The 70,491-nt window shown below is 50.0% G+C and overlaps 2 protein-coding genes across 2 annotated transcripts in view; one reads left to right on the top strand and one right to left on the bottom strand.

Annotated features, from left to right (window-relative positions):
• The window catches only part of IGFBP2 (insulin like growth factor binding protein 2), a 25,474-nt gene extending 12,799 nt beyond the window's left edge, over positions 1-12,675 (top strand). The window contains exons 2-4 of the mRNA XM_087424847.1: positions 9,298-9,533; positions 10,257-10,397; positions 12,173-12,675. Of these exons, the coding sequence (XP_087280973.1) occupies positions 9,298-9,533; positions 10,257-10,397; positions 12,173-12,337 (542 nt within the window). The 3' untranslated portion in view covers positions 12,338-12,675. The remainder of the gene's footprint in view (positions 1-9,297; positions 9,534-10,256; positions 10,398-12,172) is intronic.
• Positions 12,676-23,315: 10,640 nt separating this feature from the next.
• Positions 23,316-40,072, bottom strand: IGFBP5 (insulin like growth factor binding protein 5). Its single transcript, XM_004427537.3, has 4 exons — positions 38,961-40,072; positions 25,539-25,768; positions 24,769-24,888; positions 23,316-23,589 (listed from the first exon to the last, which is right to left on the bottom strand). Exons 1-4 carry the CDS (start codon positions 39,292-39,294, stop codon positions 23,458-23,460), a joined length of 816 nt encoding a protein of 271 aa, XP_004427594.1. The 5' UTR covers positions 39,295-40,072; the 3' UTR covers positions 23,316-23,457.
• Positions 40,073-70,491: the final 30,419 nt, after the last annotated feature.

Here is a 70,491-nt window from a genome sequence, read left to right as displayed (position 1 = left end):
TTGAAAGTCTTTTGGATCAGGTTGCTAATTTTTTTTTGCAACTATAGTGAACATATTTGTACATGAGCCCTTGTGCACATGTCTGAGAGAAGTAGAATTGCTGGGCCAGGCATATTCTTCCTGTTCCCATGGCCCATGGTCCAAGTTTGCACCAGAGCACACTCTCTACTCACTTGAGTCTTCCGCAGGTAGGTCACCTTGCCAGGTTCTTGGGTGGCTTTTGTTGAACCACAGGAGAAATATTTGGGTCCTGTGGAAAGGAGTGAAAGTTGATAGTGCTGTTTGCCATCTTGATATCAATTTCTCTGGCTCTTCAAGGACAGCCTGGCTTGCAGAGTCCCAGAGGACCTTGGCTGAATTTGAGCGTGTTTTGTTTTCTCAAACTGTCTGTCTCAGCCCTGACCCTCCCCAGGTCTTTGCGATTTGAAGAATGACCCTAGTGTTTATAAAGCAGCCCTTTAGAGACTGCATAGGCAGGAGGCTCTGCAGAGGCTGTGCTGTTTCTGCTCACTCAGGGAGCCCGAGAGGAGACAGCGACATGAGGGCATGCTCTAGAAATCTCCATGATCCCTGGTCAAGGAGCGCCCTTCTGTGTGCATCCAAGCATACATATGTCTGTTTATGAACTCTTGAGTCAATGGATGGAAAGAGCTTAACGAGGCTGTGTCTTTGCAAAGCGTATATGTGAAGCCCTATCTCTTGAAAAGAAGGGTGATCTCTCATCACCAAGAAGTTCTTCAGGAAACCGAGGCGGGAGAGAGAGAATTACAAAGGAATGGGGCCCTGGAGATGCCAGAGCTTGAAGGGGGTTGTTAGAAATATAGACTCGTTGACCCTTGTCCAGGCTTACTATCTTTGAACCTCTGGGGCTGGAGTCCAGGTCTCTATTTTTAGTAAGCTCTTCAGATGATCGCTGATGAAGAGCCACAGTTGGGAACCGTTTGCCTAGTCTAACTGCCTGGATTTACAGATGAGCACATTGAAGCCTACACATCTTAAACATCCTGCCTGGCATCACGTAGAATCCCAGGCATGGTGGTAATGTTAGGACCAGAATCTTGGACCTCTGGCTTTTGGGCCAGCTCTTCTCTTAGCATGCTAGAACTGGTTGGCCAAGGCTTTGAACCTAAGAGCTGGTGTTCCAAAGGAAGTCCAGAAGTGGTTTAGGGGGCTTGGCAGGTAGGTGGCTCTCTGCCTTCCTTTGGAACACCATCATCTCCAGTAGCAGTTCCTTCTCTGTCTGAGGGCAGGGACAGGTGTCTACTGGCCATTCCACTCCACGGAGTTTACCGAGCTCTTGGACACTGAGCTGGATGATAGACTTGTGGTAGCTGCGGGTGCAGGGAGATGATCCCCAGATGAGAACGGCCAGTTCTGCCCTTGTGTGATAGAACCTAGATGACTTGTGGATCTAGAACGTCTGCGGAGGCTGCTTGTAACCGTTTCCTACTACAAGGGGAATTCAGAGAGGAGGAACCACCTCCTCTGGTTGAAAACCATGCTGGGGAGCTACTCATCTGTTGCCAAAGGGATTTCTCCCAGAACATCGTGGCATCTGAGAGACATCAGGTTTGCTTTAGCTCCTTTGCAAGGAGCAGGGGCTTGGAGGTGGGAAAGAATGGGGAGGGAGTCTGGAATGAAGCTGAGTGTCAGCAGGGGGTAGATGGACCAACCAGGAGGACGTCATTAACTAAGCTGGAATGTGTCCTGGGTGCCAGCCCACACCACAGCAGACATCGGTGGACGCACTATTCAGAATTCCAGCGTGAGAGGCCACTGCTGCCTGTTGCCTCTGACCTTTTGAAAAAAACGTGGAGGAAGACACATAAACAGTGTCACTCCCCAGAGAGACTAAGGACCTCTAGTTAAACATTAACTGAAAAATAGCAAATGGGTTCCGCTTTCTACCCCACCCCACTTCTAACTTCTGCCTCCCCAGCCACCTCGCAGCATGGCCTGAATGATCCACCCCAGCCTCTTGGTGGGCTGTGTTAGTAACGTGGTGGCCACATGCTAGATGGAAGTAGCAGCCTTCACTTGAGTAGAATTATTATTCCCACTTTCCAGACTTGAGAAAATAGAGCTCAGAAGGGTTAAATGATTTGGCCAAACCAATGGGTGAATCATAAGTGGCAAACCCAGGACTGGAATTTAGGGCTCTTGACTCCTGGAGTTCTTTGCTCATTCAGATTTGTTAATGAATTGTCCACGGCCATGGGTGTTAGTGGAGAAGTTGTCTAGGAGGGAGGAGGAGGAAGATGGTAGTTAGAATTTTTTTGCCCAACATATGTCAAGGTTAAGTGCATTTTGGGAGAAATCAACAAAGAAGGAGCCATGTGAGTTCTGTGCCTAGCAGGGGGAACCAGGAAAGCAGCCAGCATCCTCCTGGCGTGTTCCTTGGAATCCATTCTTGAAGGGCCTAGAATGCCGTTACCTGTTGAAGGAGGTGAATCCACTGGAGGTAATGATAGATTCGGGGTTGGATTCGTTCATCTCTCTGGTGGCCCCAGCTCTTAGATTTCCAAACAGTCATGAGATAGACTAAGGAGAAGTTTGGAAAATGGCTCGTGTTTCTTCAGAATAAAGACAAGAAGAAAGAAAGGAGACGTATTCACCTGTTATGAGGATGAGGAGACCTTTTCTCCCCAGGCCTGCATAAGGACTGATGCCTCACTCTCTAAGCAAGAAGGAATAGGGGGCGGTTTTAGATTCTTGGGGCACATTTTCCTAAGAGTGCTTTAAGGTCTCCCATAGATAGGAATCGCCAACTGTCAGATGGAGGGTTGGGGTCAGAGCATCGCACTAGGAGAAGATGAGGTTTCTTGCAGGTTAGAATCTGTCAGACATGAGGGTTTTCATTCATTGAGTAAGGGCGTCAGTGCTACGACTGAACAGATTATTTTGGGGAAGAAAGGGCTTTGCCAAAATTCAGTTTTAAGACCAGGGTATTGAGCCAGTCCTAGTGGTTAAAGTTCAGCGCTCACCGCTTTGGCAGCCTGGGTTCGTTTCCTGGTCGTGGAAGCACACCACCCATCTGTCAGTAGCCATGCTGTGGCGGTGGCTCACACAGAAGAACCAGAAGGACTTACAACTAGGGTATACAACCATGTACTGGGGCTTTGGGGAGGAAACAAAAAAAGAGGAAGATTTGCAACAGATGTTAGCTCAGCGCGAATCTTTCCCTGAAAACAAAACAAAACAAAATCAGGGTATTAATGCATAGAAGTAGACATATAAAGTTCTTTCTCCCAAAGTGTCAGTGTCCAGCTGCCCTCCTTGGCTGGATTAGTAAGGCTGGGTCCAAGGACAATGCGGGGAACCCATGCCAATTGTGAAGCACCTCCGATGATGGTAGAGAGGTGGTGTGTACTCCTATAGACCCAGATGGTGGTCCTGCTGGGCCTTGAGTTTGCTGTCTGTAAAATGGGACAACTGTCCATTTCCTATCATTCCATCAGCCTGCCTCATCTCCAGCTCTCCTCCAAGTGCATAAGGTGGAAAGGTGTGGCCGTACACCTACAGCAGGACAGGACTCTTCAAGCCCTCCACAAATGAGTCTGGGGCTGTCCTCTGTCCCTCTGTTGTCTCCTCCACTTCTCTTTGGAAAAGCGTTACCTTCTGTATATAACCGGGAAACCCTGTGTTGATCCATTTCCCGCTCATTCAAATTTGTTAATGAGTTGTCTCTGTGTAGAGGAGAGCAGCTAATGCTTACTCGTCCTCAGGGGCCTTGCGGGTCCCGATCGGTCATCGCTAAGCCACAAGCCTTTTCCAGTTACGTGATTGAGTTGCTAAGAACTGTTTCTTAGAGCGACCTTTGCACTGCAGCCCACAGAGCTGCATACATGAGCGGTTGCTTAATAAATATTATTCTGAACCGAACTCTCTTAGGCAGAAGAAAAATGCAACTTGGTATTTTTGTTCTGAGGGCAAATTCCATCTCTAGCTGGAGTTCTCCGTCTGGAATGTTTTCCTCTGGGCTGCTCCTGTCACCTGTAAGAGAAGGTATGGGAAAAACTTGGTAACGTGGGATAAGGCTCCTGTCCAACACAGTATGGGGGTGCCGTGGGGGTACTTCCCTGGAGGGTAGAAATGGAAGCAGCTAAGAGCTAGCCCCCTCTGCTCCCGCCGTGTGTCAGCACTGTCTATGCATGCGACATCTCTCAGAATCCTCTCTGCCGCCCGTTGGAGGTGGGTGCTGTTTGCATTTTATGGATGAGCAATGGAGGCACAGAGAGCTTAAGTAACTTGTCTAGGGCTGCACAGCAAAGTGGTCAAGTTGGGATTCAGTCGGGCAGTTAAACTCCGGAGGCTGAATTCTTGAGCCTCTTTGCCTGGGAACAGTAGCAGTCAAGGAATCAGCGCGTTTCCCAGCCTACAATCCTTTCTGATCTCCATGCTGTCAACTCTTTCATTTCCCTTCCCTGGGCTTCTGTTCGAGATACGGAACGCCAGCCTGTGCGGCAGCAGACCCGGCCCAGGGATTTCCTCATCTTATTGGCCTGGTCATTGGCAGTGATGAGATCAATAAAGAAAGAGGATGAAACACACCCTTGAATCCAGGTGGCCTCCGTGAGGGTGGACAAACGGACCTTCACATGGCGGGGACATCTTAGGACAGGAGCCAGCTCTATCCCCCTGGGAGAAGACTGCCTGGTTGACCCCCGTCTTCTGGGACCTGGAGCAGGGCCGCATTGTCTTTTGTGGGCTCTGGACACTTGCCTTTGGGGGCCCCTTCCTTAAAAAATATTCTAAAATCATGTTTTATAACTGCGAATATGTCAGTATTGCATGTTAAGACGTTTTCTTTGACCAAAAAGTTTATTTTTCCTTCTGATTCTAAAAGAAATGAAAACATTCTCTAGGTCCCTGGGCACCATGCCTGCTGTGCCTAATGAACAAGCCGGCCCTGCCTGGAGCCTGCAGGCTGAACGCGTATCTATCTGTGTGTATCCCTCTCTTTCGTCAGACATGTCTCCAGAGCTGGGGAGGCCCTTGTTCGGAGTTTTAAGTGTGGGCTCAGCCAAGGGATGCTGCCCGGCCCCTGTCAGTGCGGTGAGTGCCAGGAGAGCTTGGGGAAGAGGGAGAGCAGCCTGGAAGTCCTCCGGGCTGCCCAGGGAAGACCTCGATCCCCCCAAGAAGGTGGACTAGAGGGCCAGAAGTGTGCCTGTGGATGGCACGGTGATTGAGGGTCTTAGCCAAGGGAGGGGAAGATAGTAGAGCTCAGATCTTCTTTATGTGGGCCTGGGGTCTTCAGTGCTGGGCTGGGGAACTTCCTGGCCTCTAGATAAAGCCTAACTCATGAACAGTGGTTTTCAACTCGGGTGAGTTCACCTCTCAGGGGCATTTGGCAATGGACCCAGCTAGACATTTTTGCTTGTCATAACTTGAGAAGGGTGCTACTGGCATCTAGTGGGTAGAGGCCCGGGACGCTGCTCTGCATCCTGCAATGCACAGGACAGCCCCCCTCCCATTGAAGAATCACCTGGTCCCAGTGTCAGTGGTGCTGAGCTTGGGAGACCCTGGTCCAGAGGATGTTCCAGGCATTGGGTTGAGGTGAGTGGAGTCTCCCCAGAAGCTCCCGGATAGGACTAAACAGGGGCTGCTGTTCCCTTCTATAACCAGAGAATGTGTAATTACAGCCACAGTGGAGACCGCTGTCTGAACCTAAGCCTCGGGCAGGCAGTCAGGAGGCCTCCTCCCAAAAGAGAGGAGCCAGGTGAGCTCCTCAGAGTCACAGGCCTCATGATGGCAGAGCAGATGGCTCCAGGAATGGTGGCAGTGTGCTGCGCCAGCAGATTCCCAGATCCCTGGGCTTGTCTAATTACCATGTGAGTAGAACACCAGGTCTCGAGCTCTGGCAGTGGTGTGGAGGCCTCTAGAAATTCTCTCTGCCACTGGCGGCGGGAATCCAGCTGGGCAGGGTGCAGCGAGGGTGTGCAACCCGGAGGTCCCCATTTCATCTTTCTTATCTGATCCGGGTGGTGCCCAAGGCAGCGGGGGAGAAAGGACTTCCCTAGGTGCCTTACCCTCCTCCTCCTGTGTTCCCTGGGCTGGTGCCTGCAGGGATGGGGACAGAGCCTGAGATTGTCCCACCAGGTCTGGGTGCAGAGAAGCCTGTAGAGATGGAAATGGCAGGAGAACTCAGATGGAGAATGGAGTGAGTCCCTCTCTACTTGTGCCAACACCTGCCTTATGCTTCAAAGGTTAATGTTAAGGAGATGGAGGGTTATCTGAATCAGATCATCCTATATGTTTTCCAGGTTTATCTCAGACCCTCCCAAGCCTCTGTCCTCCAGCCTCCTGCCCTCCACCTCTGGGTTATGGGGAGGGAAGTGGGGATCTTCATCGTTGGCCCCAGCTGCCTGACCAGTCCCAGAGGGCAACCCTATGCAGCCCTCGTGGGACAGAGGAAATCTGTGCAGCCAGGCGGGGCTACTTCCTGCCCCCATTCTGGGGAACCAGGCGGCAGCTGAGCCGGGGAACTGGGAATACTTCCCCTGGGGCCTCTAGATTTCTACTGTTTCAGCCTCAAGGAGCAGAAAGGGGAGGGCAGCGCTGGTGAGGAAGCTTTGGGGTGGGTAGATGGGTCTGATCGAACGTGGTATAACAGGACTCCCAGCCCGCTTGGTGGCGAAAGCTTCAAGTCAGCCCTCCCCTGCAGGTGGTGTTGGGGCTTCTGGAACAGGATTTAATCTGCGCTTGGTTTACTTATGGTAAAACCCAGGCTACCCAGAGCCCCTGGGGAGACAGCCATTCTAGAGAGAAGAATTTTCCAGGTTTCAGAATTCAGAAGAATTTTTAGGGCTTACTCATTTACATATTTCAATTTTTATTTTTCTAAAGTTTAACAATTTTGGATAGATAGCTTTTTTTTTTTTTTTACTTGACGTTATTAACTTCCTCCTCTCTTTGGACACCCAAGGTTGTCATCACAATCAACACAACTCCCGTTTTGGGCTACCCAATGTGGAAGTGCTCAGGGGTCATCGGTGGGTGTGGAGTTGTTTGCTGGGCACCAAATGTCCCCGAGTTCTTCTGTTTGGTTTTTTAGTGTCCTCTTTCCTCCCTGCCATTTGATACTTCTTGTCATCATGCCTTCCTCCTCCTTTTAATTTTGTTGACTTTATTCCGCGGTGGCTGGACGCGGTGGCTGGAAACCAGACATCCAGAAGCCAGGCTCGCGGGAGCGATGCCACTGTGAACCGTCAGGGTTCTTCACGTGCTCCCTCTCCCGTGTCTTGGGAGGAGAGCACCGAAACTTGACAAGGCACGGACGTGGTGGCAGCCGTTCTGATGCTCAGAGGCTTGTCTTCCTTTGCTTCCTGGTTCTTGGTTGGGTTCCACATTGCCGAGGGAGCAGATAACTGAGGCCATCATCATCTTCATCATCATCAAAGTAATAACCACCCCCAACACGACATAGGGTGTCTGTGTTCCAGGCCCCATCTTAACTGCTCTACCTATAACGTCCTCTCAACAGTTCTGGGAAGTAGGAACTATTATTATCCAACGATTGACAGTTGAGAAAACGGAGGCACAGAGAGGTTATATGTGCAGGAGAAATACAGCTCGTATAAAAGGCAGTGGGGCTGGGATTTAACTGGCGTATGTCCTCTTAACCAGTGCTCGCTAGTCTGGAGATAATGTGCCAGTTCTAAGGGACGCTGCTGTAGCCCATGAGAACTGCCCAGGCATCAGGCCCAGCGGGAAGGGAAGGGGTGGGAGCAAACTTCTATTGAATGCCTCCGTTGGCCAGGACCGCGCTGGTTCCTGGTCACCTGGAGTTTGCTGGAGCGCGCTCTGCGAAGGCAGGTGCCAGCTCCCCACGGCACCGAAGAGTGCCCATCCCTTAGCTGGTGGGTGAACGCCACGGTCACAACCCAGAGGAGGTATCACGGCCTGCGTTTTAGAGTTAACGGCCAGCTCTTGCCACCAAGCAACCGTGCCCAGGACAGCGACCCTCTGAGGCTACCATGCTGTGCCTGAATTCTAAAAGGACCACCCAGTACTAGCGGCCTTGCCTGAAACTCTTGTGTAGAAAGAGCCATTCAGTTATGTTATTGGGGCTGTAAGTTTTTGAAAGCGCATGAAAGTGAAAGAGAAACTGTGCAAGGTTTGTGTAGAAATACCCGCTCTGTGCCCCCAGCTCTTGTTGGGACCCGCAGGGGAGCCGCTCCGGGTGGCGTGGTCAGAGGCCCTGTTTGCTCTTCTGTGTCTACTGGGGACTGTGTGAATCTCGGCTCTCCTGGAGCCCACAGGGACTTGTCTCCCTGGTAACGACTCTTCCCTTCCATTCTGTTCTCTGGCCCGTCCCTGACTGGACATGCTTAAGCCACTGTAAACCCATGCTAGCTGGGGGCTCACAGACTCCCTCCACCTGAACTGTGCACACAGTAGGAGCCTCTCCCTGTTGCTGACTGACTGGTGGTTTAGGACAGTCGAAAGAGACTCAATGGATGCTCCTTGGATGAACATCTGGATGAGGCTACACACCATGCGATAAGATGAAACTACAAAGTTGAGGAGGTCATAGCTCCTGCTCTTGGGGCTCTCGGTGTCGTGGGGGATGGTGGTGGCACGGCATAGACAGACATGGAGGCAAATCAGGGTCTGTGGGACAGTGCTGTAGCAGCTGTAGGACTGAAGTGTTAGGGGAACATGAGACGGGCCAGTGAAGAGTGACAGCAGGGATGCTGGAAATGGTAGCTTCTGGTGGCGACGTGGCTGTCTACCTTCTTACCCCCTCGTCCAGTGACCTCTGCACATGAGTTTTAAAAACTCACCCAATCCATGCCCTTCCAACTAGAAATGATGAAGACTTTAAATCAGGGGTTAGTGGCGGGTAAGTCTGGGAGGTCTTTCTGGGGAAGTGTGATGGACCCCAGGAAGGACTTCATCCCATCCCACGGTGGGGGCCTTGCAGACACGGTCATCCTTCCTTGCTCTTCTGCTTCGCCCCGGCCGCCTAGGATGGGAGCAGAACAGAGTAGGTGTCCCACGCATTTTTCTGGCGTCAGATAGCCTGTGTCCAGATCTGGATTTGTGATCTTGGTCAGGTAATTGACTTCCATGGGCCTCAGCTTCTCTACCTGGAAAGGCTAGGGGAGGGCACTAAGGTGCCCACCCAGGAGTCGATGTGAAACTGAAATGGGTGATCCGTGTCAGTCTCTTGGCACAATTGCTTCTGTGTCAGTCACCTCCATCTTTTTCATTACCGAGGGTCCAGACAGTCCCTGGAGGCCCCTCTCTCTGGAAACTGGACCTGGAGCTCTTCTTCCCTTCCTCTCTCTGCAGACAATGGCGATGACCACTCCGAGGGAGGCCTGGTTGAGAACCACGTGGACGGGACCGCAAACACGTTGGGAGGTGGAGCTGGCCGGAAGCCCCTCAAGTCGGGCATGAAGGAGCTGGCTGTGTACCGGGAGAAGGTCTCTGGGCAGCACCGGCAGATGGGCAGAGGCGGCAGAGGTGGCAAACACCCCCACGTCGTCCTGGAGGAACCCAAGAAGCTACGGCCGCCACACACCAGGGTCAGAGGGCAAAGGATGTGCAAGGGGGTCTTAGAGCTGGGGAGGGCACCCCACAAGATCCACAGGCAAAGCACTTCCCTTTCCGGTTCTGCCCCTGATGTACTCAGTGACCTTCAGGCCAATCAGTATCTCTTTTGGGGGCCTCAGTATCCCTGGCTGTGAAATGGGCTGGGCATAGGGTTTCTTGAAGTCCCTTCCTTCTGAAACCTCCACATTTCTGCTTGGCTTTGGGGCATAGGCAATGCAAATGGGTGCTGGAAATGAAGATGGAGCCTCCTGAACTTGGCTGACTCTTGCGATGTGCTGCCCTCGCTCAGCCACCCGTTTCCTCTTGCTGGCTCATCTCCGCTGTGGGGGGTCTTGGCCCTGGCTGGGTTGATGGAAAGGGATGGAGTGTGGACCACTAGGTTGGGGTAGGGATACCCTGGAGACACCACTTGAATCCAATATTTGCAAGTAGACCCCATTTTGCCCTCTGAAAGCCATCAACACAGATCAAGGAGTGAAAACTCACATCCATGCCACTTCGTTTAGGGGGTGGGTTGGGGCACAACGACATGGTCATCAGATCATGGGGCCGGGAGTTGGAAGTCCCTGATTCCACCAGCTAGCCGTGTGGCCTTGGGAAAGTCCCTTCCTTGTGCATGAGCTTCCTCCTGAGGCTGCACGCAGGCCAGTGTTTCGTGAGCTCATTCCCACTCTGAGCATCATCTGTGCCCACAGACCCCCTGCCAGCAGGAATTGGACCAGGTCCTGGAGCGGATCTCCACCATGCGCCTTCCAGATGAGCGGGGCCCGCTGGAGCATCTCTACTCCTTGCACATTCCCAACTGTGACAAGCATGGCCTGTACAACCTCAAACAGGTGAGAGAGGACCTTCTCTGCCCTGGGCCCAGGGTGTGCCTTGTTCCTGCCCCACCCACCTGTAATCCGATGAGGTCTGAGAGCTGAGTGGGAGACCTAGACTTCTGTGATGGGGTGGCGGGATGGGGATGCCAGCTGCCAGGGCAGGGGAGTGGGGGTGGGGGTGAGGCTTCCCTCCCTGGCCTCAGGTCTGTCAGAGGCTGACTCCACTCACCCAGCTAGCTACCAGCCATCAGCTTTTGGCATCTGTTTGGGAGGGAGCTTCTTGGAGAAGAGAGGTAGGCTTACACTAATCAACGCTCCTCAACGTCTATTGAGTGTTAGAATCACCTGGAGATGATTCCCGGCCTCACCCCAGAGACTGCCATTCAGGAGGTCGGGTGGGACCAAGAGTTTCCATTTCTAACAGGCTCCCAGGGGATGCTGATGGTCCAGGGACCACACTTCCAGAATCATTGATTTAAACCACTGACCAAGTAACCGCTCTGGTTTTCAAGTATCTCAGGGAATGCAAATCAGAGCTGGAGAAAGGCCACTTAAAATATTTCCAGAAACCATCATTGTTGTAGTGATGGTGGCTATTGAACACTGATTGGTTGCCCTTTACCTAGCGCACCCCTCCCTTCCTCCAACCCCTCCCTTGTGAGGGAGAAAAAGCATGTGTGCATTTCCCTTAAGGCAGAGAGGGACTGAGAGGGAGAAAGGGGGTCAGTAGTGGGTCCCACCACCGTTCTGTCTTCAAGCGGAGGTTCTGAGCCCTGGCTGCACACTGGGATCTTCAAAAAATACGGATGCCGGGGCCCCACCCCCAGAGATTCGGGTTTTGTGAGTCTGGGGTCTTCCTGGGCAACAGGATTTTCAGAAACTCCTCTGGTGACCCCAGCAGGAAGTCAGCATTGACTTCAAGGGCGGATGTGCAGAGCCAGGGGATGGGGTCCGGGGGTCTGCTGATCCCTCGGGGGGTCTCATTCACAGCGCAGGTGACTTGCCCTCTAAACGTCAGTCTAGCGTTAAAAGCTATTTGTGCACGTGCCCTTTAAACGTAAGCCAGATACTTCATCTGGAGCTCGAAAGAAGAAATAGTGATCTGTCCTAAAGAGAAACAGGCAGTGTGCCGTACCTCACGGGTGATGGAAGGGATTTACGAGGGGAATTAGGTTACAGGTAAGAGCAGGGACGAGAATAGCTGGGTTTGCATCTCAGCTATGCCTCTTATTAGCTGGGTGACGTCGGGCAAGTTACTTCACTCATCTGGGCTTCTGCCTCGTCATCCTTGAAGCAGTGAAATATGGTACCTGATTCACCAGGCGCTTGTGAGGATAAATGAATGTGTATGTTAGACGTAAGCCGTAAACGAGCAGTGTTTAGATGGCTTACACAGCGCCTGGCACACAGGAGGACCTGTGCCAGCGCTGACTTTCACCGTCACATGGGTTTGTCCCCTCACACTATCGCTGGACTCCAGTACACTGGGTCGCCCGCTGGGTGGGCCTCCCTGGCGTGGGGCTGAGTCTTTTCATCTTTGGGCATCCCCAGCAGGCTTGCTAGCCAGAGCGTGGTCCCTGGGCCAGCAGCACCAGCATCACCTCGGAGCTTGTTATCCCTGCCGAATTTCAGGCCCCCCCCAGACCTCCTGAAAGGGAATCTGCATTTTAGTGAGATCCCCGGGCATACGGTCTAGGTCAGGGAGCGCCATCCCGCAGCGCTGGCTCAGCGCACACGGCAGCTGCTCGGTGGCTGCGGGGGTGTCCTCACATCCTCTTCTCTCTCCCCAGTGCAAGATGTCTCTGAATGGGCAGCGCGGGGAGTGTTGGTGTGTGAACCCCAACACCGGGAAGCTGATCGTGGGGGCCCCCACCATCCGGGGGGACCCTGAGTGTCATCTCTTCTACAATGAGCAGCAGGAGGCTCGCGGGGTACACACCCAGCGGATGCAGTAAACCACTGCCAGCCGGTGCCTGGCACCCCCGCCCCACCCCCTCTCCAGACACCTGCAGAGAGGAGAGTGTGGGCGTGGTGGGCGGGGGAGGGTTTTCCAGGAGTTCGACATGTGTATTTATATTTGGAAAGAGACCAGCACCGAGCTCGGCACACCCCCCGGCCTCCCCCTCCCCAGCGGGAGATGCCTGCGCCCTCCCTTCTCGGTTCTGCTGGGGAGGAAGGGGGCGGTTGCAGTGGGGAGCTGGGGTAAAGGTTTGGGAGGGGGGAAAAGAAATTTTTATTTTTGAACCCCTGTGTCTCTTTTGCTTAAGATTAAAGGAAGGAAAAATAAAACGTGTGTCTTGTGTCTGAGTCTTTGGGGACCCCTGGGAAAGAGGCCCCAGGTTGGAAGCCACCTAGCCTTCATCCGGCTCTGCCCGCGACCTCTGGGGAAATGGGAAAGGCCTCGGTTTCCCACTTGTAACACGGGAATGAGAAGCCCGGGGCAGGAGGAAGGGGCCTCCCTCCAACGGTGTTGGCTTATAGCGTTGGCTTATAGAAACTCGGAGTCCTGAATCCGGGTGCAGCCCCAGGAATCTGGTGTCTCCTGCCTGGTAGCCAGCTGAGGCTCTGGCCCGCATCCTGCCCCCAGCTCTGTGGGCACTGGGGGAGGAGAGGTGGAGCCTGTGTCTGTCTTCCTCTTTCCAACCTTCAGATGACACTGCAAAGGGAGAAAGGGAACCGGGAAACATTGGAATTGGGGTCCTCTGACTCCTGAACTAAGGAGAGCTCGTAATGGGGGGGGGCCGTCAATTCAGCCCCCAAGGAAAGGGGGTGGGGCCTTGTGGGTCACGTATTCACAGATGTCACCTCTGAGAGTTCAGGCTCTGCCCTCTGAGGGGCCCAAGGCATTGTTTGGCTCCAGAGCAGCAAATGTTAACAAAGGGACATGGAAACCCTGGCACAGACGCGCCCTATTTCTGAAGCTAAATTCTATGCGAGGGCTCCACCCTGTTTTCCGTCGGCCTCTCGACCCTTGGCGAATTCCAGGGGCTCCCCGACTGCAGTGGGCCACAGCGGAAGGCGTGCACACTGTTTTAGGGCCCATGGTCCACCCCCTTCCCCTCCCAGCACACGGCACCGAGCCCCCACTTTCATGTTATCCCCTCTTCTGCGTCTGGAGTCCGACCCCTCCTGCCCCAGAGGGACAGGATCCCCCTCCCTCCCGACCTTCCTTCTAGCAACTCAGGGGAGGCAGAGGGACACCTGGGGCCTTTCCCGGGTGAGGCGAGCTTCTCTCGCTGGAGTAGGAGAAAACCAGGTCCCCTAAAGCAGGCAGACTCCAGGCCAGAGTGCTGGCTGCACAGGCCAAGGCGGGCGGGACACCGGGTCACTCAGCCGGGGGCTGGCCGCCCCGGAAGGACGTTGATTCAGTTAATCCAGTAAGTATAGGAGGGACGATTATTAGCTGCACTTCGCAGATGAGGAAAAGGTCCCCAGGTGCCCGACCTCCAGGGCCCAGGGCTGGGGCCCCGACTCCCAGCGTGGATGCGGCTCCGCCGGAGTTACACCGCCCCCTGCGGGCGGGAGGGGCGGCGCTTGCAGAGAGCCGGGAGCGCGGGCGCCGGGGGACCTGCGCCCTGGGCCAGCGGTCCCTGCCGGGGCTGAGTTCCTTTCATCCACTGATGGGCGCCACCCCTCTCTCGGCCCTCAGCTGTAGGAGCTGTCCTGGGGAGTCGGGGTGGGGGTGGGCAGCCCGTGCCGGCTAACGCTTGAATGGGCAGGGGCCGAGGCCCCACCATCAGAGATTCTGACCTGGTCGGTCTGGGGTGGAGCCCAGGCAGGACACTGTAAACAAAAGTTCCCAGGTGATTCTAATGCAGAGCCAGGGAGGCGAAGAAGGCTGGAGTCAGGACACTTGGGTTGGAGACCTGACCCACCACTTATTATTCCATTGCCCTGGAGCCGTGTCACTCGCCTGCTCTGAGCCTCAGTTTTCCTTGTCTTCTAATGGGGATGATTTCACCCTCAAATGACAGGGTGGTCTCAATGTGAGACGATGGTTGTGAAGGTGCTTTGAGAGCTGTAGGACTGTATAAAATGGAAGGGATTACCATGGGGCCATGGCTGGGGTTAGCCCCCGTGCCCCAAGGTTGCCAACTCACTCGGATCCCTTCTGTAATATTTGTTTTGCAGAGTGCCCCCGTGGATACCACAATCTCCCTGCCCATTTTCATGTCACTTGCCCACAGCCTCTAAAACCTCTGAAGAGATGGATTTTATGGGTATGTGAGTAGCACCTCTGCTGTGGCTCTAGCTGCAGGAACCACACTAACTGATGTACAGCATGACCCAGAAACCTTTGCTGTGGGAGCGCCTAATTGCACCCATGTGGGAAGATGGTTGGCTGGGCAGGGATGGTGATGTCACGCTGATCCCCCACCTCCTGGAACTAAACTGCCTCTTTAAGCCCGGCAGTGGACCAACACTGGGGCTATACTGCCACTGTGTGGCCACACGAGAACTGCAGCTGAGTGTACACTGGGTCTCCGAGAGTCCTTTTGCTTAAGAGGTGGTCCCCGGTGTCCAGAATGAGTCAGTTGGGGACCGCTTGTTAAACTTGGAGGAATCACAGACTCATTACTGCACTAGAGGCTTGGATAGGGACCTGGGAATATGCATTGAAACATGCCTCCGGGGTAATTCTAATTTGTACAATCATCTAATTTCTAGGTGACCTAATTTGTAGGATTCAGGGCAAAATGCCAATTCAGGCCCCTCGTTCAGAAATTGTTAAGAATTTCAAGACAGCGACAACAGAGGATTAAGCTGGGCACAGGGCCCTGTGTGACTGCACAGGCTGCTGCCCAGGAAGCTGGCCTGTTGTGATGCCCTCTGAATTTGGAGAATCACTGCCGTGGTGGCATCTCACAGATGAGTCCTGAATACGAGCTACATATGACGCGGTGCTTGAGAGTATGGGCGTGGAGGTGAGGCAGCCTTTGCACAGAACTTGGACTCTACTACTTATGACTTTTGTGACTTTGGACACATTTCTAACCTCCGAACCACATTTATTTCATCTTTAAATATTGGGACAATTTGAATCTCAAAGGATTGCTTTGGGAATATAAAATCATTTCCGACATATAGTAAAAGTGCTGCCTACATGGAGCTGGGACTGTATCCTAGGCTCAGCGTTAGGGTTTTAGATGTGAAGATGAGAGACATTATGGTTCCTGTTCTGAAGGGCTGACACTCTAGTGGAGGAAATCAGCCATGTGACTCCACAATCACCATGGGAGTGATGGAGCTGTGCCCAGGTGCATTAGGAGGAGGAACATCTATGTCTCAGAGAGGGTGCAAAGACAGAGTTGTAAGGAGGAAGCAGGAATTCAGGGAAAGGAGTGGTGTGTGTGTGTGTGTGTGTGTGTGGTGTGGCGGGATTCAAACAGATGTGAACTACACAATGAACGTGGAGCTCTGCCCATGGTTGAGGCTTCCTGTGGGGAAGGGAGGGTTCAGGCAGACGAGTGGCTGAAGAGGAGGCCAGACAGAGCTCGTCAGGAAGGACGTTGGGTGTCTTGCTGAAGGATTTCAACTTTGCACAGATAACTCTCAAGAGCCAAGGAATGAATTGAGGCAGAGGATGGGCATGACTGATCTGGGTTTTAGAAAGTCGACTCCAACTGAGGTGTCCAGCATGGAGGACGCGGAGCAGCAGGTGGAAGGTCCCAGCAGGAGGAAATTGCAGTGATCCGGGAGAAGAGAGTATGATCTGAATTAGGCGGGGCAGGAGGAGAGAAGGGTCAGATTTGAGATTTGTCAATAAGGTAGCTTATTCCTGGGACTTGGGGACTTATTGAACATAGCGGGTAAATGAGGAGTCGAGATTGACGCCTAGGGGTCAGGCTTGGGCAACCGGGTGGAGGTGGTGCCCTTCTCCAAGATAGCAAAGAGAGGAGGAGGAATACGGGGAGGAGGAGAAGGAGAAGCGAGATGAAGAGGGGAGAGTTTAGGGGGAAGATGATGGGTTCCAATTTTGTTCTTGTTGTTGAACGTGTCCTTTATAAGACATAAGATAAAATCAGACAGGCAGGGTACCTGAGTTTACAAGATGAGTTCAATGTGAGTTGCTTGGGGGTCACTGGGTGAGAAGACGTTCTTGACTTTCCCCATCCTCATCCTGACATCCAGTTCGTGATCAAGTCTCATTGGTTCTATCTACAAGATATTCTTCACATCCATCCCCTTCTCCCGCCTCCTCCGTCAACCATACTGTGGGAGAGGGGATGGTTGATGGAGGAGGGGGGGAGCAGCCGGTGGGGAGAGCAAAGGACGGGGGATTTCCTTGGGAACAGAGGAGGACTGAATCCGGGAAGGAAGGAGAGCTCGACGGCGGCTTTGTGGCTCACTCTGTAGGGTTTGGGATAGGAAGATAGGATGGTCTCCCAGGCGGATCTTGGTTTTCTCTGACGGGGAGAAGGCAGTGTGGGGAGAAGCCTGACAGTGTGCTGTAGACATGAGGTGAATGTGGGAGAGAAACTACTCGGTTGGGGCCCCGGTAGCTTCTCCAGGCAGGATTTGGAGCCTGAGGATTCTGTGGTGACATCAGCCCACACGATGGTGGAACTTTCTCCGGCGGGGCTCAGCAGGGCCCTGCAGGAGGGACAATATTGGCTGGTGAGGTTTATCCAGGGCAGACGAGACCCACGCAAGTAGAAGCTAACAGTGGAACCGTGGGTTCCAGTCTCCTTAGGGAAGGAAGCAGAGCCAGAGAACATTGATGGATGGAAAAGTAGAATGAGGGAGACCAAAGACCCTCATTTTCCACTAAGTAAAATGCCGACGAGTAGCTCCCTCACCCCATTTCTCTCACTGTAACAGTAGACTGTGATTGGAGTAGGAGAGGGGGGTTTTCAGATTTTCCATGTGGAACCCTTAGGGTACAAAGGCTCAGAGTGTGGCTTCAGCAGATGGAGATGAGACTGGTGGAATTGAGGGTGTAATAGAGCAATGTTTCTGAAAGCATGGCCTTGGACCAGCCCCGACACTGCTGGGGTGGGGGTGGGAGACCAGCTGTCTCCAGGCACTAGCCCAGTTCTGCTGGATCACAAGGACCCTGGGTGGATGTGTGATCACTGAGTGCTGTGTGGGTTGTCCCAGTGACCACTGAACTGGGCAGCTGGGGGCGGGACCAGGGGAGGAGCAGCCGGGAGCCAGGATCCTAAATGACTTGTAGGTGAGCAGGGAGTTCGCAGATGAGGGTTGTAGGGTAGGGAGGAGATGCAAGGCAAGTAGAGGAGCACGGTGGAGTGGGCCCTGGAGGGGGAGCAGCGGGGAGGAGAACCCTGGTTCACACCCCTCCAGGCAGAATGGAGGGTGAGCAGCTGGCCAATGGAGAGGCTGGGAGACGGTCCCGGGGCGGGTGGTGCTGTGTGGCCTGACCTGGACCAGCGTGGTCTTCCTGCATGTTATTCCTCCTGTCCCCCCTCTCATCAGTGCCCCTGCAAAGGACAGCAGGGAAGGCGCCGGTCCCTCTCTGCGCCTCCTAGTGCAGCTTTCACACTCTCCATCTTTGCCCTCACTGCTGGGCACTGGCCGAGTGACTGCTCGTCTGCAAAGCTGTGCATGGGCCTCTTCGGCTGGTCCCACTACCCTAAAGCCTTGAGGCAACCGGGTGTTGGGAGGTCTCAGGAAAACGAGTTTCAAGGACGTGTGCTCAACCCCCTTGCCAGGCAGGGATGCTCCCAATTACTCCACTTGCCACGTGGCTCAGATGGGGCGGCGGCTGGGGTTCAGGCTGGGTGGAGTGGAGATGCCACTAACTCTGTCTCCCTGGAGGAGACTGGGGGGCCCTCACAGGGTGCGGTCAGGGGGATGCACAGGGGCAGTGTGCTGCTGTGGGCTCCGCAAATGAAGAGGGGCAGAGATGGGGAGAAGGACCTAAGGGAAGAAGGGCTGGGGAAGGAAAGGCAATGGGGTGAGGGAGGCAGAAAGTAGGAGAATGCTGCTGAACAGGTGAGATCGGAGTCACCAGCCATTTCATAGCTGTCCTCTTCACTGGACAGAAAGAGCAGAAGGGGCTGGGTAGGAGCGAGACGTAGGATTCACCTCGGCCTAAGGTTCCCAGGAGTTAAGAGCTTTCAAGGCACAGGAATAAGTGACTGAGGAACATTCTAGAAATGCCTTCCTTAACATCCTTTCCAAGGAGCAGAGACCCATCATTTGCTTAAGGGTGGATTAAGGCCACTTTATTTAATAGCAGGGGCTGAGATTAAATGACAATAAAATAACAGTAGCTGGACCTGCATTGACTGTTTTAAGCGTGTTCTGTACATTGATTCGCTGAAACAATTTTGAACGGATGGAGAAGGGGGCACCCACGTTCTGGATGGGAGGGCTGTTCTGGGGTGCCCTCCGGAGGGAGCAGATCCTCTCTCCTTCCCCTGGAACGTGGCCGGAGGACACTCCTGTCTGCTCACTCGCCCTTCTCCTACCTTCCCTGGGCCCTCGGAGGAAGCTGACGCAGGCTAACTGAATGCATAACTTTATTAAATAAATGCTTTGTCACGACAAAAGACAAAGATCAAGGAGTAACATAAATTATAAGTTGAATAAATAGTATACAGCAATCTTCACTTTTTTAATAAAACGTGAGATCCTCTGTTTTTTTTTTTTTTATTTTTATTTCTTTAGGTACAAAACACTAAACAGGAGGCGAGCTCTTCCACATTCGGGTGATTTCTTTTCCTGCTTTTCTTTTTTTCCACAAACTAGTTTTGTTTGTTGGTTTATTTTTTCATCCTTTTCACCAGTAAAGATTATGAGCGTTTATTTGGAAAAAAAAAAAAAAAGGTGAAAACAAAAAAGAAGAGAGAACAGAGCTACGGTACGTACGTGTGTCAAACTATAAAGAACTACAGTAATACGTGCTGTGGTTATTGCTGTCTTAAAAAAAAAAAAAAAACCGGTAGGTAACTCGGAATCTGAAGGAGTCTTGTTTGACAACTGTCTATCCCGTGGGCTACTGTGTGGTGGTGGTGCAGTGCTGGAGGAAGAGACAAGACTCAGGCTGGTGGCCGGGGACCCGAGAGGCGGGGCGATGGGCGCAGGGCGGCTGACCCTCCCTGCCTTCCCTCTCCCCATCCAAAAAGGGTTCAAGAGGGGAGGCCAGAGTCTGTAGAAATGGCTACACTATACGCTCCATTTGAAAACCAAGCAAGTTATGTTTAAAAAAAGACACAAAAACCTAAGAGAAAAATAAAGTGGAGGAAAGTGCAAAATAAGTCTTGCACCGTAGTGGTTTTAAAAATAAAGACAGTACAACACCCAGGTTGCTGGCCGGTAAACCCCCGTTCCCTGTCCCACAACTTCTCAAGACTTGGCTTCCTTTCTCTTGGAAGCCAACCTGTCCTCTCTGAGACCAGAGTGTCGCTCCTCCACTCCTCTCTGAAGTTCCCATCGGAGCTGGAGCCCTCTCGGGGCTGGGCGGATGGAGAGGGCCACACTGCCCCACCTTGAGGGGAGCTTGGCAGCTGCGTCGTGGCTCTGTGGCTGCTAATGAGCCAAATGGTGGGAGAGTGGTGGTCGAGGCCCACCTCCCCAGAGGAGTCTGACTCTGCAGGGTTACCATGGAGACCACCGAGGTGGTGATGGGAAAATGGGCGAGGGGACCAGAAAGGGGACCACACAGGGCCTCCCGTCCTCCCCCATGTCGGGGGTTGAATGTCTCCAGGCCTGGCTGTCCAGGCCTGGCTGTCCGAGAAACTTTGGAGTCTCTTCCTTCCCAGACGCCCTGCTTTGCCCTGGGGAGAGGGCGGCTCTGGGGAAGGAGGATCAGTCCTGGCTGGGCCTCCCCCGATCACCTGGCAGCAGTGGGGGTCTACGGGTGTGTCTCCACTGCCAGAGTGAGGCATGAGTCAAAACGGGGATGAGAAGAGACCTCCTGTTGGGGTGGGGGGGGGCAACATTTAGACTTGAGGCCATGGAAAACGAAAGGCCTCTAGGTGAGCAGACAGTGGCCGCCAGGCAGCCTGGGGTCAAGACGATCCCTGCTCAGGACTTCACAGCTGGCAGCGCTTCACACCTGCCTTCCCTGACCCCCTGCCCCAGGGAGGGGCGCCATCTTCCTCAGTGACTCCCTCCCCATGGGCTTCCCACACTGGGCTCAGGCCAGACTTTCCCTTTGGGAGGCTGTGTTCCGTCTGTCACAAAGGTCTGGCATCCTCTAGAGAGTAGCCAGCTGACCAGAATCACCCCCGGCAAGCCTTGGAGACTCGCAGGTTTGGGTTAGTCGGCATGAACTTTGGAAACCAGAAGAGACTGGTGGAGTTAAACCAGGCCCTAATCCCTCACCTGATGGCCAACAGCAAAGAGCCAATGTCAGGGGCAGAGGCCCATCAAAGTCCAGTAAACAGCAGGAGTGGGGAAGAGAGAGCCCCCTCTCAGGAATCAGGTCCAGGCCTTGGGAGGGGTGGGGTGGGGTACACAGTTCCTGGCTCAGGCTTTTCTTAGGGGGAATGGCTCCCCAGTATCCACTTAGCAGATCCCAGTTAGACGACTGCTCAAGATCCAAAGAAAGAATGGGCAGAGGGAAGACGAAGTGGGAAAGGTTTACGATACTGGCCTAAGATGTAGAAATGTGAGTTAGGGGTTGGGGACAGTTGCAGAGAGAGTTGGGGCGTGCTGACACAGCAGGCCAAGTCAGTCCTCAGGGCTGCCACCCCCATCAGGCCCTCTGTCCTATGAATAACGACCACTCTCCCGTCCCCACCAGCTGTCCTGTCAGGGGGAGCAGGAGACGTACCCCAAGTTCCACAGCTGCAAGTTGTCTACCAGCTGAAATCTACTTGCTCCTTTGCTGTCTCTTGTCACTGCCCCACGTTTGGTGTTGGTGGTGGTCTCCACAGTGTCATGCCATCAGGAAAGAGTGGAGAGCTGTGCTCACAGCCAGAAGGGGTCTCCTTTGCCAGTGTCCAAGCCCCCTTTCCTGGCAGGCCATCTCCAGCCTCAGGGGACAGCCCCAAGGCCACCCATTTGTTGAGGAACTCAGTGGAAAGTGGGAGTTTTCTTGGTTCAGCATCTGGCTGCCAGATGACAGCACCCCCAAAGCATCCATTGCCTGGCGGTCCTGGGCCTTTCTTCCATCCTCCACCCCAAGGAAGTGGGGCACCTGGACTGGCCAGAGTGGACGAAGAGCTTGAAAGCCTCTCTGGCCTCAGTCCCTCATTGCAGGGTAAGGTGGGCATGTGAGTGCATAGTAGTGCCCCTTCCAATGCCCAGTCTCTACTGATCCTTACTTCGGTCCAGCTGCTAAAGTCTAGAACTCACCTAAAGTTACCCAACTTCCTTGGCTCTAAGGCCTGGATTAAGTTCATTTCTCCACTACAACCTGTCCCCCCATTTTCCTCTCTCCTTCCTCTTGAATATCAGAGGGCTCATAGGGTGGAGACCCAGGGAAGCTTCTCCTGGCTTTGTCCCCTTTCTGTTGCTTTGCTGCAAAGCTAGAACGGGGCAGTCCACCCCGTTCCTCCAGCCCACTGACCCTTCACTCCATCTACCCTGGCCTGAACAATCACTTTTACTGTTTCCCTGTATTCAAACCTTTCCGCCTCCACCTCCCGCTTTGCCTTCTCTCATTTCGGTCTCTCTCCTGCTCTGCCAGCGTGAAGACTGAGAGAGGCTTTCAAAATGCAGGCTCTGTCCAGAGAAAATGAAAAGGCTGAGCAGGACCAGCGGGTCAAACTTGGACGTGCTGGGCTCATTTGGGGTGGGGTCCAGAGAAGGTGACTTCCGGAGGGTCTGAAGGCTCAAATAGGACGCACTGGGGAGCATGGAGGGCGCAACATTGAGCGCTCTTGTCTACCTGGCACGGGGGTTCATATGAACACACATGCACACGGGAAATCACCAAAAATCCAACCTGTGTCCTACAGATGGTTGAGGGCAGGAAAACTGGTGCTATGGGTTGTGTTAGAAGAATATGGGTTTTCTTGGTTTGCCCAGAATGAGGAAGCTCCTCAAAGCCCCCATAGGAACTACTTTGAAAAGTTAATGCAAACCTTTGAAAGAAAGGAAGACAGGAAAAAAAAAAAAAAAAAAAAAAAAGAAAAAAGACAGAATAGATTTATATGTCTATACATGACTATAGGGTGCCTTGTAGATAAATACAAGCCCACTTTTTTTTTTTTTCCAGCCTATCCTCCCCTCCAGAGGCTGTGCTCGCTGCGAATTGAATGCGCTGAGGGGCTGAAACCACACGCTTCGTTCTGCACGTAGTTGAGTTTCCTGGAAGAACCAGTCTGTCCACTGTGGGGACAGTGTTGATTTCTAAGTCTGCACGCGGTGGGGGTGGGGGTGTGTGTGGGGGCGTGGAATACACACACACATATTTGTGTATCCACCTCGGAGAACCTGTCTATCTGATATCACTCAGTTATTAATTTGTTTTGAGAGGAATGGAATGCAGTTTCGTTTTTACAAATTTGGGGGAGAGAGGACCCTGTGCTGGGGTGATGGGAAAGGAAGAACAGGGCTGGAGCCATACAGTTGCTGGCTGGAGGAGGAGACAGAGCCGGGAGAGGCACCGACACCTTTGTCTTTTCCTTTTTCCCCGTGACCCATCTAAACTGGCAAAACTCCAAGTGTGCCACAGAATGCACATCTCGGGCCACACCTTCTAGTGCCCACATGTCTCCCCACCTTGGGCTGGGCTGGACAGCAAGGTTGAGCCAGCCACAGCCCCATGCACCTGCCCTCTCGCCCACCTTTTCTTCTCCTTTTCCCGACTCTGTTCATCTTGCCTTCTCCGCTTACACATATACTCTCGTCCCTCTCTCTCTCTCTCTCTCTTTCTCATTCTTCCTCTCTTTCCTTCCTTGTTCATTCAACTTGCCTCGAAAAGAAAACCATTTCAGAGGGGGGGTCTCCTTAGCTTTGTGAATCTCCGTTGTTGCCGTTTTCAAAGTTGAGACCTTGCTAGAGATTCCGAGGTCCTCCGTTTCCTCAAATAGATAGATATATGTATTTTTTTTCCCTTAAATGAGATGAAATGAGTGGCATCCTGGGGTGGAGGGAGGCGCTGGCTGGAGACGGGGCTGGGGTGGGAGGGGGCGAGGGAAGGTCGGGGAGGGGGGCATCACTCAACGTTGCTGCTGTCGAAGGTGTGGCATTGAAAGTCCCCGTCGACATACTCCATGCCCGGCAGCTTCATCCCGTACTTGTCCACGCACCAGCAGATGCCACGTTTGCGGCCACGGGAGGGCTTGCACTGGGGTGAGGAGAGCGACAGGCAGTGAGGGCGGCTGTACCCCCAGGCTCTGCTCCTGCCTGGCCTTTGTCTTCCCCGCCCAAATCAGACTCTCACCCCCGGAGAGTTGAGGGGCTGTACCCAACCTTGGGGTTCTGGTGTCCCCTCTGCACAGGGAGGGCCTGGTGAAAAATGCTAATCTGGGCAGTCTGTCCTCAGCTGGATCCTAAACTTCTTTTTTATGGCACCCATTCAGGGTCCTCCACCTTGGTATTCTCCAGAGAACTACATGATCTGATAATAATAATTAATAATAATAATAATAATAATAGGAGACATCACTTGTACATCTTTACCACATACCAGACACGACTTACCACTATATGGTAGGTGCTATTCTAAGTGCTTTACAAGGATTAAGCCATTGTTCCTCATAATCATAAGAGATAATAGGTACAATTATTCTGCATTTTACATGAGCAACTGGGGGTGGAGACATTGAATAACTGAGGACAGAGGACACAGCTAGTAAGTAGGAGAGCTAAGAACTGACCCAAGGCTACCTGGTTCTTGACACCTGACTTAGATGAGGGATCCCTTTATGGAGCACAGGGGACACTTGTGCTCCTCTAACAGGAGGAACCTGTTAGAAATGCAACATTCTCAGGGTCCACCCCGACCCACCACCCAGACACCCTGGGGTGGGGCCTAGTAGCTGGTGTTTGAACCAGCCTTTGAGGATTCTGGTGCCCTAGGAGGTCTGAAAGCCACTGCCTTGAGGTCCTGGTACCGCCTCCACAGGCTGAGTATTACTGGTTAATCAGCAGTGGGGTTGCCCAAAGGGTGGCCGGGCTGTGAATGGGACACGAAATGATTCCAGGTGGTCCATGGTGAAAATATGTTCTAAAGTCATGTATATGTCATACTTCTGCGTGTGTGTGTATCAGAAAATAACACATCAACATGTGATATGACACAGTGATCCAAAGTTTCCTTTTAAAATGGAGTCACGAAAATAAGGTGAATAATTAAAAGCTCAGCAGATTATGGCAGAGAAGGGAATGGGGTACGAGCTTGGATGTTGGAGAGTCGGGAAACACTATCATTAATGACAGAAACCTTAGGCGCTTAGAGGCAGAGGTTTTCTGGCAAGTGTCCCTTCAGGAGCCCTCTGAACTTGGGGGCTGGGACAGGACGTACCTGCTTTCTCTTGTAGAATCCTTTGCGGTCGCAGTTGGGCAGGTACACGGCCCGGGGCACCATGCGCGGGCTGGCCTTCAGCTCCTGCAGGGCAGCCTCCATGTGTCTGCGGCAGGGGCCCTGTGTGCGGACGGGAGGGATGAGAGGCGAGGCAGGACCCCAGTGGAGACCCCCTGGACGTGCAGAACGTGTGGCCCGGGGATGGGGGCTAAAGGGTCTGCGGGGAAAGTCATACCTTTTGTTGCAATAAGTTGCTCCCAAAGATCTTTCCTCGCCCTCCCCTCTCATGCCCCCTGGGTGTAGAGAGTGTGCAAACCCTGCATTTGACCAGGCACAGAGGCATATTCTCCCACCTGTCTGCCAGGCCCCCCACCCTCAGCTTCTCTATCCTGCTGAGTAATTACATCCAGAGGTGGCCATCTGCGGATGCTCAGAGAACATTCAGTCTCTGCCCAGGTGAGAACGCAGCTCCTGAGCACACACACCTGGCGTGTGCTCGCTGGGGCTGGCTGCTGGCACCTTCCTTGGGCACTGCCTCTCTTCCTGCTCACCCAGACAAGCCCTGGTCCTGATTCACGTAAGCTCCGAGAATTCTCTCGAATCCCAAGCTGAGCTACCTTGGTCAGTGGTAGGTCCTTTGCTAGTTCTAGCCTACGCATCTCCTGCTGCCACGGATGCTCATGTAGACACAGGGAAAGGTCAGAAGTCGGGGTGGGGGCAGAGGCTGTGGGTGCGGATGCAGGAGACGGGAGAGCATCCTTGAGACTCACCTGCTCAGATTCCTGTCTCATCTCAGGTGCTGAGATGACACGGGGGTGGGCAGTGTTCTCGGCTCCCCCCACGAACTTGGACTGGGTCAGCTTCTTTCTGCGGTCCTTCTTCACTGCCTCAGCCTTCAGGTCGGAGATGCGGGTGTGCTTGGGCCGGAAGATCTTGGGGGAGTAGGTCTCCTCTGCCATCTCGGAGGTGGTGGGCTCCTCATGCTCGCGAGAGTCTCTCTCTGTGGGAGGAGGGGCGAGTCAGAGGAGGGTGCAGATCCCCAGGCTGGGAGGTTTGGGGTGAGGAGACGGGGTCTCTGCCCTCCTGGGGCTGACCAGACAGGGAAAAGCAGATGAATAAGAACTCGGGCGTAAGAGCGGACACTCGTGTGAGTGGTGGGACGTTGCTGGCATGACTGGAGTCCAGTAGAGTGAGTCTAGGAAGACTTCATGGAGGGGGAGAGTCTTGAAAAAGACAGGCTGGTAATGAGGGGCAGTTTGACAGGAGGGAGAGGACATTCTGGGGACCGGAGGGGTGGGGAGTGGAGGGCAGAGGCTTGGGGGAGGGCTCAGGCTGTGGTAAGGGGCTTGCTTGCTGGGGGGCTGGCTAAGTAGATGGGGCCGTGGCTGCAGGTGGGGCTGTGATGTCAGATCCTGGAGATCTAGGCTGTCAGAGGAAAACGGGGGATAGCCCTGCAAGGTCTATTCTCTTGTGAGGTCTTTGTGCCTTCAGGACTGCCAGAGTTAAGCTATATTAGGACTTGGGGAACTGGAAGCAGTAGACTCCTAGGGGTCTGGACTAGTAGGGTGGTGGGAACCATCATGAGGGGCAGGAGAAGGGACATGGGAGAGTCAGAAATGTGGGGCCTGGTGGGGAGCAGTGCTGGAGAGTGGGGGGACACGGAACCCCGAGGCCTGGCTCCCTGCTCTGGCTCAGAGCCGGCTCTGTGCCCTGGGCGGCTGGAACATAACTCAGCTCCAGGCCAAGAGAGGCCGACAGCTGGCTGGGGCCGGAGCAGTTATATATAGGAGTGACTTGGTGACAGTCTATACTTAGCTGACTTATGACCTTTAAAGAAGTAAGACTTTGTTCATTTATTTGTTGATCTGTTAATTCCACCCGCCCGGCCTTCCTTGGTCCGCAGATTTCCACTCAATTGTTATCTCACAGGCACCCTGCTCTGGGTTTCTCCTCTCAGCTCCCTGACCCCACCAGCCTTGGCAGATCCATGGTGGGGAGGTTTCGGGTTGCTTTTCCCAGGTGGCCAGGGCGTGGCCAGGATGCCCACGTGAGACCACGTGCAGGGCAGGGCGGGCGGGGGCAGGGAGGCCCTGTCTTCATTGCCCTCTTTCCTTTTCAAATTCTGGAAAAAGGAAATCGGGTTTGGGGTGACCCCAAATAACTCAAACAGGGAGAAGGAAAATCCTGTTCTCCACCCACTCCACTATCACTGGGCTATCCAGGAGCTGAGATGGCAAGGTGTCGGGGATGGAGAACAGAAGGAGAGGATTCCAGGGAGGTGGGGATGAGGGGAGGTATGGGGGAGAGCGGTCAGTGAGCAGACACTGTTTTGTGTCCCTGGGGCAGGAGCTCTCAGCCCAGGGGAGGATCCAGCTGTGTGCTAAGGGAGGCATTTGGGCCTAACCTGGTCAGGACGGCAGGTGGCAGGAGGCACCCGGGCACCTGTTTGTCTCCTGGCTGGGGGTTTGTCAAATTTAACTGAATACGTATCCGGTCTTTAAGGCCCTGGCAGGGAAGCTCCAGGCCCTAAAGAAGCTACCAAGGTGTGTGGTGTTCTGGGTGGTTAGGTGATATGGGTATTTATCCACAGGACAGGAAGAGAAGAGGCCACTGGAGAGGAAGATGATGGGCAGAAAGTAAATCACAAAGCAGTGGGCAGGCTCTCCCTGAGTCCGCCTCAACACCACGCTCCCTGTCCCCCGCTTCCGGCCGTCCACTCCCCTTTTACCATGTCTTGACTCTGGGCTCTGACTTGATCACAACCTGCTGTGATGATTAATCTGCATACTGATGTGCTGGGGAGGTGGACTGTAGCCTTCTAGGGATTAGCCAAAGGAGTGATGTTTTGGGGTAAACTAACTTTTCTTGGTTGGGATGAGCCAGAATTGGGGGTGGATACAGGGAGAAGCATAGCTGGTTTGGGGGGCTCTGTTATCTAGTAACTCAGGCCCAAACCCAAGGCTCAGGTCTTGGGGAGGGCGATGAGGAGAGGAACAGCTAACCATGGCACAGAAGGCTGCTGGGCCCATCCTCCTGAGTGACTTGGGATATTTCACTCAACCTCTCTGGGTGTCACCGAGCATTCTAATCCTCAAAAAGCAGTTGACCACTGGGGTAGAGGAGAGGGCAAGAGATGGTTGGCATGGAAAGGCTGGGAGCATTCTGGGGGTGCATGGCCACACCCCTTCCCCAATCAACATTGTAACCAGCTGAAGGGAAGGGGAGGAGGGCGAGAGGGCTGGGGGCTGACCAGTGCAGGAAAGATGAGCAGCTCCTCAGTGGCCGCTCCAGCCTGGCTTGCAGGGCCAGCAAATTGCCCTCAGGGGCTCCTGTGGAGCTGGGCCCCAGGAATCGCCTCTTCAAGGATAGAGAGCCCAGAAAGCTGCTCACCCCCAGCGACGGGCTGTACCAGCTCCTGGAATCCCTCCAGTAGACCATCTAGTCCATCCCCTGTGTCCTAGCAGAAACAAGTACATAAACCCTCTCCCCTTCCCCTGGCCTCCCCAAGGTGGGGCTCCCGAGGACACACCCTCCCCAGTTTGTGGCTCTGTGGCTGCTTCTGAAGGGCAGGCTTAAAGTTTTGATGTGTCTCCCGGGTTTTGGTGCCACTTAACCCCATGGGACCTATTACTTAGGCAGCGGGAGTCAAGTGTCAAAGATACTAATCAAGGTCTTGTGGTCACCTGTAGGCTCCAGAGACAGTGGAAACTTGGAGCAGAGCCAGGGCAGAGCCACGAAGATTAAAGGGCTGGAAAGGAAGACCAGAGCTGGATGCCAGAGCCAGCTAGCCCTACTCAGCTGCTCTGTGGCCGAGTCATAAATAGGCTTTCAATTTTGGAAGGGTTTAAGTTTTAGATAAAAGAAGAAGGCACCAGTAGACTGGCAGCCCCTGAGCTATTTCATCAAGAGAAAATAGACCGGGGTTGCAGAAGGGATTTAGGTGGGATATAAGGGAGGACTTCCTGGTGAAGTTGCTCTGCACGTGAACAGCAATGGAAGGAACTCAGCGCAGTGGGTTCTGGAAGCTGTTTGACAAACAGGTCAATACCTCCCTGTGGCCAGTAGATGGCGGAGGAGACTGATGGCCACACGACATGTTCCCCGTGCTTATTTCCAGGGACTGTAAGCAACATTAAAGTCTGGAATTCGTGTGCCTCCCTCTCCTAGTTCTCTGACAACCACTCAAATCCTCTCCTTCTCTCTGGGTGTCTGCAGCATGCATTTTAAGAGTCAGGGATGAGTGAGGGCTGGGAAGGACCCATGTGAGGGGAGGTTGGAGAAGGCAGGTGTGGGAACCGGAGGGGTGGGGACAAGGTTTATCTGTGCATAACCCCCTGCTGTTTCTTTAATCTGTAACTGAAAGATGATCAGGGATAGAAGCGAAACCCATCCGGAAGGAACCTTCCTTCCTATCTCTAGGTGTCACTTTGAAAGGATTCTGCAGAGGATGGGAAATGCAGGATACTCATACTGTTCCCACCTCTGGGAACCTGGGGAGGCAGAGCCCTTTAATTCCGTGATCTTAGCCAATGACTAAGGAAGCGAGGGCTGTGATATTGTCCTGATATTCAGCTTTGGGGTGGGTTTGCTCTGACTTCTGCCCCAGTCCTGCCAACCAGCTCTCTGCTGTGTTAGGGTGAGCAGCTCAGTTCCTCCCTCATTCACGAGGCGCTGCTCACTCACACTGGCACAGCAACATCCACTGAGGGGCATGTGGGTACATGGGCCCTATGACAATGTGAACACCTGCTTGAGGAGCACGCCACTCTCAGTCCCAGCAAACACAGAGGGTGTCTGGGTGCAGGCCCGGCCACTGTGGACCCGGAGGCACCCTCAGGTGGGCAGTGTTGTTCACAGCACAAGTGCACAACGCACTCTCCCTGCCCAAGCTCCCCCACTGTCTCCAACCGCCCTCTTGATGCTGCTGTTCTCTCGCAGGGGCGGGATGGTTTAGCAGCAGGACCAGGCACATGCACTTAAGATGCGTTCTGATCCCGCCCTGCTCGCGGGTCACAGCAGTGGACGGGTCCAGTCAGGGACCTGCTGTTTCCTGCAATCTATCCTTTCACCTGGGGCTCTTGGTCACAGCCTGGTCCTGGCTGGTGCTAGTCTCCCACTGTATCTCGACCTCATAATCAAACTTAAGAGAAAACCGGGTGGCCTAGATATCAGGACTTTGCTTCCGGAAACTGAAGAAACTGAGGCATCCTTAGAATTCACAGCTCAGGAAGAACAAAGGGCTTTGCCAGGCCACCTGGACCTGGGGAGAGGAAAGTCTCTTTTTCTAGCCAGAAGACAGAGTGGGTTCGCCCAGCATCCTCCACAAGGACTGAAGAGGGGAGCTGGGTTTCCTCTGGCTCTCATTCTAGCTCCCTCTGTGCAACTTGAAGAGTCAACGTCTTAAGGGCAGTGCTTTGTTGTTCATCATTGTCTCTCCAGCGTACGGTATTCAATAAATAATCTTTAAATGGAGAGATGCATAGATCTGCTCAAGAAACAGAGAGAAGTGGGTCTCGAAGCATTTCTGTCCTATAAGCTGGTGCACGGTTAGAGCTCAGGACATGCCCTGAGAGGTGATCTCACCCATGCCCCTGACTTCAAGCATAGTAACTCCACAGAGGGAGCAAGGAGGCCGAAAGATGAGGCTTGCAGGGGTGGGAAAGAAGTAGGGGTCCCCAGGATTTACTGGGTTTCTTTAGTCTAAGGCTGTGCTGTTTAATACGGTCGCTACCAGCCACACGGGGCCATTTAAATTAATAAATATGAAGTCAAATTACAAATTCAGCTCCTCAGTGGCTCTAGCCATATTTCAAGGGCTCCACAGCCACATGTGGCTGGTGGCTACTATCTTGGACAGCACAGATTTAGAACATGTCCATCACCACAGAAATTTCTACTGGACAGCGCTGGTCTGAGGACACTGATCCACGTCTGGGTATGGCTAGATGCTCCGTGCCCCCTCCCCACCTTGGCTGGTTACCTAGGCAACCTGCAGCCTCCTGCTTTTGCTGCCACATGAGGCTTATGGGAAAATGAGGGATGGGCAGCTCACTGTTTAAAAAACTTGAGACATGTCTCAGTCTCCTGGAGTCTGACCGTCTCCCAGCTGCGATGCCAAATGACTCAGTTACACTGTGTGTGCGTGCCTTTGCAAAGAGAGAGAGGGGAGCGGGCCCAAGGGAGGGGCTGCAGAGCCTTCCAGGGGAGCCGCAACGTCCCTCCTCCCACCATTCCATCCGTGACCAGCGTCTGCCTGCCCCAGTCTCTCTTGGAAGACACTGTTTTCTTTTCCTCTGTGGTCAGTAACAGACGTGCATGTTCTGGGCTCTTTTTAACCCGAATTAGGGGCTGAGAAGGAAAGGAGTCTGACTTTCCAAGAGGAAAACAAACCCAAACAATTGTCAACCGAAGGGACAGTGGCAAGAAGGGAGGTGTGGAAAGAAGACACTGGAGGGGCGTCTTGCTGACAGGGGTGAGTGGCAGAGGTGGGGAGCAGATTCACAGAGTCAGTGTGGGGACAATGAGGGCAGTAGGCTTCCCCCCTGAGCTCTACCACAGCCCCCCCCAGCCCCCTCACTTCAGGCCGGGAGAACTAACGTGGCCAGGTGCTCTAAACCAAAGGCAAAGTTGGCCAGTGTGGGCTTGTAACATCTCTATCCTGAGCAGAGAAAGAAAGATGCCATAGAGCAAAGCGGTAACCATTCAGAACCAGGAGCCAGACCATGCACCCTTACCCTGCGGTCACCCTTCCTGGGAGGAAGGTGGGGCTGCTAACACTGGTTAAATAAGCCTTGGGTCAGGTTTGCTCTGACCTCTCTTAGTCTCTTTCTCCCCTCTCTTTGCCTTGGTTTTCTCATCTGAGTTATGGGGAGGATGACACTAGCCCCTTCTCCCCAGGGTCATTATGGGGATTATGAGTTGACTTGCTAACTAACTCCCAGCACACACTCTCTGCCTTTGGAGGTCTCTGTCGTCTCTCACTTCCCTAGTTCCAATCGTCATTAAAAATCTGGTTGCTGTGGCCCCTGGGGACAGGCGTCTCCTGGTAGATCACAAGATCTGAGTCTCCTTAGACTGCAGAAAGTTCTGCTGGAAAGTGACAGCTCTACCTGTATCTCCGGGGGTCTGATCACTGACCCCAGGTGAGCGGGACTTTGCACAGGTGCTCTGAGAACCAATCCCCACTTAGAGAACTCACCCTGGAAGTTCCTCCCTCCATCTAACCCCATTCCTTCACGCTGCCTGAAGGCACTAGGTCTCCCTCCCTAAAGATGGAGAGAGAAAAGTTGACCCCTGCCCCCCACAGTGTGGATGTGGCAGGTGTCAAGTTGGTGACATTCCCACTGGAATGAAAAGCTGGGGTCCCACTCATACATCTCCCAGTGTCCAGGGACCAGAGGTAAAGAAAGGGTCCCCCTGTCATTTTTTTTCTTGTGGCGAAACTAGGATTCAGGCCTGTGGCTCTGGTACACATTTCTTGATCCCTGGGAGACAGGTGGTGATAAATTTACACATAGGAGATACAGTTTGCACGACTCCCGAGGTGAGTGTCCCCAGTCTGTCTAGAGCTGGGAAGGTGGAGCATGCTTAGTAGAAACATCTGTATCTGTCCCCATACACACCCCAAACCAGAAGGTAATGGAGGGGCTAGGTGGGGAGCAGCCTCTGAATGGAAGAAGGGGAGCTGAGGACACGGAGGAAGGCCTGGCCATCTCTCCCACCTGGCAACACTTGCGCTCATGACTCATCACCACCCATTCAGAACATTACAATTAGGCAGCCACATTCCCCGAAAAGCCCTACATGACCAGAAGGGGGCAGCAGAGAGCAGATGGCGGGAATTCTTTTTCTTTTCCTTCTCCCCTTGGTCCCCCTAAGAAGAGAGACCTGCTAGGGGTCAAACAGGGAAGTCGTGTCCTGTCTGGCAATCAAGGCTTAGACTTTTTTTCCTTTTTGACTCTTTGGGGGCAGGAGAGAGTGGAGACAGTGGTTCACTTCTCAGGGGAGGGAGGGCTTGCTGGTGGCTGCTGCTCTGTCCAGTTAGGTGGCCGCTAGCCACATGTGGTTATTGACACTTGAAATGTGGCTAGTGGGACTGAATTTTAAAATTTATTTCATTTAAATTAATTTAAATTTAAAAACCGATTTTTGAGTACATTTGGAACTCAGGTCTATGAATCTACTTTTTCAGTTGTAAATTTTATGAAACCTAAAAACCTAGACTAAGCATTTCCAATGAAAATTTAGTGTCCCAGTTGAGATGTGCTGTAGTGTAAAATACACATCAGATTTCAAAACTTAATATGAAAGAAAGGATGTAAAATATCTCATTATAATTGTTTGAGTGTATGTTGAAATGATCATATTTTGAATATATTGAATTAAAATATATGATTAGAATTAATTTCACCTGTTTCTCTTTGCCTTTTTCAGAAATGTGGCTACTTGAAAATTTGAAACTACACAGGTGGCTTGCGTTATGTTTCAAGTGGACAGTGCCATTCTAAAGGATCTGGAGTGAGAGTCGTCTTCGTGGGGGTGACGGAGACACTGCAGCTGTGATGGTGAAATGTAAATGGTTCAGAACATCTGGAGCCCACATAGAACATCTCTGCAAACCAACAGAGGTCTTGTGAGGCAGGGTTAGGAGTGCAAATTCAGTCTGGGCCTTGCTTCAGGATTTGGCAAGTGGATGGCCCATATCTGATGGTTTAGGTGGAGGGATCAAAAATGAGATAAGCTATTTACTTTAAAACTTCTCCAGGGCTCACCTGGCAGGTCTTACCTATTGGGATGAGGGGCTTATCTTATCTGCCTCCTTAAGTATCCCCCAAGAGAGGAGCTGCCACAGCCTCCAGGATGTATTAGGAAGACTCTCAGCAATTCCTCAGACCCACTGAAATCTGGAGGGCTCTCTCTCCTGTCTGAGAGATCTCCCACACACCTGCATATGTTCAAAAACCAGGTGACCCTCTTCCTCTCTTCCTTATCAGCTTTTGTGGTTTTTTCTCTCTTTTCTTCTGATGCAGAAATCCCCCAACCACTCCCTCATCCCACCTCACCCCGAGCTCAGATGTCTCATCCCTCTTGCCTGGCTCCGTGAAAGGCCCGTGTCCGGAGGCTGGTTGCCACGGGCAGCCGGCCACTTCCGCGCGCGTTCTCCTTAGAGACAGCGGACCGCTGCACAGCCGGGGCCGCGAGGGCCTGCCTGCCTTCCCACATCAGGGAGCTCCCTGTCGTTCAGGAAATGAGGTTTGGCACAGGGACCTAAAGTCTGGGCTGAACACCACCCTTTCCACTCTCCTTGCCCCATCCCTCACCATACCACTGGCCTAGCCAGCCTTGTTTGCAAGACGGTGCAGAAAAAGGGACAGAACAGAGGGAGACTGAAAATAAAGGGGTGCTGCATGCTCCTCTTTAGGGCCACTTCACTCCTTCCCTCAAAACGGAGCACTCCCAAGTTCTGAGCTCTTCCTCGGTCTTCACAACTCCCGCTGTGGGACGATGTCGGTGGATGTTTGCTCAAGGCCTCATTGAAGGTTAAGCCAGGTCCCAGCAGGAGTCCTAGTGACCAGTGACGCAAGCAAGGAATAGCGGAGGGAATTCTAGAATCAATGGGGAAGAGCTGAAGTCTAGCCCTGGCTCTGCTGCTAACCCTGCACCTAATTCTGGGTGAGCGACTTGCTCTCCGGGCCTGAGCATCTGCATCTGTGAAATGAGGGCCTTCACTGCAAGGAGGGCCCTGGGTGGGTTCCTTCCAGCATTAGCATTCTTTGGCCAACACCCAGACAATTCCTGGAGAGATGCTAGGACCAGGCTAAGCCAAGTGGCCAGGCAGGAAAGGCCACTTTGCCTCTCATAGAGATTTCCAGTCACTCCTCCGGATTTATATTAAAAAAAAAAAAAAAGACATAATAACAAATCATGGAAAGAAATGGAACCAGACACAAAAGTGGGGGATTCTCTGGATACGAGGGAGAGGGGAGTAGACGTCGAGAACTGGCACCCCTATTTGCTTATTGATTTTTGCAAATATGTTACATCTCATTGTTTTGGAAAACGTATCCAGACTGCAATTTAAGGATGGTCTCCGGGGACTGCAACTTTTGGACCAACTGTAGTAAAAACGCAAAATGAAAACTTAAAGAAAATCCCTCCAAATTGCCTCCTTGTCTCTCCCAGCAACCATTCTCTGCCCTCTTCACTTCTGTTCCCCGTTGTCCCTCATTGGTACCTGGTCCGTTGACGGTGTTCTTCCCGTTTCTGGATGCAGGAGGCCTGGAATTCATGATCCCTTCTCCAAAGTTTCATTTTCCACACATTAAATAACTCAGAGTTTCAAAAGCATTGCTCAGGTACAAAGTAAAACCTTAAGACAAAAATCATCTTCCTTTCCCACTAGCGACCCCCCCCACCCCCCGCCCTTAAGGGGACCAGCTCCCATGCCCTTTGCGGTAACCCCCACAGTGACCTCTGGCTCCCAGGTCAGCCCGGTCCTCCCTCCACAGCTGCAAACCCACCTGCCTGCTCAAATTCAACCCCAGCCCCAGGACTAACTCAGAGCTGCCCTGAGTTAAAACTCAAGCCCTCAGGGGATGCCTTGGCAGTGGGGAGGGAGGAGTGGGAGGGACGGATAAGGAGGAGGAAGAGAGAAAGGGAAAGAAAAGGAGGTCTCGCTGTGGCCAGCTGTGCTTTGTTCTTCCAGTCTGAGCTGACACAGCAGAAAGGTGGGGGGAAGATGGCAAGAAAAGTCAAGTTAAAAGCGGCATCTCTTGTCTTCCCGACTCCCATTTTCGTTGGCTCAGGGCGCAGTTAGCCTCTCAAAGACTTGTTTCAAAGGGAGGGGGCGCCGGGGGTGGGGAAGCCATCTGGCTCCTTCAGTTTTCCATGATCTTGTTCAACCTAGACACAAATCTGGCCAATAAACGTAACTCTGGAACTTGACTTCAGCACGGCGTTCGGACCAGGCTTGGCGCGGAAGCCAGGGTGATGGAGGCCAAACCCCTCCAAGAAGCAAAGGCTGAATTCATTTTTATCGAGGTATTTTTTTTTTCTTTCCCAGAAGCATATTTTCTGTCCTTCTTTCTCTCTTATTTCTCAATGACAGAACTGAAACCCAGAACTCACTTCTCCCTGCCTCTCAAACTTGTCTCTCAGGCGCAAGACGAGATCCCCCAGACCCCGGCAAGTATGCGCGCCGCCCTCCCGCCCAGAAAGCCACAGGGTCCTTCTCCAAACAACGCCCGGAGCCGAGCCCCGTCCTTCCTTGACTCGCCCCAGCTCACCGATATGTATTGAGCTTGTTCCAATAAATCTGCGGTCTCCCGCCTCCCTCCAGCCTCACACACACTGCCCTGGGTTTCTGTATCTATCTTTGCCCCTGAACTGGCCGAAATAAAACGCAGGGCCCGGCGCGCTCCCGGCACTGCGCTCACGGGCGGACTCCCTCGCCGGTTGCTCAGCAACGCGCGCCGCAAAACACCGGGCTCCGCCCGCCCTCCCTCCGCTCTTCCTCCAGAAGCTCTGGCTGCCTGCCACCTCGCTCTGCTCAGCTCCCCATCGCAGATTCTAGAAATGCACTTTTTTTTGGTTAAAAAAATGTCTTTATATACACATGTATCTTTGATACATGTATCAAAGATACATGTGTGTATATACATATATAGGTATACGATCTATATCTGTATCTATATGTGGCAATCGCAAGAGGGAGGGGCAAATGCAAGTTCGAGCTGCTGATTTTGGTGGTGGCGGGGGAGGTGTGGGGTGTTGGGGAGCAGGAATTTTGGCCAAAGGAGCTGAAACGCTCCTTCCTTTCTCTGTTCTTTAAGAACTGTCTGTGCGCCATCTCCAACTTTGGGGACCCACCCAACGGTTTTCGAGCTGACAGGCTCTAGCCAGGAGCGCCCACTCCCATCCCGTCGGTCGGGGAGGCAGGCGTCAGCTCCGGCCACCGGTGGAGCGCAGCCATCCCGCAACTGCAGTCTGTCAGGCACCTGCCTGTGGCGAGAAGGCCTGGGGCGGAGTGGGGGCGGGGCGGTGTTGGCTCAGAGGGACCCTGAAGGTAGGGGTTGTGGAAGAGACTGCAGAGAAGTCTAAAGGGCCTCTTGCTTGGGACAAAAGCCAGTGTGTGTGTGTGTGTGTGTGTGTGTGTGTGTGTGTGTGTGTGTGTGTGTGTGTGTGTGTGTGTGTGTGTGTGTGTGTGTGTGTGTGTGTGTGTGTGTGGTGGGTTGAACTGGAAAGTTGGATGCGCCCATTTGCTCTCTCAGCAATAGCGTGCGCGCGCGTGCGCCCTGCGCGCACCCCCTCCACACCAACCACATCACACCAACCGCACGGTTGGGCAAATAAAAGTGGGGCCAGAGTGCGGCTGAGTGATACCTTGTATACTTTCGATGTGACCGGATTGTTACCCAGAGCACTCCCTTCCAAGCCAGGAAATCGATTAATACTTTTTTTCCCTGGTGCTAAGCTTTTCCAAATCCACATCCCCCAAGATGAAGGCGCGCGGGACCGCCTTTGACAAGTGGCTCTTAATAAAAATAACTCCACAAACCAGCCTCTGGGGCTTCCAGGGCCTCCGGGGCCTGCACGTCGCCCTCTGTCCCTACTTTGCAGGCTGCGATCCGGAGACCGACTACCTCTTGCAAGGCTGGAGGGGCGGCCACCGGCGACAGGCAAACCTGCAGGGCTTGCGGGGATCCAGGTGGAACCCGGGAAAGCTCTCTTGCCTCTTCTCCAGCGGCGACCCACTCCTTTCCTATATGATAGTGTCTGTGGTTTGCAGTTAAGAAAACTCATGTTGGGGTGCTCGTGATGGAAGGGGATAGGAGGGAAGAAGGGCATTGTCCCAGTAAGAAACTACACAGAATAAACATTATTTAGCCACGTCTTAACCCCTTTTGGAGAGAATCGATAACCAGGCTGACGTCTCGGAATTCAGACTTTTGTGTACAGTTCACTAAACTTTAAAAAAAAAAAATTTATGTATATATGTAACTCCAAGAAGAAACCCAGTCTGAAGGGGGCAGAACTGTTCTGACGGAACAAGCAGCTCCTTCAACCTTTTAAACCCTCGACTCCTGGCACTGAGAATTTGGGGGCGGGGCAACCCGGGGGCGGGGCTACTTGGAGGCAGAGGGAAGGCTCCTGGTGCGTGGCTTTTCCGTCTCCGCCCCCTGGGTTTTGCATTCTGCGCTTCCTGGGCCCTTCTTGCATTTACACCACACCCACTTGCGATCTGGTTTGAGAGATTGAGTTGGGGGTGGGGATTAGCACTGGCGGGGAGGTTGTGCTGTCTGCATATCGCATCCCTACTTGCTTCCCAACCCTATATCCACCTTTCTTCCTCGGTAAAATCTGAATTGGGGCAGGGAAAAAGGAATTAGATTCAGGGACGAACACCCAGCACAGGATCACCAAACTCCTCCTTAGAATCCCTTTCCTCCACTCGCCCCTCCTCCCCCTGCCGCCGCCAAGCGTGCCTCAAGTAATCTTTCTTTTCCTGGGAGGAAAAAAGGTATTTTGCATTTTAATATGTTTTGCCATCTACCACAATCAATCCCAGTCAAGAGCAATGGGTGTGCACGTGGGAGGGGCATCAAAGCCCCCTCCCCCCAAAAGGCATTAGCGATCAAGGGTGCGTGCGTGCGTGTGTGTCGGAGGAGAAGGATAGAAACCTCAGGAGGGACTGGTAGGGAGCAGGGGCTGGGAGGATCAAAGGTGGAATGAGCACGGAAGACCGGTCACGCCTCTCTCTCCAAGTCCCCAGATAAAGCAATATTTTAACAAAAGAGATTTTTTTTTTTCAAGTTCAGGGAAAAAACGTATTGGGTGGGTGGGGGGCAGTGGAGGAGGGAGTTAATGTAACATGCACTCTTTCAGACTGGAGACTGAGTACCTGGGAATTTGGACCTTGAGACTCAGCAGGAGCTGAGAGTCTGTGTTCAGGAGAAAGGGGAGGTGTGGGGTGGAGCAGGGTGGGGGCAGGGGCGAGGAGAAGGAGCGAAAACCGCGAGAGGCTTGGCTAGACAGCAGCCCAGGGCAGCCGAGGTGCAAGGACCCTCCCCGCCCTCCTCCCGGGCTGCACCCCCCGCTCTAAGCCACTTGCTGGGCACAGCGCGCGGAGCCAGCCTGTCCCGTGTCCCCCGCCCGTGCGCCGTGTCACTGCCTGGCGCACTGAGCTCGCTCACCGATCTTGACTTGCTCGCGGTAGCTCTTTTCGTTGAGGCAAACCCCGCGGCCGTGCAGGAGGGCGTGCAGCGGCTTCTCCTCGTCCTGCCGGGGGAGGCAGCGCAGCCCCTGGGCGCAGCGCTCGGTGTAGACGCCGCACGACTGCCCCTCAGCCAGGGCGCAGGTCATGCAGCAGCCGCAGCCCGGCTCCTTGACCAGCTCGCAGCCCAGGGGGCTGGGGGGGCACATGGAGAGGGCTTTCTCGTCGCAGGGCTCGCAATGCACGAAGGAGCCCAGGCCCTGGGCCGGCCCCGCACAGGCGGCCAGCAGCAGGAGGACCGCGGTGAGCACCATCTTCTCCGAGTCTCCCCCGTTACCTTGGGGCGGGGCAGGAGAGCGAGAGTGCAGGGAGCAAGGGGCCGAGAGGGCGCCCGGGGAAATTTCTTTTTTAAAAAAATTTCTGGCAGGTAGAGCAGGTGCCCTTCCCCAGACAACTGCAAAATGTGGAGAGAGATGGAGGGCTCGGGTGCCTGCAAGCAAGTCCCAGTTGCAAGGATTAATAACTTGCAACAGGTTGAGGGGAAAAGAGCAGCGCCAGGTGCACGCGGAGGGCGTGGAGAAACAAGCCTCACCTGGTCAGAATTGCAGGGGGAAAGCCAAAAATTGTTCCCCCCAAAGCAACCACCGGAATATAGATCTCGGAGGCCGTGGAGGAGACGGGGGTGGGGGGAGAAAAATGGATTTGTCTTCAAAAATTTTGTTTTAAGATCTATACACCCTGCTCCTTTCTAACCCTCCGCTGCCAGCGGCGCGCGGCTGCCGCGGAACAGGTAAGAGGCGGCGGCTGCAGCCGCGAGGGTGGGGGAGAATGTCGAAATCAAGGGAAAAAAAAAAAAAAAAAAAGCCCCGAATCCAAAACTCTAACACCTCTTTGCTCGCGCTCTGCCACCACGTCTCCGAGATTCGTAGGTTCTGCGTGAAGCCCGGAGAAGGGTGCAAACGGAGGAGGGGGTTATTAAAAGGAGCAGAAAAAAGGAAAAACCCCACACCGCTCTGCAGCTCTTTCCTAGCTCTTTTCCCCGGCAGGAGTTTCCAAAGAGACTACGGGCTCCGGTCGAGCAGGCGCTTTTAAATAGACGGCCCCTGGCTGCCAGCCAGTTTGTAGCTGCAATTTGAACTCCCCAGCACCCAACCCAGGCAAGAATGCCAAGGAGCTTTGCAGTACAAACTCACACGGGGTGGGGGTGGGGAGAGGCCTTCTAGACACCCGGGGGCTCCCCTTTGCTCCCTGAACAGCGCCCCCCGCCCCCGGAATGTAAGAAAGGGGCTTGGGGGACAGGGCTGAGGCTGCCCAGAGGGGGGAGGAGGGGTGGGCGAGTGGAAGAGAGAGTTCTTCGGAGCACGGTGGACGCAATGAGCAGTAACTCGGTCTCTCCCTCCCTCCCACCGCTTAACTAGCCAAAGCCCAGGCTGGAGGGAGAAGCGTTTTCTTATTAGCCAACTGGATATATGCAGTGCCCAAGAAATTCTTCCCAAGCTTTGGGAAACGGCTGTCTGCTAGCATCTAAGTTACTATGTAAGGGGTGTGTGTGTGTGTGTATGTGCATGCGTGCGTGTTTGGGGGGGAGGTGTTAGTGTAGGATGACCAGCAATGGGTGGGGAGCTGAATTAAAAAGGAAAAAAAAAAAAGAAAAACTGGGTTTTTCCCCCAAAAGCCTGGGGGAGGGGGTTTAACCAAGAATGTTTCTGTTGCTGGTGGAGTGTCTGTCTTTGGTCACATGGGCAAGAAGTGGCCACTTTCCTTCAGCTACATTATTGCCCAGGGAAGGTGTGTGTGTGTGTGTATGTGTGAGATCTGTGTGGTGTATGCCTGCAGGAACAGACATTCACACAACAGCATTGTAGGAGCAGTGGGTTACAGAGACTGGCACCTTGGAGGAAATGCTAGGTCTGAAAATCTTGCCTGGTGACCTAACATGTCCTGGGGGATGGTGTTTAGATGGAAAGAAGGCAGAATGGAGTGATACTTTCCCTCCGTGTTCTTTTAAAGAGGCATTTCTATCGGGCAGGGCCACATCATTGGAGAGAATGGGTGACCGGCCAGAGGGACACCTTGTCATAAGGTGAATTGGCACACACACACAGGCATATCCCAGGAATATGAGTCGACAGGGCCACGGGACTTGTTCTGAAGTGACCCTGACCAGGAACATTATTGTCTCGTTTGAAACCTCAGACAATCCATTCAGGCACCACGGGCCCCTTCTTTCCTTAGTGAAATCAATGAAAGAGAGCTGAAGTCTTAAGGCAGATGGTGGTTTTATTGTTTTCTGAAATTGGCGTGGATGGGCTGTGGACTTTAAGCCAGGTCAGAGGGAAGCCAGTTGTTGCCACCTCATTTGGGAGAACTTGGGGGGACTGTCACCCCCTTCACATTTCCCTTCGTCCCTTTGGAAGTGCTCTGACTTTCCTTTGGAGAAGGGGCTGCATTTCATGAAGTTTGCCACTAGACTGCACCCTTATCTATGATAAGAATTCTTTGCCTAGGACTGCTTTCAGGCAAATATTTCTCTCACTGGTTTGCTTCAGAGCGCTCTGTGTTATTAACACCCCAGATCCGGATCTCTCTCCTCACTTATCTATTTGCCGAAAGGCACATTTAAAACAAGGCTAAAGTTTAAAGTTGTGCTCTTTGTTTGTATCGCCAGGGGCATGTTAGGTGTTGGATGGGAGAGAGAGAGGAGGAGCTCTGTGTACTGATTAAAAAAAAAAGAGACGGCAAGCCCTGTTCCATTGCCTCTCCCCTCTGTGTGGGGGCTTGGTAAGGTAGAGGGAAAATTAATATCCAAAAACTGGGTTGAAATGTCTGAGGAGCAAGGGAGATCGTGTGTTATTTTCCCTTTTGTGTCAAGTTCGGGCTCGGAGAGTGGCTGAGCAGTGTGTGGTGTGTGTTCCGGCCCCGCTCCCATTTCTGCACAAGCCGGGCAGCACAGCCGACTCCAGGCACGTTGCTAGCATTTCAGATGAATGGGGAAATTGTGGTGCTCCTTCCAGAGAAACATGAGTTGCCTGGTTCCAGCCACCCTCTATTCTGAGAGAGACGACCTCCAGTGACACGTCTTTTTGTCTAGCCGACTTCCAGTGGCTGGAAAATAAAATGTGTGAGGACAGGTATAAGAAAGAGGGGATGATTCATGGAGAAGCCGGGAGGGTAGAGAGAAGGAAGGAGGAGGTTGTGGTGAGAGCTGGTCCCTGGGGTAGGGCGGAGGACGGGGCCATGGAGAGAGGGTACCCTGCAGGTCTGTATGCGCTAAGTGACTGCCCTGTATCTCCACTTAGAAATGGGCTTATGTCCCAAGGGGTTGAAAATTGGCTGACAGAACAGGAGCTTCTGTCCAAGGGACCCTCAGGTAGGCTCCTTGGGAGGGCATGAAAGAAGGAATTCTCAGTAGCCTGGGATTGTCTATGGTGGTTTGGTCCAAAGATGGGGGCCTGGCTGGATGGGTTTGCATCTGAGTCCACACTTAACGTACAACAGTGGAGTGGGAAGGTCTGTTACAGGAGGCTGGATTACGGGGGATGCCTGGGGGCCTTTGTTGATGCCATTTCCCCCTCCCCTCCATTCTGAAGACCTAGATCTGTTCACACTCACCTTTAGAAGATTGCTTCTGGAAAAATATAGTTTGCATCAATGAATTTAATTGGGAGGGCCACATTAATTCCTGCCAGACACGAATGTCAGAGGCCATGTTCCCTTCTCCCCTTCCCTGCGACTTGCTTTCACCGCCCCGAGCTTCCCAACTCTGGCGTATTCCAGTTTCGATGCCTTTCAACCACATCTTTCTTGGAGAAGTAAGAAGTTAAATATTATCCACTTGTGTCTGGTTCCCCAGAGATCACCCCTCCCCATTCCTTTAAAAGATTAACTGCATATCAAAAAGAAATTCCAAGAAATGCAACTGAGTAAAAGATTTGGGCTTTTATATGGGCAGTTTTTCCAAGGGTGCAAAGCATTTTGGTTTTATAAAGCTTGAGTCTCTTCCTCTGATCATTTTTTTGGTGAGTTTTTAAGTGATTTTTGAGGCAAGGGTGACACCAGGTAACATGGTTTGGGAAAGACAGACTTTTAATATGACATAAAATATCACGGATTCCTTGGGTTGGAAAGGAAAAATGCCAGCTAAGTGTCCTGTCTTCATTCAATCCTATGCATTGCTTTCACCACTCTCTCAGACAGGTTTGTCTAACCTATCCCCAACAGTGGGTAATTATCCTTTTTTAAAGACCTTATGAGATTGACAGCTGTCCCTTTCCCAGAGGCCAGCACACATCAGGCATACTAATGCTGCTTGGTCCTGGTCCAAAACTAAGGTACGGCGACCTGCGAGAAATAAAGTGCCCATTCGCTCAGGTCCCTCCCCAGATAATGGAAGTTCAGCGAGATTGAGGTCTGTGCAGAAGACCTGCTTAAGGCAGCTTTGTTGTAGTGACGTGGCTGAAGGCTAGGTGGCAGAATAGATACATCATTTAAAACACGCCTTCTTTCTAGAAGGGAAAGAAGCCGACACTGGTGGAAGTCTTTAACAACGGGGATGAGGAGGAGGGGAAGCAAAAGCATGGTGGGGCCACATGAACACCCGTGGGTCCTCTGTGCGCCGCCCCAGCCTTGGTGCTGCCCTTTGGCCGCGACAGCACCAATCCAGCTGAGGTGGGAGGGCCTCCAGTCCCCTGGGCAGCTATAATCGTGATCCCTTTACCTGGGAGACGAGGTACGGCCAGGTCAGAACTTGATTACTTTGGGTTCATCAAAGGATGCCCTAAAGCTTCTGTGATGAATAGTTAGAATATGGTCTTCAGCCAAAGGGCATAAAAAAGTCCTTTTTCCATTTTAAAATGCTAATTATGGTCTATTTCAAACATTCAAAGAACAGAAGATAATATAACAGATACCCTCGACTCACCACACACATTTAACACCTGTTAACATTTGCCATCCTTGTTTGAGATTTTGTTAAAAAGAAATACAATGTTACAGAGAACCCTCACCTCTTGCTTCCACTCGGTACCCATCTTTCTCTGCAGAGGTAGCCACTCTCCTGAAATAGCTTTGTGTCCTTTCTGCGCAATGTTTTTCTAGGTCTATATGAAGTTTCTAATAGAATAGAGTTAGAACCATTTTGAGGGTGAAACCATCTGCTGGTTTAGAGTTAATTTTGTGGTGGTGCTCGCTCTGGTGGCAATTTAATCAGAGTCTAAATTGACCCCAGGGCTGATTGGTGAAGGAGCTGGAGCCAGCTATGAGTCAGAGTGATTTATATTTCTCTGTGAGCAATATATAAGTTAATAGTTTTAAAAATTGACGTTTAGGAGGCTTCTGGAGCCATTCCAGAGAGATACGGCGGAACAGGGAGAGCTGCATAAATCCAGTCTCTGGTTGGCAGCCTTCTGTCTTCTCAGAGGTGGGATCTGGTGTGTTCCTACAATGCACAGCCCCAGAGCTGCGTTTGAATTTTGGAAAAATGAGATTAACCAGGAAAAGCGATCTGTTGTGAGTTAGAAGACAGTGTTGGTAGATCCAGGTCTAGGACGGATGGGGATGGGCCAGGTAGGGAAGATGGAATCACTGAGATAGGAGGAAAGAGAAAGAGTGTTACCACTTTGAAGCAAGTTTAATATAATGCACTTGAGCTGTGACGAGTCCAAGTAAAATCACAGTGCCTAGTTGGCATCTAGGTTTCATCACATTTGAGAGGGAGAAGCAGTAAGTTCTAGCTTACCACCACTAGCCCACAGGGCACATTTGTAAATTAGGAAGATGCCCTTCCTCAAGATGCTTTACTTCTATTTGTCAGAAAATTGTTATAAAATACAGATTTTGTTAGAACAAGGAACTTTCCTACCCCTCATGGGAAATTCTCATAATGAATGTACATATCTATGATATCTGCTGTGTGAATAGTGCCGCTAAGATGGAGCTTTTATTGTGCAGTACACAACCTGCACAGCTGTATGTGGTGGCCTTAATGGAAGAGTTGAGCCTAGTTTCCAAACCATCAGGAAACACGGCTTTTCTACCAGTGTGGAAAGGGCCGATCCAGTGACATAGTTTGATCCATTACCAGAGTTGAAGGATGGGCTTGAACCCCTTCAAAGGAGCTGACTCTGGCCATGTTCTCAGCTGGGCCAATCTATGCCTTTGTGCCATTCCTTAGAGAAACCATGCTTTTCCATGGCCCCATGTCTTTACACAAACTGTTCATTCAGACAGGAATGCCTTTCCCCTCTACGCTGACCAGTGAACTCCTAGTCATCATTAAAGACCCAGAGGAAATCACACCTACTCTGGAAGGTTTCCTGACACCCATGTGTGGTTTCCTAAGGGCACCCAGCTGGGTAGCAGCATTTATCCCACATGGGCCTCTGTGTCCTCATCAGCAAAATGGGGGGGTAATATAGCCTACCCCATTGGGTTGTGAGCCTTGAATAAGGCAGTAGACTTGGTTAGCGCCTAGTCACTGTTACCTACCGTGGCTTATCTTTCTGTTAGACTGAACGTCTGGAAGCACCCAAGGTCTTGCTCATCTTGGTATCTTATTTCTGCTTTCTCTTCTTTTCCTTACCTCTTGGCCATGAGCCCCTATACACTTCCTGGCACAGAAGATACTTGATAAATTATCTTTGAATGAAAAACATTTACCATCCTCTAATAATTCCAACATCTTCCTAAACACTTAGCTTTATCTCTGCACCCTTCTGACTGTTGGGAATGTCCGTGCTGATGTGTTTCTATTTTGTCCCTTTACACCTGAGTCTGGTCAATCTTTTGTGCCTCAAATGTGAGTAATTTATGGACTCTTTTAAAATAACAATGAATTCCAATATATTCCTATTGTTGGACTTAAAATACATTAATTGCAGTGTAACCTAAATACATATAAACATATTAAGGTATACATTCCATAAGCTTATCTCACTGTAAAATCTAACAAATATGTAAATAAACTCAATCAAAACTACAAACCCAACAAAAGGCAAAATGACAACATTCATTTAGTGTGTTGGCTGTTGTCTGGTTGATGTTTTGTTGAAAAGAAATCACTACTCATGTTGTGATTATGGTGTAACTGCTATGGTGCAAGTTTTTTGAGCTTGGCACACACATGTTTGATGATTTAATTCTCTCACTATTTTTTTTTTAAACTACAGTGGAGTCATGGCTTATATAGTGGTTAAAGTCAGCTTGAAATACAAAAATTGAGTATAATCAAAATTATCCACGAAAACCCCTTAAATCACTCACAAAACAAAACAGTACTGTAGAATCTTCAGTTTCATAACACAGCATCATGTCACTCTGCCGTCACTCAGCCCCTGCACGGTGCCTCAGGATCAGGTCCACGTCTGCTCTGTAGCCCATTAGCCAATTACAACGAAGGTGGTGTTACTTGGCTCCCATGCCTTTGAAAATGGAACACGCCTTCTAGAACTGGAGAGAAGGCTGAGGTAAGGAATCTGCACACCACTGAGTGACAAGCCTTGGACAAAACCACAAATTAAACAAACATAAATAACATGAACAGTCTGTACTATTATGGCTGCTGTGCGTGTGTGTGTGTATTGGAGGTTGCACGCAGAGAAGACATGAGGCTAGGAGAGTGGGCTTCTGATTTGGTGGTAAATGAAGAGGTAGGAGTTGAGGTACCACATGCAGCATAAACATCACGACTCACTAGGTCCTTCCACTTACACAAACTAGAACAGGTAAGTGCACCAATCTGACCACCAAGCAGGGCATGGAGCATCTTAACTATAAGCCAACCAAAGAGACAACATCTATTTCGAGCAAAGATTGAAAAGCTGAGTGGAGAGAGATGTGGGATTTACCCAATTAGCGTACGTTAGGTATGGGGCGGGTTTCCCTGAGCCCCAGGCTTTGAATACCACTGCCCTTTTAGACTGAAGCAGCTCAACCTTGAGCAAGTTACTTAACCTTCCTCTGGTTTAATTTCTTTTTCTGGAAAATGGGCTGTGGTTCCTGTCAATGGGTTGGCAGGAGGATTAAATGAGATAATTGATATAAATGACTTAGCACAGCACCTACTGCATGGTGCATTAATTTGCTGGGGCTGCTGTAACAAAGTACCACAAACTCAGAGGCTTAAACAACAGAATTTATTGTCTCAGTTCGGGAGGCTGGAAGTCCAAGAGCAAGGTGTTGTCAGGGCCATGCTCCCTCTCAAGGCTCTAGAGAAGGTTCTGTTCCAGGCCTCTCTCCAAGCTTCTGCTAGTTTCTTGGTTTGTGGCAGCCTCACTCCAGTCATCACATGGTGTTCTCCCTGAGTGTGTCTGTGTCCAAATCTTCCCTTTTCATAAGGACACCAGTCAGATTGGATTAGAGACCCACTCTACTCCCTATGACCTCATCTTAACTAATTACATCTGCAACAGCCTTATTTCCAAATAAGGGCACATTCTGGGCATTAGGACTTCAACATATGAGGTATTTTTGGGAGAGGCTGCACAATTCAACCCATAACACATAGTAAAGACTCAAGTGGTAATTATTATTATTCATGATACCTTCTTCAATCACCTTTCCATGGGGTATTTTTATAGCCAGAATTTTCAGGTCTTCATCTCTATTCTCATTGTCTTCTCAGGCCTTGATTATATCTAGAAGAAATTGCCTTGGGAGCAGTTGTGTTCACCATTGTGCTGCCAGGACCGAGGGCAGCAATGGACACATAGCAGACACTCAGTGACTGAGTGTGGACAAATGAATGAAGTCTGTCTCCTCCCCCTTTTTTTTTATGGTTTCATTTCTTTTTCTTTTGAGGAAGATTGGCCCTGCGTTAACATCTGTTGCCAATCTTCCCCATTTTTTCTTTTTCTCCCCAAAGCCCCAGTACATAGTTGTGTATCATAGTTGTAGGGTTGTAGCTCTTCTATGTGGAACGCTGCCTCAGCTTGGCTGATGAGCGTGAGTAGGTCTGTGTCCAGGATCTGAACCAGCTAACCCCAGGTCGCCGAAGATGAACATGAGAACTTAACCTCTACGCCACTAGGCCTGTCCCCTCTCACCCTCCTTCTTTTTTTTGATTTCTCAGTAGCCAGCCTCTCTCCCTGGTTATCTTTTCTAGATTACCACTGTATTAAAGGCAAAAGAAATGAAACCAAACAAATTTTAATTTCCTGTGTTGGTAATTATTGAGTCCTCCCTAATGGGTCTCTGCAGTCAGTTAGAAACCCAGCCAGATGGCAAGAGGTGATGGGGTGCTGGTGGTGGTGGGGGTGGAGGTGGCCGTGTTGGAGACAGCTAGACTCACTCTGGGCACTTCCTGGGGCTTGATATTGGCCAGGGCTTGGGAATGAATGGGACCCAACTTTGCTCTGAGAGTCTGGGAAGAAGACAGTGAGGTCAATATTGGCTCTGGAGGTTGAAAGTCAAAGTGGAAATGAGGAGCCACAGGCCTGGAAAGGTACAAAGGCTTTAGCTGGTCCTCAGAAAGGGGTGATGCGTACCCCTTCATCTCGTGCAATGGCTCCCTGGTCCGCAGACCATCAGTGCAGGCGCAAAAGATGTGACCACTTGTATCAGACGGCTCCTGGTCTGAAAAGACCTGAGGAGTTGTGTGAACCTTCGTCTCAGGCAGGAACTGGAGTGTGAAATGTAGGGAGACCACACTCTGCATTCTAGAGACCCAGCGATGAACTGTCATAGGCTAAGCATCTCTGTGGTGGTCTCTGGACTCAGTCCCCCACCCCCACAAAGAGAAATGACTGAGAACACACTAATGATTTATTGGCATCCTCTGTGTACATATGTATCCATCTCTCTCCCTAGCTATTTTCTCACAGCTGTAGAACAGATGTCACAAATGCACACAGCCCCTGGCAAGACACAGGAAGAATGCAGGCTGGGTGGGGGCTGCGGAGAAACGCGAGTTCAAGAGGGGCCGGGGTAATTCACTCTCAGCCTCTTGTCACCATTTGGGTCTATGGCTCACCCTCCCTTGAATTTTTTTTTTTTTTTAATCAACTGGTTATTTAATTTTATTAAAAAACCATTTTGTATTGTGGAAAATCTCAAACATACATAAAAGTAGACAGAATAGAATACACCCCCATGAACACATCTCTCAGCCTGAATGGTGATTACTCCACGACCGTCCTGCCCCATACACACAGCGTTATCCTCTCCCTCCGTTTCTACTGACTGAATTTTAAAATATGATGAAAACATACGTCTTCAGCTTCAGTCACACAATTATGTTTATGGCACCTCTTCTCACACTCTGAAAATTCACTCAAACGTTCTCAAATGATAAGGAGGAGGATAGACGATTTCTTTCTATATTATAGAGGAAGAATTTGGTGGTTAATAAAAGAATATTTGAGGAAAGTGGGTCGGTGGAGGATAAACGACTTTGAGCTTCCAGCGTCTGGACATCTGGGAGGATGGGGTGGGAGGCAGATGATCCGAGCAGAGTATGCACTGAAGAGAGGTGGAGAGGGTACATCTGGGTGAAGCTACCCTGAGCATAGAGGAAACAGCAGGTCTGGAAAGAGCAGGGCTGGTGGTAGAGATCTGGGGGTCAGCCACAAAAATGTGGCACTGTAAGCACGAACCCCCCAAGGGAAGGCATGGTGCAGGGAAGAACACCTCAGTCTGAGCTTAGGAAGAGAGCCCAAGTTCTTGCCAGGAACCATACTCAGTTTCCCAGGAAGCCAGAGAGGTGGTGCTGTGGAGGAAGGGGGATGGAGGGCACCTCTTTGATTTGATCTCGGTGAAGGAGGCTAAGAGCTGGTCATCATGTCAAGGTGGGAAGAGATTGGGATGTGTGGCGGGAAATGAACGTTTGAAACAGCTGGGATGGACTGGGTGGGAGGGAGGACCCCTGGGAACTCAGAGGAGGACATGGCTGTCCACCCAGAAACCCACCTCCTCTACCCACACCAAAAATATCTATGTCATATAGCAATACAGGCCAACCTCAAGAAACACAAAAAATCTCAAATAAACAAGCTAACACTACACCCAAAGAAGAACAAATGAAAAGAAGAACAAATGAAGCCCAAAGTCAGTAGAAGGAAGGAAATAATAAAAATCAGAGTGCAAATAAATGAAATAGAGGCTAAAAAGACAATAGAAAAGATCAATGAAACTAAGAGCTGGTTCTTTGAAAAGATAAACAAAATTGACAAACTCTTAGCTAGACTCGCCAAGAAAAAGAGAGAAGGCTCAAATAAATAAAATCAGAATCAAAAGAGGAGAAATTACAACAGATACCACAGAAATACAAAGGATTATAAGAGAATACTATGAAAAGCTATACACTCACAAGTTGGATAACCTAGAAGAAATGGATAAATTCCTAGACTCATACAATCTCCTAAAACTGAATCAAGAAAACATAGAAGATCTGAAAAGACCAATCACAAGTAAGGAGATTGAAACAGTAATCAGAAACCTCCCCCAAAAGAGAAGTCCAGGACCAGAGACTTTCTCTGGTGAATTCTACCAAACATTCAAAGAACATTTAATACATATCCTTCTCAAACTCTTCCAAAAAATTGAAGAAGAGGGGGCACTTTCTAACTCATTTTATGAGGCCAACATTACCCTGATAACAAAACCAGGCAAGGACAGCACAAAAAAAGAAAATTACAGGCCAATATCACTAATGAACATAGATGCAAAAATCCTCAACAAAATATTAGCAAATCAAATACAATACATTAAAAAGATCATGCACCATGATCAAGTGGGCTTTGTTCCAGGGATGCAGTGATGGTTCAACATCTACAAATCAGTGTGATACACCACATTAACAAAATGAAGAATAAAAATCACGTGATCATCTCAATAGATGCAGAGAAAGCATTTGACAAAATTCAGCATTCATTTATGATAAAAACTTTAAGTAAAATACAAATAGAAGGGAAATACCTCAACATAATAAAGGCCATATATGACAAACCAGCAGCTGACATCATACTCAATCGTGAAAAACTGAAAGGCATCCCTCTAAGAACAAGAACAAGACAAGGATGCCCACTTTCACCACTCTTAGTGAGCATAATATTGGAAGTCCTAGCCAGAGCAATTAGGTGATAAAAGGAAATAAAATGTGTCCAAATTTTTAAGGACGAAGAAAAGTGGTCATTATTTGTGGATGATATGACTTTATATATAGAAAACCCTAAAGAATCCACCAAAAAACTATTAGAAATCATAAATGAATACAGTAAAGTTGCATGGTAAAAAATCAACATACAAAAATCGGTTGTGTTTCCATACACTAAAAACGAACTAGCAGAAAGAGAAATCAAGAATACAGTCCCATTTACAACTGCAACAAAAAGAATAAAATACTTAGGAATAAATTTAACCAAAGAGGTGAAAGACCTGTGCACTGAAAGCTATAAGACATTGTTGAAAGAAATCCAAGAAGACACAAAGAAATGGAAAGATATTCTGTGCACATGGATTGAAAGAATTAACATAAAACGTCCATACTTCCTAAAGCAATCTATAGATTCAATGCAATCCCTACCCCAATGACATTTTTCACAGAAATAGAACAAAGAATCCTAAAATTTATGTGGAACAACAAAAGACCCTGAATAGCCAAAGGAATCCTGAGAAAAAAGAACAAAGCTGGAGGTATCACACTCCCTGAATTCAAAATATACTACAAAGCTATAGTAATCAAAACAGCATGGTACTGGCAGAAGAACAAATACAGATCAATGCAACAACAGAATTGAGAGCCCAGAAATAAACCCACACATTTATGGACAGCTAATCTTTGACAAGTGAGCCAAAGACATACAATGGAGACAGGAAAGTCTCTTCAATAAGTGGTGTTGGGAAAACCGGATAGCCATATGCAAAAGAATGAAAGATGATCATTATCTTACACCATACACAAAAATTAACTCAAAATGGATTAAAGACTTGAATGTAAGACTTGAAACTGTAAAACCCCTAGGAGAAAACATAGGCAGTACACTCTTTGACATTGGTCTTTGCAATATCTTTTTGGATATGTCTCCTCAGGCAAGAGAAACAAAAGAAAAAATTAACAAATAGGACTACACCAAATTAAAGCTTCTGCACAGCAAAGGAAACCACCAACAAAAGGAAAAGACAACCTACGAACTGGGAGAAGATATTTGTAAATCATATTTCTGATAAGGGGTTAATATTCAAATTATATAAAGAACCTATACAACTCAACAACAAGAAACCAAAAACCTTGTTTAAAAAATGGGCAGAGGATCTGAACAGACATTTTTCCAAAGAAGATATACAGATGGCCAACAGGCATATGAAAAGATGTTTAACATCACTAATTATTAGGTAAATGCAAATCAAACCTACAATGAGATATCACCTCAAGCCTGTCAGAATGGCTATTATTAAAAAGACAAGAAATAACAAATGTTGTAGAGGATGTGGAGAAAAAGGAACCCTCATACACTGCTGGTGGGAATGTAAATTGGTGCAGCCACTATGGAAAACAGTATGAAGATTCCTCAAAAAATAAAAAAATAGAACTACCTTATGATCCAGCTATTCCACTTCTGGGTATTTATCCAAAGAACACAAAAACATTAATTTGAAAAGATATACGCACCCCTATGTTCATTGCAGCATTATTCACAATAGCCAAGACTTGGAAACAACCTAAGTGCCCATTGACAGATGAATGGAGTATATATACAATGGAATACTACTCAGCCATAAAAAGGATGAAATCTTGCCATTTGCAACAACATGGATGGAATTTAATGGTATTATGCTAAGTGAAATAAGTCAGAGGGAGAAAGACAGTTACCATATGATTTCACTCATATGTGGAAGATTAAAAAAAAGCAATAATGAGCAAACATATAGATATAGAGAGCAGATTGGTGGCTACCAGAGGAGAGGGGGTTAGGGGGAGGTTGAAAAGGGTAAAGGGGGACATTAGTAGGGTGATGGATGGAAACTAGATATTTGGTGGTGAATATGATGCAGTCTATACAGAAGTAGAAATATAATGATATACACCTGAAATTTATATAATGTTATAAACCCATGTTACTTCAATAAAAAGAAAAGAATCTATTCCAGCTCTGAGATAGATAGAGAGAGGAAAAGAGAGAGAGAGAGAGACAGTGCCTTTGCTGGGCTGAGTTTCTAACTTCAGGAATCATCTAGATCCTCTTTGGAAAAGCTCACCTGATTAGGTCAGTCTCACCCAGGATAATTTACTTTTCGATTGACTCAAAGTCAACTGCATATTAATTACATCTGCAAAATCCCTTCACCTTTGCCATATAAGATAACACAATCACAAGAGTGATATTCCATCACCTTTGCCATATTCCAGTGGTTAAAAGCAAGTTATCTGTCCCACTCAAGGGGAGGGGATTACACAAGAGTGTGGGTCATTGGGAATCTTAGAATTCTGCCTACCATGATACTTGACAGGTCAATGCCATTTTTGTCCTCAGGTTCCCCACCAGGATGATAATAGGACTCTGAGTCCTTGGACCAGTGCTAAATCTCGTGCAGAGACCCAATTGTCAAGAGAGAAAGGACTTCAGAGAGGAAGAAACATTAAGTCGTTTTCATGCTTCTCCAGTTCTATAGTGTTTCACACAAGTCAGAGGAGGCTGTCAGCAATGAACTCAAGTTAGCAGACATTTAACAAAAGTACCTTAGGGGCTGGCCCGGTGGTGTAATGGTTAAGTTCCACGAGCTCTGCTTTGGTGGCCCGGGTTCGTGGGTTCGGATCCCAGGTGCAGACCTACACCACTCGTGAGCCATGCTGTGGTGGTGACCCACGTACAAAATAGAGGAAGACTGGCACAGATGTTAGCTCAGGGCTAATCTTCCTCAAGTGAGAAAAAGAGGAAGATAAAAAGAGTACTTTAGCACCAGGCACCGTCCTTCACTGTGTGTTATCAGGGATACAAAGACGAGTGTGTTTCCTGATGGCTGAGATGGCTACAGTTTCCTGTGGGAGGTCAGACATAGAGAGTTAGTACAAAATGGCCTAAAGGTAACATCTTAAGAGATGTAGGCAACCAGCCTGAGGGCTGTTAAGACCCACACCCAGGGCATTCCTGTAACACACACACATTGATAGATGCCTATGGTTTCTGGTCACTTGGGTACCTCTTGTCTTTCTTACTGTCCTGGGGGGAAAGACCAACTCCAGGGAAGACTATTATGGCCAGGCCGTGCTTTGGTGTTGGCCGACATCTGGTCAACCCCACGCTAAAGCCACACAGACTCAGTGCGGAAGGGCCTGACAGGTCCAGTGAAAAACTGGCTTTTCCACTTCTAACTTCCAGGGGTTATTCAAAGTGTCAGGGATGTGAGAGGAAGGGAGAATTCAAGAGAATCGACGAGGAGTGTTTGAGCTGGGAGTGGAATCTGCTGGCTTCCTGAGGCTGGCCCAGCCCCTCCCATCTCGCCCCCACGTCTTTGCGGTGTGTTACCTGGACGGCAAGCTGAGCCGCGCTTGGCAGGAGGGGGAGGGAGGCTGTGTGGTCTGGCAAGGAGCAGAGCAGAGGGGCAGAGGGACGGAGCTTGGATCTGCGCTGACTCACGCATCTCTCATGCCAGGCATTTTACCACTCAGTCCAGCTGGAAAATGAGGAAAAGACCCAGGTCAGGCTCTCACCGAGAAATCCAGATGCCTTTCACGAGAACAAACAAGGCAGCCTTCCTCTCTCTCTGGTCTCTGTTTCTCTGTCAGTGTGTGCATGTCTCTGTTTGAATGCTAATCATTTCTCCCTGTTCCCTTTCCTGTTACTTTCTCTGTGGATCAGCCTTAGGACGTCATTTTGCTCTCACCTTCTTCACCGTCTCCAGGTGTGATCCTGCAGAGCCCAGAGTGTCCCCCCTCCTTCCTCTGTTTAGCTTCCTTTCTAGTTCAAGCCAGGTCTGGGTTTCTGCCCGTCTTCTGAGTGCTGTGTCTCGGCAAGCCTCTGCCCCTCATCTTGACAATGGAAATGCTGGGGGTTGGAGGAGTAGGACAAGCTCTTGACCTGGCAAAGGCCTTGCTGGGCTCTGGTTCTGTCTGTTGCTGGAGCAACGGCAGGGACTTTTTTTTTTCTTATAGGCCTTTCTGGTACAGAAACAAAGAACAACAAAAAAACTCCTCCTTTAAGGTGAATACTTTCCTATGCCCTTGGATTTCATTTTTCTCTGCCACCCCCTGCCTCCCCCCCAGGTTCCTTAGACAGACCAAACTCCTTCCACCTTTCTACCATTTCATCCTTCCTACTTACTCGGGAAAAGCAAATCCATTTTTCCTCCCTCTGGCCTTCTCCCTTCCCATTCTTCTTCATTTAGGGTGATTTTGGGACTAAATTGCCTTTTATTGTCTGCATTTCATTTGACTCTGCACAGGGGGAATCTTTCTCAGCGGCTGACTATGCCTGAAAACATACTGGTTAGGAGTCGTACAGACCTCAGTTGGACCAGAGTGACTCCATCAAGTAGCTGAGTGACCCTGGGCGGTTACCTTTCTGAGCTTCAGTTTTCCTTATGCATAAACTGGAGATAATTAAGCCATGGGAATACTAAACAGGATAACATATGTAAAATTCTTAGCACACTGTCTTCTAGATGGATGGGTTTCTGACCTGAAGTTCCAATTCTTCACACTCATTGTGGATAGTGGAGAGTGTTTCCTCTTTTAAGATGGCTTCCCCTCTCAATGTATTCCTCTTTCCCTTCTTACCAGGCATAGTGAGGATCGTCCTGCCTCTGCTCATGGGGACCGAGGCTCAGTGCCTTGAACCCTCTTTGCCCCATCACAGTGATTGGCTCAGGGTAAGACACGTGCTCCCATCCGGGATCACCCATGAGTGAGGCTGGGCCAATGAGATTCTCTCTTTCATAAACGAGAATGACAGGCAGAGAAGGAAGGACCAGTTGGCGGTGGTCATGGGATCTGAGAAGTCTTAGGAGTCTACGATACTGGGATAAGAAGATGAACACATACTCAGTAGCAAGTGAGGAAGATGGAACCAATAAGCTGAATGAGGGCAGCCCTGAATCACACAGCCTTTTGGCTTTCTTGTTCCAGGGTCCCATGATACTATACTCACGACTCCATGACATTCCTGATTCTCTTTCAACAACTTTTCTCTCCCCTTGAACTAATTGGAGAGGGTTTCTGCTCTTTCCCACCAAAAGAGCTTTTATTGAAACATCTTCATGGGTTTTCTGATTCTGGGTGGTGCTGGGCTGTCACTGATGTCCTCTCCTTCCCCTACCTGGAATAGTGTCGGGATTGTGTGTCTTTATGAAATGTCAACTCTGCAAGATGCTGCGTGACAAGAGTTCACTATTCTGTCAATTTTCACGCATAGAAATCTTCCACTCTTAGGAAACTCCTGAGTGTTAAACATTGGTCCTCTTGCTGAAGTTTGAACTCTTCTTCCATCATTCTTTTTATTCCCTCTGTAAGCCTTGTAGCTCTATCTTTTTTCTCCAAGTTGTTTGGGTTCTGGGACAGTGGAGATCTTTTTCTGCATCCTCAAGACTCTGAGTTTCTCAGGGGAGAGCTCCTGGAGATATAAAACCTGTTTTGAAAGCTTTATACCATATCTTACCCTTGAAAGATGCCTGATGTTTCAGATCTTTTCCCTATCCTCTGAGAATTCATCATATACTCACAGACATCATCTCTTTGGTCATCCGGACAATACCCGGCTGGTTAAGTGAACCCATCCTACCAATCTGCAAATAGAAGCTCAGAGGAAGGCTGGCTGGCAGTATGGGTCTCTGAGGCAAGTCAGCTTTGGAAGCCTGGGTAGCATGCCTCCTTCCCCTACTATCCCAGGCTCACTGCCAAGCTGCCAGCCAGAGACCTGAGCCTTGGGCAGAGCTCATTTCAAGATGAGTCAAAAACATGAGGGAGTCTTGTCCACACGTGCCCAGCAAAGGAAAGGCCCCCAACGGAGATGTTTCCAGGAGCCCTATCAGGGACTTGGGAGATCTTTGCTCTTTTCTGCTAGGAGAGAGAGTCCACCAATGTGGAGGGTGCACAGCTCTCCAGGCGATGAGCAGAGAAAGGACTTAGAGATGTCCTGAGACACTGTCTCCATGGCCATGGTCAGTCTCTATGGAGTACAGGCTTGAGGGCTTTCAAACTGGGCACAAAACACACCTCCAGCCCTTTAACAACAGATCTGCTAAGACAACACCACCACCGCCTGGACATCTCTGTGACATTACCTTAGAAACCAGCTAAGCCACGTGTTTGATTTTTTTCTACCACCTGGGAATTAAACGCTTCATATGAGCCAATACTTTCAGCCTTTTCTTAACCCAAACCAGCACTGTCATGGAGGGAAAACTTAGAATGAGTGCACTAATAGCCTTTTGGGACGCCGAAGGCCTTTGACATTTGGTGAGTCTGAACACCCCTACACCCCCACCTTTGAGTCACTGACCACATTCCCGAGTGAGATCAGGAGTCAGGCAGATGGCGAAGGGCCTGTTACTCCTTAGATCCTCAGCCCTGGTAATTTTCAGTTGACTATACAAAAACAGGGCAAATTCACAATGGATCAAGGTTCATGTTCATGGTAGAGTGTCCATGTGGGGCTAGGTGAGAGTACTTCTGTAGGGGACCTAGAGATAGATGTCTTAGGATTAGGGATGCCAGACAAAATATAGGATGGCCAGTTAAATTGGAATGTCAGATAAACAAAGAATAAATTTAGTATAAGTATATTGCACACAGTATTTGAGACATACTTATATTGAAATTTATTTGTTGTTAATCTGAAATTCAAATTTAACTGGGTGTGCTATATTTTTATTTTTATCTGACAACTCTACCTGGGGTGGGCACAATCCCTGGAATCTCCAGGTGTGTGTGAAGGTGGCATAAACAGATGTTTGCATTGGTACCAAAGCAAATAGGAAGGGTATGTTGTAAAAGGGTGTCTGTATCTTAGGAGGAAACAATATCTGTGACAGAAGTCATTTCAGTGTTTTATTTTTTGTTTTTTGAATGATTCCAAAATTAATTAATTTTCTACTGCTGAACATTTCCCAAGACCTTGGGGATCCTTGGAGAATTCCAAACGCCCTCCTGAAATTTGAGTGATTAATCTTAATTAAATTTCCCCACTGGGTCATTTCGAAGAGTGAGCTAGCTAGGATTCCCAGACTAGTTTGTAGATCTTTCTTCCTTCTTTATATCATTATTTAAGATTGTTCTCATCACATTCCTTGTTCTCTTCCATGAGCTACTGAGGAGATAAAATGTGGAGACAGAAGCTATAGGAGCTCAGGCGTGGATGGGGAAAAATAAATCGACTCTTAGAGGTTCCAGCGAAGAGAGAGGGGCATCCAGCAAGGGCTTTGCGGGTGCGGTGAGAAGAGGCTCCGGGCTCAGACTCGGAAATCTGGCCGCGGATGAGTCAGTCCGGCAGGTGGAGGAATGGAAGACTCCTCACATCTGGCTCCAGGCTGTGCACAGGGAGTGGCAAAGGAGAGCTGTTAGCCCCAGGCTAAATCCTGCAGGAGGAAGGGGAGGGCTCGGCAGCATTACAGGTTGAGACGGACTCCAAAGCTTTGCCCGGAGCTCTCTGGTTCTCTGGAACCGGAGGTGTAAGTTCAACTGCCAGTCTGGGGCGTCTGGATCTTACTGTTCAGGGCAGATTTGCCACTGCAGATGCTAGCTGGCAGAGGACGTGCCTAGGATTCAGCAGTGTGAGGTGCAGGGCAGGGGCAAGAAGGCAGGCTGGTCCTAGATTTCCAGCTCCCACAAGCTCTCCCCATTTGCCTGGGTAGAACTCTCTGGAACCAGTGTCCCTGCAGAATCCAAGGTGAGCATTTGCTCCTCTCCTTCTTGGCGACCATCTCTGGGGATGCGCTGGTACCAGCTTGAATACCTGGGAGGACACCCCCTGTCTCAGAGAGGGGCCACCTGGGCCTGGGGGAGGCTGTTATCCCCATTGGTGTCTCAATCCCCAGACCCAGATAATACACCTGGCTGCAGATCCTGGAAAACTTGGGTCCAGGCAAGCTGGAGACGCAACCTGTTAGTGCAAGTGGGAAGACAGGATTCCTGCTGGCTTTTGTGTGCCCCAAGCTCCTAGCCAATGCAGGCACCAGCCAGTTCTCTGCAGACCCTGCCAAAGCTGTTCCCTTCTTTTGACCACTTGACTCCCATTTAGCTGAGGGCCACAGACAAATTGATATATCCCTTTGGCCTCAGTTTCCTTATCTGTAAAGTGGCTGGCACCTCATCCAGCCCCCAGCCTCAAACCGGGACATCCTTCCTTAAACTTATGATGATGTAAATTAGATGTGAAGTTAAGACTCTCTTTGTAAAGGCTCAGAGTTGCCCCTAACATTTCCAGTTTCTTAAATTTGCAGATTCATGAAGATCTTGAGACACAATCTCAGGAATGTCAAGAGTTTACTGTATGTCAAAATATTGATAGTGTGTTATCTCTGGTTGCTGGGATAATAATCTTAAGCATCTTCTTTGTACCTTTTGCATGAGTGGGCATTACTTGTACAAGGAGAAATAAACACGACTTTTAAAGGCTGTTTGGAGAGGGAGAAGTCCAGGCCATGCTAAACTTTTTCTGGAGGATGCTGACGGGCAAGAAGGGATTTTGTGTTAGGAGGCCGGGATTCAATTCTGTGACCTCTGGAAGAGCCTTCCAGCACGTGAGTCTCTGCTCAGTGCACACACCAACTCATACCCATTTGCAGAAGCGTGTTGCCGGGCAACAGAGGGGAGGAAGACAAGGAGAGAGAACAGGGAAGGGGGACTGGAGGAGGAGAGAGAGAGGAGAGTGAGAGAGAAAACCGCACTGTCACGAAAGCTTGAAACCTCCCTTTCAACCTTCCCCTTATAATTAGTTGATGCAGCTGGAGGGGAAGAACTCTCTGTGAGTTGCAACTTGTTGGACTCAGTGTTTGGGGTAAGCTTAGTTTTCTGTCTTTTTATTTTAATTCCTTGCCTGGAGTGGTTTTGTGAAGAACTGGAAACTTTCTAGTGTTCTGGCCAAGAAGCCTTCCCCCTCAAAACTGGCCTGGAGATGATGGAAAGAACTCGGTTGAAGCAGGTTCCTCTCCACCAGTGATTTTTCTCCACTGGTGATTTGGGGGGAGTAGAGCAGAAGGTACTGAAGGAGGAAGGTGGAGGGCCAGGGTCCAGCAGGGGCAAGTGCAGTCTGGTTGGCTCCCCCCAAGGCAGGGAGCCTCTCGTGACCCCAGAATTGCCGTGTGAGCATCTGCCTCCTCTCTGCATTGTAGAGTCCATGGCCATGAACGAGGGTGAATTTCATGCACCGTGCGGGCCCAGGGCAGCACGCCTGCGTGGCCTGGTGGGGAAGAGCAGGGCCTCCAAAGTCGGATGACTAGATTTAAATCCTAATTCTTTGCTTACTGCTTGCGTAACCTGCAGCCAGTTACTTAATTTCTCTGTGTCTGTTTCCTCCTCTGTCAAATGGGTATAAGAAGGTTGCACAGCATAGCCCCTGGCACGTGATGAGCACAGATATAAGCTTCTATTATTACTGCTCCTGTGGGAGACCACATGGGTTTTGTTTATGGACAGGGCGCATCTGCCTTCTCACCCCATCCAGACCCTGGTTGCAGCACGAAGAACTGAGATTCCGTGCCAGTGAGAGCTTCCAGCTGTAAACAGTTGGTATGGCCCCTGGAGGGGGAGGCGCTGTTTTTGCGTTGGACCAGAGATGGGCTGTTGGTGAGGCTGCTGGAGGTGGCTGCACAGGAGCGGAGGGCACTGTGGGTGTTCCGGCTGGCGCTGCCCCTGACTCGGTAATTGCTTCTCCCCTACTTGTCCACTCGGCTGTGTCTGGCACGAAGCAAGAGCTCAGCACCTTTGCCATCATTCCTGAGCAGTCAGCCAGGTGAGCGGCAAAGGTCCTGAGGGACAGAGGGATTCTTCAGTGTCATCTGATTTCCATCTCCCTGCAGGCAAACCTGGCCAAAAACCATTGCAACAGTGCTCATGTACTGAACATTTCCTTTCTTCCAAGCAACTCTGCAAGTAGGCATCATCATTCCCATTTCATGGATGACCAACTGATACTGTGTGAATTTAAGCTACACACCCAATTTAAGATTACTGGCCTCTTGGAAGTGTACCAGTAAGGGCTGAAATGAACTGTATGATTCCCAAGCTTGGGTTCTTAATAATAATAAGAGCAACTGATGTTAATGGAGCCACAGCTATGTGGATTATTTTGATGAAAATTTTATGCCAACCATAGAGCAGTTGCTCTCTGATGGATGGGGACATGGGGTGGGGAGGTGAGACCAGACTTTCCTTGGCAGCCTTCTTCAGTTCTGACTAGCTCCCTGTGGATGGCCCTGTGGGTGAAGTCTGCTCAAGTGGCAGCCCTTGGTTTCTCTCTCAGAGAGCCCCGTCAGTCTCAGGATTCTCCAGCCTGTCCGAGGTGCCACACTGGAACCTGCTTGTGTTCCCCAGCAGACAACAAACTCATGAAGAGCCGAGACTGCGTCTTATTTGTCTAGTGTCTACACTGCCTTCTACATAGTATACACTTAATAAATGCTTTTTAAATGAAACTGCACTGTAATAATAGCTAACATTTATTAATTGCTCACTGTATGTGTGGAATTTACTAAATGCCTTTACCCACATAATCCTCGTAACAATCTCATTTGACGGATGACGAAACAGAGAAGAGACACTGACTTTCTCGGTGTCACTGAGCAGCATGTGGCAGAGCTTGGGACTGGAGATGATTTTTGTCCTCCAGATCCTCTGCTTGTGTTCCTTGAGGATCTGTCCATGGCAGGCCCTTCTTTAGAGCCTCCTTTTTAACCCTCCTTTATCTCCCCAGGGTTTCAGGAGATGTTTCTCTTAGTCCCTTTCTCTGTCCCTTTTCTGGGGGAGAAAGAAGTTTGCAGCACACCCCTCTTGGAGCAGGGCCATGAGATTGTCAGGAACCGGCCGTCGCAATTTTACTGCTTGTCAAGTGAAAGGCACTTTAAATGACAGGCCAGGCCAATCGTCTTTAGAACTGCTCTATCGCTCTGCTTTCTCTCTGTCCCCACCCCTCTTTGGGGCCTGAATCCCGGCCTCTTGCTCAGATAGCACCAGAGCCTACAGAATTAGGACTGTCACCGACTTGGGAGAGGACGACGGTTTCCCTTGATGCAGTTCAGTAACGTGCACCTTCCCCTCCTGCCTCCCTTTATCCTTTCTCTCCCCATCATCCATCATCCTCCAGGCTCCAGGTGCCAATTAGATCCCCTCAAAGGGTCATATCAGTTTCCTATTGCTCCTGTAACAAATTACCACACATTTAGGGATTAAAATAACACAAATTTATTCTCTTAGAATCCTGGAGGTCAGAAGTCAGAAATGAGCCTTCAGGAGGCTGAAATCAAGGTGATCATAGGGATGGTTCCTTCTGGAGGCTCCAGGGGAGAATCTATTTCTTGCCTCTTCCAGTTTCCAGCCGCCAGCATGCCTTGGCTTCTGGTGGCTGCGTCACTCCAATCCTCTTCCCTCATCACGTCGCCTTCTCCTGTCTATATCACCACTGCCTGCCTCGTATAAGGACCCTTGTGATCCCATCATTGGGCCCACTTGGATAATCCAGCACAATCTCCCCATCTCAAGAACCTTGGCTTACATCTGTAAAATCTCCTTTGCCATATAAGTAACATATTCATAGGTTCCAAGGATTAGGACATGGACATCCTTGGGGGGCATTATTCAGCCTACCACAGGGATGGTTTGTGCTTCTAGAACAGTGCTTCTCCCACCTGCCTCTGCCTTATACCAGTAAACAAAGCTACCATTTACCAGACACAACTCTGTGCCTGGAGCTGGACCAAGTGCCCCTCGTGCAGCAGTTTGTTGGCTCCTGACAACCCTTTCTTGTGCTGCCACTATTACTTTTATTCTTATTTTACAGAGAAGATACTAAAGCCTGAGATGTAAGTGACTCGTTCGAGGTCACATAGGGAGTAAGTCAAGGACCTAAGATTTGAACCCAGGTCTGTTTGGTTCCAAGATCATTCTCCTCGACATCCCACTCTCCCTGCCATGGTAGCCAGCCCCTAAGAAGGCCCCCAGTGGTCCTTGATCACTCCCTTATGTGCACCCCTCCCACATTGTACCAGGATCGGTCACACGACAGATAAAATACAATGAAAGTGAGGGTATGTGCCTTCTGAGGCTAGGGCACCAAAGACGTTGTCACCTTGCCCTCTCTTGGACACTTGCTCTGGGAACCAGACTCCATGTCACGAGCACTCTCAAGCAGCCCTATGAAGACGTTCATGTGGTGAGTAACTGAGACCCTCTGCCGACAACCAGCACCAACTTGCCAGCCGCGTGACTGAGCCATCTTGGAAGTGGATCCCCCAGCCCCAGTCCGGCCCTCAGATGACTGCAGCCCTGGTTGATATCTTGACGGCAACTTCATGAGACACCCAGAGTCCAAACTGCCCAGCTAGGACACTCTCAGAAACTGTGAGATAATAGACATTTATTTTTGTTTTTAGCCACTACTTGAAGTAATTTGTTACACAGCTATATATGACTAATACAAGGTCCAAGTTCTAGAAATCCAGGCAGGTTTTGCTCTGAGCTTTAGCTATGTCAAAGGAGATGTTAGTCAGGCCTTGACCCTCTGAAGCCTGTGTCCCATTCCAGCAGGTTAGCTGCCCAGCCCTGCAGTGGGGAACCCATCAATTCCGGAATGTCCCCCATTCCTAAGTCACTTCCCACAAAGAACAGAAATACATTTCATCTATTATCCCACTGCTCTAAAACCATCAATGGCTCCTTAATGCCCATAGGGGGTTCTCTCAAGGCTAAACTCCTTAGTCTGACATCCACCCTCCTTCTCGCCCCTCTTCACAGCTCTTCCAGGACTGTTTCTCATTGCTCCTCAGGCTGACCTTTCAAGCCTAGTGGTACCATAAGGTGTTCACTGCTGTTACAGTCTCTTCATGGTCTGCTTGCTTGCATTGCTCTCCCTTCATCAGTTGCAAATGAATGAACAAATACAGACTGAGGATCTGCTGGGTACCAGGAGCCAGTGATGGATGCTTGTACGTGGGGTGTCTCAATTTGCACAGCACGCCGTTTTTACAGAGAAGGAAACTGAGGTTAAGTGACCAGCCCAAGGTCCCAAGGGAAGGAAGGGATGGAGTCAGTACTGATGGAGTCAGACCCTGTTAAGTCCAGTGGTTTTCCACCACATCATATTGCATCTGACTCATATTTCTATGGAATTTTACAGTTTATAAAGCCCTTGCTTATCATAATTTTTATAGAGCTTCACAAAAACCCAGTGTGACAGATGGAGCAAGAATTGCTCACCCCATTTCACAGACAATAAACCTGACACGAGGAAGAGGATTTGTCCTCATGGGGACAAGTGTCAGGGATGTGATTTCAACTTAATCTGTCTCCAGACCCATCACTCTTTCCTCCACCTTCTCTTTGTATCTCTCCCTAAACGTACAATGGATTTTTGCATACAATTGATGTCCAATGCATACTTGTTGTCTGATTGATTAATTTTTTAATGTATTCTTTAGTAAATGGTGCAAAAGGAGGTCTGGTGTCTGGAGAGTTATCTATGATGACTGAGACTAACTTTAAAAAAACTTAAAAAGGTGTAGCAGACTCCAGCTGGAACTTTATGATGGAAAGGGCTGGCAGTCGCTGTATGTTGAACAAAGGAGATGTGGAATTAACTATATTCTAGGGAATCTCTAAGAATGACCCATCCTTGCCTGGGTCCGAGAAAGTTCTGTGTATTCTTAGGGGCAGAGAAATGGACAAAATGAGCCATGGAGAGTCCAGATAGCCCAGCATCCATGACTCTGACATGGATGTCATTGTTATCTGAGTTGCTAAAGCAGAGCGAAGAGGAGAGGAAGATGGTATCACTTTCCTTGCTGGATACTTCTCGTCCCCAATGCTCAGGACTTCAGCTGATGAAGAAGCTATTCCACAAAGAGATTCTTTGAGGACAGAGTCACAGAAGCTCAGGATCCTTGGGCTTGTGAGGCCTCACAGGTCGTCCTGCCCATGCACCTCTCCTCAGATATCTCTAAACGCTCCAGTAGGCACTCCATAAATATTTGGTGAATGAATGAATGAGTGTGACATACATGGATAGCTGTGGCTTTCTCCTGTCTCTGCAGAGTTCTAATAATATTGCACCCTGTCTTGGACGCGCATTCCAATTCCGACTGTCCTTCATCGTCAGGGATTCCTTCTGCCCTCTAACCCCACTCTAACCAGAACCAGTGGACTCTTGTCCCCCCTTCTGTGGTCATAGTCCATGACTAGTCCCCCCAACCTGCGATCATCTTGACCTGGTTTCTTAAAACACCTTTTCATTAGGATTCAGAATCCATTTGGAGGAAGAGATGAGAAAAGACTCAAGTACAGAAAGCAAGATGGGTGCAGGGTGCCCTGCGCACTAGGCTTTCTGTGGTTCAACCTCCCTTTCAGAATCCATCCTGGGGTGTGTGTGAGTGACAGGGCCATTCCCCAAATCACAGCGTCAAGTGGCACCAAAGCCTCCGTCTGGGAGCCGGGAGACGTGGAGTGAATTCAGGATCTGCCTGAACTCACATGAGCCAGTGACCTTGACAAGTTCCCCGGTCTGAGCCTGAGTTCCTCACTGTGAACGAGGGAGTTGGGGTCCTTCATTCCATCATCCACTCAATGCTGTTTCCTGAGCATCTGTTGTGTACCAGGCACTTCGATGATACAGTGGTGAAAAAAATACAGTTTCTGCCATCACAGAACACACGCAGAGGAGGAGGCAGACAAAAACCAAATAAAGCAGTGAGGAATAGGTAACACATGTAATGTCAGATGAGATGAGTGTGAGGAAGGTAAGTACAGAAGGGTAAGTGGGGGGTGAGTGATGGGGTGGTCATGGAAGACATCTCCCAAGAGGAGACCTGAATGAAAGCGAGGGGCCAGGCCATGCCTGTACCTGGAGGAGTGGATCCTCAGAAAAGGAAGAGCAGGTACAAAGGCCTTTAGAGGGAACCTGTTTGGTGCATTTAAGAAACAGCAAGGAGCCCAGGAGGGGACAGAGCGCAGAGAAGTCGCCGGGACCGGGCCATGGTAAGGAGCTTGGGCTCTATCCGGAGTGACTGGGGGAGCCATTGGGGCACTGCAAACAAGGGACTGGCATGGTCCAACCTGTGTGTTAAGAGGATAAGTTGATCCTGAGTTATACAGCCATGGGCTTCTTCCAGCCCCAGGCTAGGTGGATCTGGCTTGGTGTGGGAGGAGGCAGGATAGTCCCAAAGCTAGGTCCTGCCGGAGAAGCAGACTTTGTGAGCTGTGCCAGGACAGACTGAGGGAACCTGCCTGCTCATGTCTCACCCTGTTGCTGCACACAAGCCTCAGCCCCAGACCTCGCTGGTGTGCAGGAACACAGAGCTAGCTGACAAATTAACCCACATCTCCCAAACCATAGCGGCTGCTAGGATGGGATATGGGATACTAACTTAGGGGTTAGATGTTTGGTGTCTTAACCACTCCCAAATGATATGTTCTTTCCTCTTTAGAAAAAGCCTTCCTTTTTTCTCCCCTCTTCCTTCTAATTTCCCCATCTCTATCTTTATTTACTCTTCTGTTTAGTGCCTTATCTTCCTTATCTATCCATCTCCCAAGGATTGCATAGCATCTTGTAGAAGCCAGAGGCTTATCAAGCAAAATCTAACAAGATGGGCTCCCTGGCCCACCGAAAAGCTGACACTTGCCTTGGGTCTCAAAATTAGAAAGTTGCAGAGTCTGTATTTGCAGTCAGGGAGTGCGACTCTGGGGTCCTGCTGGGACATCTCTGTTTTATCGCCTCCTAGGGGGTCCAAGAGAATCACATGCTGTGGTAAGACCAAGCATGCAGGTACACCCAAGGCACTCTGGGAACACAGAGAAGGAAGTGCTAGTCCAGCTGCAGAGCTGGGAGGGGCAGTGAGAGAAGTCTGACTGCCAGAGGAGGGGGCTTTGAAAGATGTGTGGGATTTCGCCAGGCTGAGAGGAGACATGGGGGTGGGTTGGGAGGGAGCGTGAGGAAGGGCTGAAAGCAAGAGGGCTGGGAAAATCTTTCATGTGTTTGGGGAGGAACCAGTCAATTATCTAAATTAAATACCAAAAGGGATTACCTCAGTGGAAAAATCAGACAAACTGGTTGTTTGACCCAATCCAGTAGTTTTTGTTTTGTTTTTAAGTAACTGTCACTAAATAAACAGAGTAAATACAGATAATTTTTAGGTAATAAGTGAGATTAAATATTTATATTGTGTTCAGGTCAAAGGATAAATAAAATGGGGGGGGAAGGTTGGGGTCAGGCATAGGGAATTTCCTGTTTAGACAGAACGGTGTCTGGTCAGTCAGTGACATTTGATCTCCAGAGGAAAAAAAAAAGTTTGGGAAGCCTCGTTGAAAGGCTCCAAAACACTCCACTCAATTGGAAAACCACCTCTTAAGTCTCCTGTTCCCTTTTCCTAGAAATGGTTCATGGTTAAGAGTATTAAGTGAAGAAGGGATTTAAAGAGAAGCAATTCTGATTCATAATAATAATACCTGGTATTTATGCCACACCTTTCTCCCAAGGAGCTCAGATTGCTGGAGGGAAATTACATCATTAGGTCCTCACAACCTCATCTCTGCCTCCCTTGCCCCCAAACTAGTCCCTCCCGGCACAATCTGGAGAGAAAGAGGGAATCCTGGGTACCGCTTCTGTGGCCGGCATGGTGCTCCAGTGGGATCTGCTGGGATGTTTCGGCCTTGACTTCCAGGACTTGGGTCTCAAGGCTCTGCCGTCTTTGCTCCTTCTACCCTGGGCCTGCAAAAGAACACTAGACATTTGTCCATTATTCACAGTGAGGACCTCACGCCAACCATAGTAGAAACAAAGAGTGTCCACTTTTTCTAAAAATCTACAGAAAAGAAAACACCGTGACCTTCCTTGAAAGTATATCAGAGCCCCAGGAGAGAGAAGAAGTTCTTCCTGATACACAGCTCATATCTCTTCAGCTGTAGTGGAGGTCCATTCTTTTGGGTTTTGTTTACAGTTGGCACAAAGAACAGGTACCTTGTCTTCACCACTTCAATGAGCCCCTGGAACCTTCCCTTAACTGACCGATATTTAAAGTTAATTGGATGGATCCTCCATCTTGCAAACCAGAAAGCTAAGGTTCTCTAAAGCTGATGGAGGGGAAATTCTTGCATCCCACGTGCTAGAGGAGGTGGGCCAATGAGTCAACAATTCTTTGAGTTGAGTACTTGCTGAGTGCAGAGCCCTGTCCTAGATACTGCAGAAGATATCCATCAATTACGACAGGTCCCTGGCATGAAGGAGCTTTTGGGAGAGGGGAAAGCACGCGTCCACAGAAAGCTAAACATCACCTTAAGAGTTAAATGTCAATGCAAGATAGCCATGAGCAATATCCTGAGCGACAGCATTATTGTAATAATTATAATAAAGATAGTCGACTTTTATTGAGCACTTACAATGTGCAACTTGTCCCAAGTGCTTTATATTCGTTAACTTATTTCATCCTTACTACTCTCTTCTGAGGTAAGAGCTATTATCTTGTTTTAGAGAGGGGGAAACTGACTCATGGAGATATTGAAAAACTTGCCTAAGTTTACAAGCTTATAAATGGAAAAATCCACAATGTGAACCCAGATTACTTAATACCAGAATATGAATGATTATATTTCAACAGGGAGAAAAAGCAATTTTTATCATGACGGGACTTTGGGCAGATTGTGATATTTGTACTTGTCTGATGGAGTCCAAGCTTTGGAGAAAGTGGAAGGGGTCTTGTATATCAAACTCTTTATGACTGGCAGGGCTGCTGTGCCTTCTTCAACTTTAGTGGGACCAAAGATTCAATCTTTCAACTTATATGTAGAAATACCTGGACGGTTTCTGAGGCAGAGTGGGTGGAGAGAACTTAGGGGTTGGGGGATGGAGGCCAAGGCCTAGATCAGACTCTGAATTGCTATGTGTCCTTGGCCAAGTCGCTTTCCCTGTGGGCTTTGTTCCCACCTGGAAAATGAAGGGGTGTTGGACATAATCTCTTAGGTACCATCCAGCTCTAAAGGCCAGATTTTTACGCCTCTTGTATAAACAGACACTATAAGGTACATAAATGGTTCAGCCCGGCTCAGTGCTGAGCACATGCTATGCCAAGTGTTCAAGAAATGGGTGTCAATTTGATTGAGTTACTTTGGAAGTATTGGGGAGGGGGCACCCCTGGGCGCTGGAGTGAGTGGGCAGGACAGACTTCATGAAGAAGATGGGACTGGAGTACAGAATATGTAGGGGAGGTACTTGAGGCCATTCCTTCCTGCCCTATAGATGTGGCTCTAAGTGTCTAAGTTATTGAATTGACAATTGTCACTAGTCATTGTATCAGTTAGGATATGTTAAGTTGTAAGTAATAGAAAATTTCCCTGAAATCTGCTTAAACCAAGGATGGGATGTTTTAGCCTATATAATCAAGAAGTCCAACTGAGTGGTGGACTTCAGGTGTCACTCCATCAGGGCTCCAGCTCTCTGTGATTCTCTCAGTTCTGCCTTCCTCTAAATGTTGGCTTTGTCCTCAGATGTGCTTTTCTCATGGTTGCAAGATGGCAGCCTAAGGCAACCATGGCTATGTGCTTCCTTGTTCTTATCTACCCTCAACCAACAAACTAAAATCCTGTGCAGGACCAACAACATAATTGTGAGACCCAGGTTGAAGGAAAATGTGGGCATCTTGTTCAACAATTGTTAAGAATTTCAGGAAGGCAAAACCAGAGCATTAAACCAATTATGGAACCCTAGTAAGTGGGGGCCCTGTGTGACTATACAGGTCACACGCTCATGAGGTTGGCCCCGGTTCTCTGCTCACTCTCATTGGGCCAACTTGAACTAATCACTTTGACTTCCAGGGGAATGCCATGAGTTATTGCTCATCTCTAGACCTACTCTTAGATGGAATTATCTTATTGGCTTGGACCAATCAAACCCCATCTTTGGGGTTTGGGAAGGGTCATGCTCCTCGAACGTACAAGTGCTACAAGATAAAGGAGGAGAAGCAGTCATATGTCAACACACCTATGTATCAGTGGCTCTCTGCAGGGTTTCAGAATGGGTGGATCAGACAGTATCTCCTCGCCAGTGGAGCATCTGAAATGGGCTCCCATTCCAAGAAGTAGCCTTGCTGTTTTCTCCTCCCTCCCTCTTGTCCAGAGAAAATCACGCTTCCCTCTGGTGAGTGGAGAAAAGCATAGACTTCCGGGAGTGTGGAATTATGGAAAGAACTCTGAATTTGCACTTCTGGGTATATATCCAGAGGAAATGAAATCAGTATCTTGAAGAGATATCTGCCATGATGTACTCCCATGTTCATTGCAGCATTATTCACAATAGCCAAGGTATGGAACCAATTTAAGTGTCCATTGAGAGATGAAGGGGTAAAGAAAATGTATATATATATACAATGGAATATTATTCAGCTTTAAA

The sequence above is a fragment of the Ceratotherium simum genome, chromosome 37 (assembly GCF_057802395.1).
Source record: "Ceratotherium simum simum isolate JZ-2026a chromosome 37, ASM5780239v1, whole genome shotgun sequence".
In the NCBI taxonomy this organism is placed as follows: Eukaryota; Metazoa; Chordata; class Mammalia; order Perissodactyla; family Rhinocerotidae; genus Ceratotherium; species Ceratotherium simum.
This window is presented reverse-complemented; position numbering and strand designations above follow the sequence as displayed.

Bases quoted from the DNA above. Each gene is read 5' to 3' on its own strand.
- IGFBP5 (XM_004427537.3), bottom strand. From the start codon at position 39,294: ATGGTGCTCACCGCGGTCCTCCTGCTGCTGGCCGCCTGTGCGGGGCCG. The intron at 25,769-38,960 runs GTGAGCGAGCTC...CTCCTCCCACAG, and splicing joins CCGCGAGCAAGTCAAGATCG to AGAGAGACTCTCGCGAGCAT. The intron at 24,889-25,538 runs GTGAGTCTCAAG...GTCCGCACACAG, and splicing joins TGAGACAGGAATCTGAGCAG to GGCCCCTGCCGCAGACACAT.